A 57036-nucleotide genomic window follows, 5' to 3' on the forward strand; every position below is an offset into this window, starting at 1 on the left:
ATAATCTATCCAAATATATAATAATCATCTATGTAAATAAAAAAAAATATTAATAATAACTAAAAGAGAAAGTGAAAAAATTAAAAGATGGATGTAAATTAAGATATTTGATATTCGCATAATGAGATATTTACCCACTTATGTTAACTATACTTATTTTTAAAATCAATAAAAGATAATAAAAATAAAAAAAACACATATGAAACCGAATGAATAAAATAAAAAACAATGCAAAACAAAATAAATAGTAATTAAAAAAACCAGGATTAAATTCGACATAAAAATTAACTGAAATTAAATATTTAAGGAAAAATGAAATGAAATTTGATGTTTAGGGATGTAACTAAAAAAAAAATCAATCAAAAAAATAATCCAAAACAAAACAAATAACAATTAAAAAAATAATGAGAATTAAATTTAATAAAAAAATTAAATAAATCAAATGATAAGATGAAATATCAAAAATAAAATTTAATTAAAAATAATGAAAGTAATTAAATCAATTGAAATTATGAGAAAATGAACTAAATCAAAAGCATAAGAAAATTAAAGAGTTGGTTTAATGTTTTGCATGGCAAGAACACAACCTAAAAAAATAATTGACATCAAATCCTACTGAACCACCATACACAAATGATTTAAAAAGAAAAAAAAAAACACCAAGATAAATTAAATAATATGTCGGTAGCATGATTACCACCACCAGAGTTAGTCGCAATTACTACTTATAGAAAATAAAAATAACAAAATGGTTGACGCCAATAAATAGAACGACTCTCATTACCCATGAAGATAACAAATAAATCAATAGAAAAGGAGAGCAACACCCTCACCTAAGGCCTTCGGAGCCGTGAAATTCTACTGTGCAAGTCCACATTAGAATTTATTTGAGTCCACAGTGCACATACAGTAGAAAGAAATCACACACATTTTGGAGTTTTACTTAATTAATGGATGAGAAGAAAAAGAAGAAGGTGAGATGTTAATAAATCCATGACACGATTCTTATAAATAAACTTTTAAGACATGAAGTGGTAAACTAACTCCCACTCCCTGGCGAACATGTCTCCAAGACTATCAAAATCAACAATTTATTACACTGTGGCAACTACTTGGGACATCTACAGCAGCCAACAGATTGATCAGAAACCCACTCCAGTTGCCAACTTATGACCGAATTAATGTGTTGAAGAGGACCTATCTCTGTATTGAAGTTCCTATGTCTGTAGCTGATCGGATATTAAATACCAGGTGAGGTCCCACTCCATTTGCTCTGTTCTTATACCTACAGCGAAAACAAATTTTGGGGGATAATTTTTTTAATTTTTTCGGGTATTAAAAAGTTTGGTTCCCATTTTTTTAATTATAATTTTTTGGGGGATAATTTTTTTTGGTCATATTTTAGGCCCTTTTTTTTTTGCCACTCCTTTTCTTTTGAAAGTTCTTTTTTATTAATAATTTTTTCAATGATTTTATCATTTAAAATTAAATTGAATGATATTTAAGCTTTTTGATTGAATTCGGATCAATGATCTAACATGCTATATGTTTTTTAGATTAGATTATGTTTAGAAAGTTCATCTAGAATTGCTTTTTTTTTTTTTTTTTAAGTTTAATTTTTTTTTTTTTGTTAAGTTGCTATTGGATTGTTTGATATTCAAACTGGCTTATTTGTGGTTTTTTCTATTTTTTTTTTCATTGTTTTTATGTCCATTTATTTATTATTTATTATTTATTTAAATTGTCACTTTAATCTTATTTTTTTTTTATCTATCATTTTTTTGACATAAAAAAAAATATTATTCCACCCGTGGAGAAAACACAACATGTCTAGTTTTGTCTAAATTGTCTCTTATCTCCTCAGCTAATTAGATGTTCACAAACTTAACTGTGATGTTCTTTCAAAATGTCTAGTTTTGTCTAAATTGTCTCTTATCTCCTCAGCCTCGTATCTTCTCATGCTCTTTCTTCTTTACGATGTGCATGGCTCTTTGAGATAAGACAGAGGCTGTACAATTTGGTTTAGTAGGGCATGGCATTACATTGAACCCCTGGATGATGAATGTAGTGAAAATGGTAGAACATGCAGGTGAAGGAGTTAGGTCTAAAGCTGCTCAGCTCAAGCATCAGCATTTATTACTAGCTACGGGAAAACATAATCTTAACTGTGTTCTGCAAACTTGAAAATGCCTTAATGGGCATGCTGGCCATTACATTTCTAGGGTTCATTACATGCCTTCATGGTCGGTCCCTACCTATCCCAACAATAACCTTAAGCAACAGCCATTACTGTTATCCATGGAACTACCCACCCAGGGTTTCTTACATTAATGCAAGCATTTGTAGGGCATCAGGCACATGGGGTTCACAGAGCGAGCACGATACAAATTTATACTCAGTTGATGATTGTTTATTAGAGGAGATCAATCCTTCGAAGTTATTTCCCTTTTCTTTCAAACCTTTCCATTTCAAGTTCTTGAGATGGTGGGGCAATGCAGTAGTTTTATGTTCAAACCGACAAGTAATAATTTGTCAAGATTGCACCAAAATCCTGATACTTGTTTCTGAGATGGTCCGATTCAAATCTAGATCGATCTGTACTCTGAAGTTGTTGGTTTGAACCAAAAACATTGATTAAATTACCTTTGGAGCTTGGCCATGTCCCTTTATATCGATCGGGATAACGACTCAACATGATGCTTTCTTTGTGGACAATTGATTGCTAACTAACACCATGATTTCCCTAAACAAATATCTTGGCAGGATTAGTTGCAGACGGCACAAAACATGACCTTTTGCTGTTCTTCTCAAGTACCTTTCTTGACTGGTTACCTTGCCGATGAGCTAGAACATCAAGCTACCACACTCTCCCTTCACGTTCAATTCTATCCCACCACGTCCAAACCTTAATTCATCCAGTCGTCAGCCCTACTCCATGCATGCAATCATATATTAATAGAGTTGATTTATATAGCCAGTGAATATAAGGGAAATTAATGACTTGGATATTGTCACTTGATTATAGGGAGGTAATCCTGGTTCTAACTGTACTGGTTACATATTATTGAAATAAATGAAATTTCTGCAGGGAGACTCTCAGGAAATGTTTTGATGACCAGAAACGTTCTACTTAATGGAAGGAAGAGGAGACTTGACTATGGTGGTGGTGTAAGATTCTAGTTTTCTGTGTTCATAAAAAATAAAATAATGAAAAATCATATATCTTAGCTTGTCCGAATGTAATTTGAAGTAAATGACATGATTACTTATTTCCTACAGACTTGTCTCTCTTCTAACTGTAACATTACCACAGGCTTATGTTGTTGGTGGGAGAAACCACTGGTGGTGGCTTTGAAACACTCAGAGGGGATAAAACACACTGTTTTATTACACAAAACCGAAGCTTACAAATCAACACAAAAGCTTACAATTACACGCCCTCTCTCTCTCTTTCTCTTACTAGTGTTCCTCTCAATTCTCTCCACACAATATAACAGAGGCTGGGCACTCTATTTATACATAAATTCAGAATACGAAAATCTACTATTCCAGGTGTGAAGGCGGCTGTTGACCGGCGGTGTGAAGGCGGCTGGCGGCTGCGGCTGGTGGCTGGCGGCTGGTCGGTGGTCGGTGGCTGGTGGCTGGTTGCCTTCCTTGACTGGAACCTTCTGGATTGAGTTTAATTATTCAACAAATCTCCCCTTTAAACTCAATCGAGGGATGTCATGCCAAGCATGAACACTTCTTCCTTCAATGCCTTCTTTCTGCTTGTACCTTTTATCCACTAATTTGGCTTTCGTCTTGTAGACCCTTTTGACACCTATTGCTTTCTTCTTTTCTGGTGGGTCCTTATCTGCATGGAAACAAAATAGAGTTGTATCTTCCATAACCTGAGTGGTATCGTACAACTCTTCAAGATTCCGCATCTTTCTTGGTCCTTCTGACGAGGATGCTGATGGTGGTGTTGATGATGATGCTCCTGGTGTGTTCCTCCTGTTGAATACAGGGAATCTGTGTACCGGACTTTGTGGTTCAGCTGCTGGTATAAACACCGGACTTTGTGGTTCAGCTGCTGGCACAAAAAGTTCTTCTGCAGGTACAATTGGTTCTTCGACAAGTACTGTTGGTACTTCTTCACCTTCAAGGATCAAATCAAGATTGATCCATTTGATTGCTTCTTGGTCATCACCATTCCATTGCCACGATGTATCTTCTTCAAAGATAACATCTCTACTTATAATCACCTTCTTCGTGATGGGATTATACAGTCTGTATCCCATCCTTCTTTCACCATATCCCACAAAGATGCATTTCTCGCTCTTATCATCAAGCTTTCTCCTTCTTGCATCTGGGATCTTTGCATGTGCCACACAACCAAAGACTCGTAGATGAGTAACACTTGGTTTGTGACCACTCCATGCTTCTTCTGGAGTAATACCTTGCAAACTTCTGGTTGGGCAGCGATTCAACAGATACACTGCACATGATACAGCTTCAGCCCAGTATTGCTTGGGCAGCTTCTTTGCTTTGAGCAGACTTCTAGCCATGTCAAGAATCGTGCGATTCTTCCTTTCTGCTACACCGTTCAACTGTGGTGTATAAGCTGGCGTCGTCTGATGTCTGATGCCTTGTTGTGTACAATAGGCTTCAAAGTCGTTGGCTGTATATTCTCCACCTTGATCAGATCTTACGGTTCTGATCATGTAACCACTTTGCTTCTCCACAATTGCTTTAAAATCTTTAAAACAATTGAATACTTCTGACTTCCTCTTCAGAAAGTATATCCACGTCTTTCTACTAAAATCATCAGTAAAAGTGAGGAAGTACCTATTTTGTCCAGTCGACATAGGCGTAATTGGGCCACACACATCTGTGTGTACTAACTCCAGTGGCCTCTTTGCTCTCCAGTTGACTTCTTTGGCAAAATTGGATCTGTGATGTTTGCTGAGGACACAACTCTCACAGACTTCTTCTGGATATCAATGTGAGGCAAACCTTTAACCATCTTCTTGCTTGCTAGCATCTTCAAACTCGTGAAATTCAGATGTCCAAGCCTCAGGTGCCAAAGCCATTCTTCACTGTTGGTGATGGCGCTCAAACACCTTGCTGCATCATACTGGATGTTCAAAGGAAACATCCTATTCTTGGACATTTTCACGTAGGCCATTAATCTCCAATTGTTGTCTCTAATTGCTAGATGACAATTCTCCGAGTAAAAAGTATAGCCTCTCTCCAAAAGTTGACCTAAACTGAGTAGGTTCTATTTTATGGCTGGGACATAATACACATCGGCGATGTAGCTGGAATCGCCATTCTTCATCTTGACTGGGATGTTGCCTTTACCTTTGAATGGAACCTTTGTGGTATCTCCAAAAGTAACTAGACCTTGCTTGGTCTCATCTAGATTACTAAATAACTCTCGGTAGCCGCACATATGATTGCTGGCTCCAGTATCTAGATACCATATGTCCTCCTTTTTCTTATCAAGTCCTTGTTGGACAAGAAATGCAGTTTCTTCTCTGTCATCCTTTTCTGCAAAGTTGGCTTGCTCACGTATCTCTAACGGAGCTTTTCTTCTGCATTCAGTGCTATAGTGCCCAAATTGATTGCAACTATAACATTTGATATTCCTCTTGTCACGGTTATTGTAACCGCCTCCTCTTCCTCTGGGAGTGAATGCTTGTTGTCCTCGGCCTCCTCTGGTGGTGCTTCTACCACCTCTTCCTCTGAAGCTTGTATTCCAAGAACCTCTTCCTTGGAATCTCTGGAATCCTCCTCTGGATTGTTGACTTCCTCCTTGAGTGGTGTAGCCACTTGATGAAGTCTCCCCTTGCTCATATCTGTCCTTGAGAGACAGCTTTGCTTGTAAGGCATGCTCAATTGCCTTATCTCCATTTCGCTTTACAATCTTCTGCTCATGAGCTTGCAAAGAACTCATAATCTCATCAACCGTAAACTTGTCCACATCTTTGGACTTTTCAATTGCGACAACAACAAAATCGAATTTTGGATCTAGGGATCTCAAAATTTTTTCAGTAATTCGAGCATCGATGATGGCTTCTCCATTTCTCCTCATCTGGTTGACTATCACCATAATCCTTGTGTGATAATCAGAAATAGACTCCGAGGACTTCATTTGCAATAACTCAAATTCACCTCGCAAAGATTGAAGACGAATCTTCTTGATTCTGTCAGCACCTTTGTATTTCTGTTGGAGAGCCTCCCATATATCATGTGATGTTTCAGCGGAAGCTATGATCTCGAACGTATCTTCATCAAGACCTTGGTAGATGATGGTCTTGGCTTTGTTGTCCTTCTTTCTGTTGACTTTTAAGGCTTGCTTCTGAGCCTCTTGTAAAGCATCTTCTCTTTCTTTGGACTCTGGTTCATCATAACCAGTTTGTACAATATCCAAACACTCTTGTGACCCAAGGAATGCCTTCAATCTGATGCACCAACTATCATAGTTGTCTTTGGTCAGCTTTGGAATGAGTGTATGTGTACCTTCTGTAGTCATTTTGCTCTTTTAATGACTATATCGCCTTCTGGGAGCCGAATTTGGCCAAACGGACACTGTAGATCGATCCGGAATGGTCCAAATAGTAGGGAACCGGTCTGACTTTGAAGCAATCGGGTCAGAAAATGGGTGAACCGGTCAAAACACCAATTCTGTACGGCGGGCGGTTCACTGGGTTGAACCGGGAATATTCTGGGAATATTCTGTGGAATATTCTGTGGAATATTCCTTCGGCTCGGCGCGAGATACGGCTCGGCTTGTGGCTCGGCTGGACTCGGCTAGGACTCGGCGTATACGGCTCGGCGCGACTCAAATATGGCCCGCGTGTGGCTCAGTCGTCTTCAACCTCGGGGCGCGTGGGATGCGCGTGGGCGATCTGGCTGAATATTCAGGAGGCGCGTGTGGGCTACCCTGAACTCCGATTTGGCTGATTTTTGCGGCAGTGAGTTCGTATTGATGAGCTCTACACTGTGGAATGATCAAAACTTGTTTTTGAAAATTTTTAAAATTCGGATATACCCCAAAACTCTTCTGTTTTCCGACGAACGGGGCTCTGATACCAATTGTTGGTGGGAGAAACCACTGGTGGTGGCTTTGAAACACTCAGAGGGGATAAAACACACTGTTTTATTACACAAAACCGAAGCTTACAAATCAACACAAAAGCTTACAATTACACGCCCTCTCTCTCTCTTTCTCTTACTAGTGTTCCTCTCAATTCTCTCCACACAATATAACAGAGGCTGGGCACTCTATTTATACATAAATTCAGAATACGAAAATCTACTATTCCAGGTGTGAAGGCGGCTGTTGACCGGCGGTGTGAAGGCGGCTGGCGGCTGCGGCTGGTGGCTGGCGGCTGGTCGGTGGTCGGTGGCTGGTGGCTGGTTGCCTTCCTTGACTGGAACCTTCTGGATTGAGTTTAATTATTCAACATATGTAACACAAGAAAATACATTGTTGGGCACTCTCACAGTTAGAGAGACCCTCACTTACTCGGCTCATTTGAGGCTTCCAAGCAGCATGGCCAAAGCAGAGATTGATGACATTGTAGAGGAGACAATCATGGAAATGGGTCTCCAAGAGTGCAGTGATCGGCTAATTGGAAACTGGCATTTAAGAGGTATAAGCGGTGGGGAGAAGAAAAGACTAAGCATTGCACTTGAAACCCTCATCAGACCACAACTTTTGTTTCTTGATGAACCTACAAGTGGGCTGGACAGTGCCGCAGCTTTCTTTGTAATTCAAACTCTTAGAAATATTGCTCATGATGGAAGAACCGTTATCTCCTCCGTTCACCAGCCAAGTAGTGAAGTTTTCACTCTCTTAATTTGATGACCTTTTCTTATTATCTGCTGGTGAAGCAATTTATTTTGGAGAAGCAAAGATGGCAGTAGAGGTACAAGTGTATAGCCATTCCTTCGGCATTTTGGAATCAGAATTCAACATGTTTTCTCGCTTTTCATTTTGTTAAAAATATTTTATGCGCATCTTAATAAATATCTTAGAATCAAACTCAAAGGTACTTATTTCAACGAGAATTCTAAATTGCATCTGAATCTTACCTAAAATGCTAATCTTGCAGTTCTTTGCAGAAGCTGGATTCCCATGTCCAAGTAGAAGGAACCCTTCTGATCATTTCTTACGTTGTATTAATTCGGACTTCGACCTTGTCACTGCAACTCTGATGGGATCTCACAGGGTATGTGCATGTATGCTGTAGCAGTTTATGATGCGGAACAATAAATAACAAGAATTAAAATAAAAAAAGAAAGAAGCTTTGAGAAAGAAAGAAGCTAAAGAAAAGGAAAAAAAGGGATTAAAGATATACAAAGTCTGTAATTTTTCATTAATCATCAAAAGTCCCTTAAAATTTAGAAAAGTAGAGTATTAATACTAAAACCTTAACTAGAATAAGCGATTGAGCTTATAGCCCACTAAATAAAATACTTAACAATAATTAAATCAAGCCCAACAAATAAAGACAAATTAATAAAACTCATCTAAAAGTTCATATAAATTAAACCCAAAAACATAAGTTAAAGCCTAATTTCTCAATGGTTTGGACTATCCTCCATCGTCTATGATCATACACGTGCGTAAATAATGTTTCCGGTTCGGTGTCCCCATCACAATAAATAACAAGAATTAAAATAAAAAAAGAAAGAAGCTTTGAGAAAGAAAAAAGCTAAAGAAGAGGAAGAAAGGGGATTGGAGATATGCAAAATCTGTAATTTTTTATTAATCATCAAAAGTCCCTTAAAATTTAGAAAAGTAGGGTATTAATACTAAAACCCTAACTAGAATAAGCGATTGGGCTTATAGCCCACTAAATAAAATACTTAACAATAATTAAATCAAGCCCAACAAATAAAATACTTAACAATAATTAAATCAAGCCCAACAAATAAAGACAAATTAATAAAACTCATCTAAAAGTTCATATAAATTAAACCCAAAAACATAAGTTAAAGCCTAATTTCTCAATGGTTTGGACTATCCTCCATCGTCTATGATCATACGCGTGCGTAAATAATGTTTCCGGTTCGGTGTCCCCATCACAATAAATAACAAGAATTAAAATAAGAAAAGAAAGAAGCTTTGAGAAAGAAAGAAGCTAAAGAAGAGGAAGAAAGGGGATTGAAGATATGCAAAATCTGTAATTTTTTATTAATCATCAAAAGTCCCTTAAAATTTAGAAAAGTAGGGTATTAATACTAAAACCCTAACTAGAATAAGCGATTGGGCTTATAGCCCACTAAATAAAATACTTAACAATAATTAAATCAAGCCCAACAAATAAAGACAAATTAATAAAACTCATCTAAAAGTTCATATAAATTAAACCCAAAAACATAAGTTAAAGCCTAATTTCTCAATGGTTTGGACTATTCTCCATCGTCTATGATCATATGCGTGCGTAAATAATATTTCCGATTCGATGTCCCATCAGTTTAGCTATTGCTATCATCATTTCTGGATAGAAAAAATCAAAGGTTTTTTCGTTAGCTAGATCATGATACCTGTCCATCCCTTGTACTTGAATTTTATTAAACTTAATTATAATTCTCTGGTTTTCTTTAACTTAAGGAAATTCAAAATCCATCCGATCCCTTGGCAATTTTGCGAACAGCAACGATCAAGGCATCTTTGGTCAAGAAGTACATATCCTCCAAACATGCAGTAAAAGCTAGAGCAAGAATTCAAGAAATCTTGGCAATTGTAAGCCTTTCAAACATTTCTGCATCCAATGCATTTTAATTCTCCTTCATCGTAATTGTCTCGTTCTTGCTTCCGTTAGTGATTAGAGTTCTCAGGATGATCTCTTAATGCAAATCTTGAAAGCAATTTATAGCTGGATTTTTCCAAGTTGTGCTCTCAGTTCGCATGTTCAGAAGGCATTGAAATTTTTAAAAGGACAATAATAGCATTCTCTTACACCACTATCTACTGGTTTTCATGAACATGAATGCTTCAATGCAGAAAGGGCTTGTGATTAACATAAGAGGGGAAAACCAAGCAAACTGGTGGAAACAACTTTCAACACTGACAAAGAGATCTTTCATTAATATGTGGAGAGATTTGGGGTACTATTGGGTTAGGATAATCGTCTACATCTTGCTGTCTATTTGCGTTGGTACCATGTTTTTAGATGTTGGCAAAGGCTATACAGCAATATTGGCCCACGGAGCTTGTGGGGGGTTTCTGTCAGGGTTTATGACATTCATGTCCGTTGGAGGCTTCCCTTCCTTCATTGAAGAACTGAAGGTAAAACACTCCTTTTGATGAAACTTATAGGAAAGTACAACGGCACTAGTTCAGTTTTAATTAAGCTTTAGATTCTTATACAGGTTTTTTTACAAGGAAAGGCTCAACGGATATTATGGGGTCGCGGTGTATACACTATCAAACTTTCTTTCTTCTTTTCCCTACTTGACTGTGATGTCATTTGGTACCTCCAGTATTACCTACTACATGGTGAAATTTCGATCTGAATTTTCAAATTTTCTGTATGTGTTCATGGCCCTTTTAAGCAGCATAGCAACTGTAGAGAGTTGCATGATGACTATAGCTTCGCTAGTCCCCAACTACCTAATGGGATTCGTTATCGGATCAGGATATATTGTAAGACAACATTCTAATTTATCCTTTTCAGCCCGTCATCCTTCTTCCTAAAACTTAATGGTTTCTATTCCATTGATACTTGATTGCAGGGAATCCTAATGATGACCTCTGGGTTTTTCCGATTGCTGCCTGACATTCCCAAGGTCTTCTGGCGCTACCCAATTTCTTACATCAACTTTGGCGCATGGGGGGGATTGCAGGTAGGGTGTACGCAAGATTGAATTTTATTTTAGTTTTTTCTATTTAACTCTTGATATTTTCCATTCCTATAATGGGAAACGCAGGGAGCATACAAAAACGACATGATTGGGCTGGAGTTTGATCCTTTAGTACCTGGTGGTCCAAAGCTGAAAGGAGAAGAAGTTCTCACAACCGTGCTCGGTATTAGTCTTGATCATTCAAAATGGTGGGACCTGGCTGCTGTTGTGCTCATTCTCATAGCTTTCAGACTCCTCTTCTTTGCCATTCTCAAGTTCAAGGAGAGAATTCTCCCCGTGTTTCGGAAACTTTGTGCCAAGAGAACTCTAAAACAACTGAAGAAGAGACCGTCTTTCATGAAGACTTCTTATTCACCCTTTCCTTCAATAAGGAACCAGCCTGCTCATTCTGTCTTCGCAAGAGGGTCTCAGCTTCCCCGTTCCCTACTAGGCTCACATTTCACACACACGGCTGCAGTGCTCAAACCCTGCCTGGAATCACAGAGAAAGTTACGGTAAAGGAAAAACAAATAAACAGATTATACAATGCATTTCACGTTCTAGCTATTCAAAAACATCGTTGGATAATTTCTTGTGCTCATACGTGAAAAAATATGTTTTGTTCAAAATGGTGGCAGGGGGTCCACGGTAACTAACTAGACAATCTCTATCCGAGTTCCGTTATGTGTCATGGAAAGTACTCTTTCACTGGGATGAGGTTTGAAGTTCATTTCTTTGCAGTTAATTTGAAGAAGCAATGCACATCGACACCTAAAAGCACCATAATTTGGGCATGGCCTGTTAAGCAATCTAGCGAGAAATAAGCGTAAATACCTCCCTTTTCCCATGTTGTTGAATGCGCCCACATGAAAGATTAAAGTTGAATTCTCACGAGAAGGCTGCTGGCTGTAATCATGAGCCTAATTTCCAGTATGTAGTCCGAACTGCGAAATCCAACAGTATCATTTTTCTTTCTAGGTGAAAATTCCCTACACAAAAATAATGCACAGAATAGAGTAAAAATAATGCTTACTCACGTACAGTAGGATTGTGCATATTGCCAATTACTAGTTCTGACCGTCACCATCTTTGAACCTGAACCTTTCATGTTACACAAACCATTCAAGGGTAAAATCAAGAGTAACATGCATCAGTCGGTCCATTTATCTATCTATACACTTCAAAGTAATATATATAAATTACAACCTGTAACAACAGCAAAATTGTACTAAGCAGCACCTGGCCGCCCATTGTATCCAAAAGAAGCTAGTAATTAGCCAATGTTTTGCTCCTCTTAATCAAGATTTCCACGGTGATGATCATTGCCATTGTCCATTCTAAAATACCGCTTTTCTCAAGGTCTAGGTGTGCCTGAAGTTCATTCAGGCAAAAGCACAATTGAGTAATGACGCAATTCAACGCCAAGTGACTCACTTTGACTTTATACACTATGGTACTGCATTTAATGCAGCACCATGAGAACCCGTACAAATTGAAAGAAAAGACACCCCAAATCATGCCAGTTCAAACGTTATGGGAGCCGCATTTGCAGGAGCAAGGCTAGCCTCCTCAGACAAAATCGAGAACAGTCAAGAACCCTCTGAAAAAGCACATCAAAATGAGATCAAAACCTTGGAAACTAACCCAGAAAATCTGGAGCGAAGGTGCCTAGCTGCAGGTCCATACCCAACAAAGGTTCTCCCCCAACGACCACAATCAGCCACCAATGAAATACACAAAAGAGAGAGGTGATATGCAACCCCCCAACATCACAAAGAAACACAACAAAAATGAAATCAGAGATAAATTGAGAGTCTACTGTGCGATCCATAGTGTAAATGTCTCTGGATGCACGGTGAATTCACCCAACCTTTCAGTTTTTTTTTTGATATAATCAACTAAAAAGACTGACAATCTAAACTGCCCATCTCTGGCAAAGAACAAAGTTGAAACATGCTCACCATCTTCCTACTACGACAAAGGAACTTACTGAAACCAGTGACTTGGGAACAGCACGCTAAATAGAAACTTGTATGATGCATGAGCCTTAAGCCATGGTTTCTGAAACATTTAGCTTGTAAATAGGAATTCTGTAAAGGTATCAAATATTCACTGCAAAATGTGCAAATCAGTTCAGATATACTATTGTACCCAAATTATATTTCTCATTAACAAAAACCAGAAACCCATTACCAAGAAACAATTAAGGTGCCATCGTGCTCATGAAATATAATTGCATCTCATAAGCAAATATCATCTCTCTCTTCTTCTTTTTTTCCCTTTATCTTCTTTAAAAAGTTGAGTTTACAGAAAGTGAGTCAGTTCACTTGTCAGTCCTAATATATCAGTAAAAAAAAAAATGCTAAACTCAAATCAACCTCCCAACTCCACAGATGGTTAGGAAGTCACAGGCTAATGTTTCTTCTCCTCGGTGACACCATTTTCAGCACGATTGTCAAACCCATGGTAAGGAACATCAATCATGGGCTTGGGAACTGGAAGTCCTCCAAAATCCTCTGGAAAGAATTCAAATTCGGGGCCAAAGTTGAACTTCACCACACAATTTGGCTGACTGGGGAGAGTGTACATTGAAGCGGCAGGGTAATAAAGACCACCAAATAAATCCTTAAAAGCAACACCTTGACAGACTCCATTTTTGAAGAAAGATATCTCACTTCCTGCACAAAGAAAATAAATTTTAGAACACAGTTAATAGTAACATCCACCTGTCAAACACGGATTACATATTAGCATACCAAGATTAGGGCATGGATAAACCATGCTCATTTTAAAATAGGAATTCCAACAAGTGATCATCAAGCTTATGTCCCCTAGCTAGGAATTCTCCACCTAGCAACCCAAACACTGGATTTTCACATGATATTTCATCAATAACTTGGTGAGTTCCGTAAAATATGCCCCCCCAAATGCACAGCATTTAAGATAATATTCCATTCCATCAACAAATTGGTGAGTGTGAGATCTTCTTTCAAATGCAAGGCATAGCTGGCAGAAGATTGGTCAGGCATGTCCATTTCATCAGAATAAGAATCTAATGTCAATGATACACTTCACCTAAGAAAACGAAAATGATAAGTGGTTTCTTTCATATCTCACAAACAATCTGAAAGATACAAAATTTACAACCTGGGTTACTATCAGCGTGAACAGGCCAGACCCAAACCAAATCAGATTTTTCCAGCTAGACTCAAAGATTTCTAACTGCTTGGAAAGGAAATCTAAAAGTCACAGACTGCGCACATCATATGGGTACCATCTTCATATAGGATGGAAACTCTCATCTGCTCCTAAGTGTAGGTCACCCTTGATTTAAAAAATAAAAGAAAAGGAAACTTTCCGCTTCTCTCTTCCCCTTCAATTGTCCTGACTACCCCTACTTCAGACTTTGAGATTGGGTAAACTCGAGATGCAATTTCAATCACTTAAATGTAATCAGACAGGTTACAACCCTTCTTGTACATTGGTAAAAGACCATAAATGCCTAGTCATTTGGAAATCACAAATTCCCACAAGATCACAGACCTATTTACTGAGAGAAGACTATAAATGCCATGTGCAAAGCAGGTGGTCTATCGCCTCTTCTTAACCTACCTTAAACTTCCACAATACCACCAACTCCACGTTTAATTTTTTGTCACGACACTTAAATTTCTGGAAACTAATGCAACAGGGAAAACAACAGCGGATGTGCTTAAAACTACTTTACCACTAAACTTAGTGTGGCATGATTGATGTGAGTGAGGGTAGATTCAACCTTCAGAACACCACCCTTTCCATGCTACCTCCACTCCCTTGGCACAGAAAAACCAAGTTCCTAACCTCAGCATAGCAAAACTTACCCAGATAGAATAGAAAGGGCTGACTTGGTCAGACAATGGAAGGCTATTTAAGAAGCTCTGCATCCACAATTGAGGACCTATTCTGCTAGCATTCTCACTCAAAGATTGCCATAGCTCTTCTATGAAACAACAAGGAACTCCCTTGCAACTCACAATACATTTCAAGCACCATGCTATATCACTTGATCAATTAATCTTGTATTATAATTCCAGGTACGTGTGCTGCCTACTTTTACTCTTCAACTGATTACACACCTGTCTTAGAATGCAGAACAATTGAGCTTTAAAAGGAGAGGAGTTATCTTATCATTATTGAGCTTCTGTACTTGCATGTATAGTAAAATAAGCCTATCCCCATTTCCCAGAAAAGAATTCAAATTCTCAAGTGACATACACTCTCAATTGGAGAAAGCCTCAATTTTTTCTCCAATAAGTCATCAACAAATCCGATTATGGGTAGGAGGAAGTGGAATTACAATTAAGGGTCAACATGGAATATCAAAATTCTAACAGAGAGCATCCTTATGCATAAAAAGAAAAAAAGACCATCGTAGTGACAGGATAATCATCCTTGAACAACCCCACACAATCAAATCTCCGAGGCAGGAATCTCCTTCCCAACCACGCCATTAGCTAATATATGTTTCCCAAGATTCAGAGTTGTTTTTAGAAGGTTAATGTCAGCACATTACTTACTTCCCATCCTATATGCAATTAAAGATTTCCAATTTAAAGGAACATATAATTCAAATTTAAAGCAACTTTCTTAGCTAAAGTCTTGATGCTTATACAGTCATGGCACTTCGTACAATCCTAAATTCTCTTATTCAATACAAGAAAAAAAGAGGTCCATAAAACCCCTAAAATTCCTTGATGTAAACTATAACCAATGCCATTAACATAAAAAAAAAAAAAGTAATCTAAGAAACTCGTTACTTAATCAGCACATTGCAACACACTCAAGTTTCAAGAGTACGCACATGCTCAACAACATATGCAAAACAAACACATAACAAATCCCGCGTTACGCAAAACAAGAAAAACATAAACTCACCAGGAACAATCTTGGGAGGATCTTCCTTAGCATCAGGAGCACAAACATACCTCTGTCCTTTATACCAAACCAAATGAGCAGGTTTAGGAGTATACAACTGCCCCTCCGGCAAGTTAATATAAATCCCAACAACATCCCCTTCCTTATAACCTTCCTCGCCATACTTCTCCCTCAATGCCTTGTGCACTTTACTCCCATCAATATCTCTGTACCCAAAACTATTCCCATCATACCCAACCGGCGCCTGCAAATCCCCTTTCTCCGTAGACCACCCAAGTCGTGTGTGGCCGGTTTCTCCTAAACTAACCACTTTAATTTCAAAATACCAAGCTCCTTCACATACTCCTCTTGTAGCTCTCACCATTCTATACCCTTTAGTACTCCCTGCACTCATCCTATCTTCGCTCAATTCGGCTTTCTCTGCTTTATATACTTTAGACAGGCAGATTTTTAAGGCCGGGGTGTCGTCGGTTTTGTCAGGGAATCTTGGGACTGGAGAGATCAAAACAGTGTCTTCTGATGGTGTGTTTTGTGGGTTTTGTTTTGTTTTTTTCTTGCCTTTGCGTGTGGATCTTGTGACCCAGACATTATTGTTGTTCTTTTTCTTCGACTTCTTTTTTGTTGTTGTTGTTGGGGTGATTTTGGTCGGTTTCTTGAATTCGTTGGCTCCATTGTTGTTGTCGTTGTTGAAGGTTTCTGCTATTGTCGTAGGTTCTGGTGGTTCTTGGTTTTGTGTTAAAGAGGAGAGTTGTTTTTGTTTTTTAGGAGGCGGGTCTTCTTCACCTCCATCGTCTTCAATGTCTTCAATTTTGGGAGATTTGGTCGTGGGTTTGTCGTTGTCGTTTGAGGTTGTCGGGTGGTCTGATTCGGAGAGGTATTCGGAGGCTGGTGCAAAGGGGTCCTCTCGTTCAGGTTGTTGGTTGGAAGTTGTGTTGTCAATTGGAGTTGTTTCAGCGTCGTTTTGAGGTGGGTCTGTGCCGTTTTGGCGTTCCTCGAGATCAATGGGACTGATGGTGGCAGGAGGAGAAGGGTTGTGGTGGGTGGCGCTGTTGTTGGTTTGTTGTTGTTCTTCGTCTTCTTCTTCTTCTTCGTCTTCGTCTTCGTAGGTGGCTTGAAGGGAATCCATGAGGTCAGGGAGGTTTGGACTGTGGATTAGCTAAGGAGCGAGCAGGGTTTTTGAGCGCTTGCGGACGGAGGGAGAAATTAAAGACAAGAATTTCAAAAAAGAAGTCAGAAATGCGGGGGACATATAACCCTTGATTTTCCCCTTGAAACTCATTTCTTTTCGGGGTTAATATCGCCTTTTTGCCTTCTACTTTTGCTTTTATTATGAATTTTGCATTTCTATATAAAAATAAATGTATAGATTTTATATTGCAAGAGCCATATTCGTTAAGCGTGTAAAAAAATAAGAATAACTTACTCATATTATTCTTATTTTATCGATAATTTTTTTTAAATCTGATGCTAATATTATAATTTCCTAAATCAATATTAAATATTCTATTTTTTTAATTTTATGATAAATTTTCATTTTTTTTAATTAAATCTTTTTATTTAATACACGCAACTAATTTCTTAGATATCAAATCTAAATACATATACTTTTAACACGTATGGTATAGTTTAGCAAAAATTGACAAGAAAATAAGATTTATATATAAACAAATATGAGTTAAATTAATGAAAAAAATATAGGAATAAAAAATATATTATTAACTCATTTTTATTGGTGAATCACATAGTTGATTGATACATAGATAGGTGTCTAGGTGATTTTTTTTCCTCCTATTATTGGTATAGTTTGATAATTTTTTGGCTTCGATTTGATGCAACCAACTAATTAAAATATGTAAGATTTTAAGTTAATTGTTAATATAAAATGAAATAATGTTGCAATTATTATAATAAAATATTATTTTTTAGTTTTTGTATAATATTATTTCAAAAAGTGTAAAAAAAACAATAAAATAATAAAAATAATAATAAAAAAATGATATAAATAAGTCAAGTGTAAAATGATAAATATTCAAAGTTTTAAAAAAATAAAAAATAATATGTTTTTCAAAAAAAATATAAAGAAAAAGAAAGGAAAAACTAAAAAAATATTACAAAAATATAAAGATAAGAAAAAAAATGGTGATAAATATATCAATTGTAAAATAACAAAAAATAGCAAGTGTAAAGAAAAAAAAAATTGATTTAACTTGTCAGTGATAAATAGGTCAATAGTTAAAAAAAATTTTAATATATTTTTTTTATTATTTTTAATTTTTTGATATTAAAATTAAAAAGATATAAAAAAAATATTGTTTTAACATATTTTTATTTTTTTAAGGTAAAAAGCATTTGACACCATAATTCAATTAGGTCTCGTTTAACATTTTGGTCTAACCGTTTTTTTTAAAATTTTTGGATTTTTTAAACTTTAAATTAAAATTTTTGAATGTTTTTGGATAATTTTAAGATTTTAAGACCAAAAATAAAATTTTAAAAATAAAAAATATTTTATTTTAATAAATTTTTCAAGTGAAAAATATTTTTAAAAAATAATTTTTATTATATTTAGAGCCCGTTTGTTTTTTCCATTTCAAGAACATTTTTTTAAAAACTTGATTTTTTATTTTTATTTTTTATCTGTTTTAAATTAATTTTTTTTAGTATTTTTAAATTATTTTGATGTTCTGATATCGAAAATAAATTTTAAAATATTAAAAAAAACATAATATTTTATATATTTTAAAATAAAAAATATTTTAAAAAATAACATCAATTACAATATTAAATAAGATTTTACAGATAGGCCCTGAGTCTGATATCCTACTCCCTACTTGTAGAAAAGAGAGCATTGCTTAGAATTTCAGGAATTTAGTTGAGATGCCGGTGAAGCTAGTCTGAATATTCATGAAAAAATTTTTTAAAAAAGAAGAAGAAGAAGAAGAAGAAGAGAAGAGAAAACCGCTAAAACAAACCTCACCCCAAATTTGCACCGAAGAAAAGAAAAAGAAAGAAAGAAGTAAGCCCTTCTGAGACATAGAGATGGTCTTCTTAGTTGACACGCGTTGCACCAAATATCTCTCTCTCTCTCTCTCTATATTAGTAGTTAATGAATGGGTGTGTTTGTGGAGTCATAATCAGATAGAGAATATCTCTCTTCTCTCATCTCTCTCGTAGCCATAGACATGAGGACATGAGTTGCAGCAGCTACTCGCGCTTCGTCTCTGTCTGCCTCTCTGATAAATGACAATTCTGTTCCTGTGATGCCCTGCGCTGACTTGTCGTACCGGCTTCTTTCTTCTTAGAAGAGAAGAGAAGAGGAGAAGATCCCTTTCTTTCCGTCACTGTCTGTCTCTCTTCTTCATCTCCACTAATTATTATGACTACTAGCAAGCTCAATTCCACTGTAATTAATTCTGCTTCTCTCTTTCCTTCTCTACCTCCACTGTATTAATTAATGATTAAATACATATAAAGTCTATACTGGATAATAATTACTATCATCTTTGATTTCTTTTTCTCTGTTGGTTGACTTTTCATTATTATTGACAGTCTGTGTTTGGATCTCTCTTGTAAATCTTGAATTTTCTTTTTTCTCTTTCTTTTTGCACTCCCTGTGAATTGTAGCACAAGCTCAATCTGGTAGTGTTTTCTTACTTGAAAGCTAAGCAGTTGCCTGGATTTTGGGTGTGTGTTTGTGTGTAGTGATGGACCAACATTAGTAGAGATGTGTTAGTGTTATCATTCACAACTGTAATTTAGAGACAAATTGGGTTTTTGTGCATGGAATTCCATATTGTTTGGAGAAATGTCAGTGCTTTCCCTTGTGAAAAAAGCTAGAAAGGGAATTCTGTTCTTTTCCTGTTGAGTTATTACATTACATCTATCATCATATCCCAATTTTTTTTTTTTTGTTTTAATCATGTTATGATGCGTCTTTAATCATATAATCTCGAATGACTGGACTTCCTAAACCTTACCACTGTAGTTCTTGTAATTAATGATTCAAAATGTCAAATTGGTGGCCTTGCCTTTCCAAGTTTTGACTTTCGAATTTGGTATGTCGTTGAACAATTTGACCGTTATAAGTTGTGTTCATAATGCATTCAAAGACTGAATATGCTCTGTTGATGCATTCACAATTGGAAGTAACCGAGGATATAATGAGTAGGTATGTTTGAAATTCTTTTAGTCCTGCTCAAACCGGCATAAAGGAAATGCTTTTTATTAACTCCTCTTTCCATTAACTGTGCTCAACATTCTGCTTTCTAGTTGCATCACCCCAATTAAATCAAGTTGATCCCTCCTTTCTGATAGGATCCTCTTGGAAATGGAGAGGCAAGTTTGCCGTGTTCGCCTGACAATAAATTTAGTGATTCACTTACCCTTTTCCATTCTGAGAAGGCAGTGCAGGAGCTTCTTCAACAGACTCCAATCCAACACACTGATGACCATCTCATAGAGTTCTCAGAGGCTCTTAGAAGTATGCTTTCCCTTGACTTTTTGGACCTGCACCTTTCTTTTCTGGAACTATTATTTTCTGTGAGCACCCATCTAATGTGCAATTTTACAATTAGCTGTTGCCAAGGCATTAAAACAAGCTGCCGAAGGAAAGGCTTTTGCTCAAGCTGAGGCCGCTGAATGGAAACGTAGATTTGAACTGGAAAGGGCACAGAATCAACAGCTAGAGCACAAAGGTTTCTCTGATGATGAAACAACATGCATAAATAGAAGCATATGAGTTTCATTCATGCATATCTCACATTTGTCTTTGATGTTGCAAGCCAGTAATTTTATAGGGGGGAAAAAAACAGTTCAATGAGGCCTATCTGAATCATTTTAATTCTCCCACAAAAATCACTTTCTAAAATTCATTTCTCTGTTTGGTGCGACTTTTATTGCTTAATATTTTGCAAGCTTCATGTCAAATTCCTTTGATTTCTGAACTTCCTTTGGCAGCTTTCTGCTGGTATCAATAGACAATCTTGTACTACCGAATCAGTAATTAGTAGCCCTGACTGCGTGCAGTCTATCCTTTGTAATTTGTATGGTTCTCTATTGTTTCAAACTTTTCATCTCCTCCCTAGGATGCCCTTATCCTGTGATTTTTTTTCTATTGGTTATAAAAATAAGTATTGTGGTCTTGCATTCATTATAAAAATAAGTTCTAAGAATTATTTCATCAATATAGAGAATTGTTACCTTTCATAATTGTTTCATCAATTATAGCTTCCTTCGTAAAAAAATGCATTTTCCCATGAATATGGAGAGTGTATCAATGCCGCAACTGTGGATGAGCTGTTATTCGTTATCCTGATTTATTTTAATTGGTACGTACATATTTTAGTTTCTCGTATAGATGGTTGATATGTGAGAGCCTATGGGGTAGTCTTCTGATTTCTCCAGTATTCAACCCCTCCCAGTTCAAAACTGCTATTTTTTTGGTTGTTGTTAAAAGCAACTTGTTCTGATATATTCTGTAGATCTTATTATGATGATTATTTGGATTTATCATTCATTGGCAATGTAGATTTCTTATTGTCAACAAGCATCCTCAACCATGGGGCCTGACAATGTAGATTTCTTGTTGTCAACAAGCATCCTTGACCATGAGGCCTGTAATTGGAAAAGAAGAGGGACACTGTTTATTGTTGATAATGACATGATTGAAATCCACCTCGTGCATACAAAATTCATATGATGTTATTGTGCACGCCATTGAACACTAATGTACTTCGTATGATGTCTTTATCTTTTAACCCACTAACAAGAAGGCAATTTAACAAAATATTTTTTGCATGAAGGTCTGTCTATGATCATGTGGGTTCATATGTGAGCATGCACACTTGTGTGCATGTTTTGTGTATATCAAGCATTCTGATAAGAAATGTATTGCCAATATCTTATGAGCATATCTTTGTGAGTTTGTTTTTTTGGAAGGAATTCATTGCAAGTGGCTTTGGAGCCAAATGGCATCTCTTGGGTTAAGGTAAAATCATGGGTTTACTCATGGCATTCATGTTTTCTTAGTGAAGAAAAGTGAAGATAGAAAAACTATGAAGGAAACCTCCATGGGTGACAAGAACTAGAAAACCATGAAATAAAAAGGAAAGTTGAAATGTAGAAACTCACAATTGAAGTGTATTAGATAGGGCAACTCAAATTAAGGAATAACGATTATACTGCCTAATAAGCGATTTCCTTCTTTCCTTGATCTACTATTATATAAGATAAATTACCATTGACCAAGGTTGAAAAGTCTCTCTTCCTTTACAAGCATACTTCCATGCCTTTGTCTGGTTGTTCAAAACTAGAGTGTATGGCTAGTATTGATCTTTGTGTGGGGTACTGAAAGGTAAAAAGAGTGAAATGGGATAGCACTTACAATAAATCATCGAATAATGAATTCTAGAACATTTCCTAACATTGAACTTCAGGGTTATCTAAATGGGTGTGCTTGCTTGAAGAATTTTAATAGCATGTAGCCCCTAAGTTGATATAATTGATGTTCTCTCTACATCTTCTCTTTAGCGGTCTTTTTGTAAGTTCCATATAGCTATCCATTTTCACTAACACAATGATGGTAGATCCTCTGAATATCAGTTTCTTTCTTATTTTGCTGCTTGTAGAAAGTTTTATTTTCATCCTTGCATGAGGCATATAGAGGGATTATTAACACGAGAATGTGACATTGTGCCAATGAGATGTGACCCATTGTTCACTTTGAGGTGGATGGTAAGGCGCCATGTGTATTGACTCATAGTTGTGTTCAAGCACACTAAAAACGGTCAACAATGTCTAGGTCCTTCCAGATGAGCTCCCTTCTCAGCCAATCATTCCAAACCTCCATTCTGAGCAAATTAGTTTTGCATGTTAGGCAGTTTGAAAATCCTTGTGATTATTCTATTGCTAGTTTTATTTTGTACTTCCTGCAATTAATAGTACAGAGCACATACTTAATCTAGTCTTGGTTTATTGGTCTCTTTCATGTTGAATCGTGTGTTTAGCTTCTGTGCTCTAATTAGGTAAGTTATCTCATTTAAATATACATTTCTTTCTTAAATTTGATGGATGGATATCTATTACCAATCTCATAAATACAAAGGCAGAGGAAGTTTAATCCAAAAATAGTACCAATTCCCTGCATATTCCTTAAATTTAAGATTTGTGTCTTTGCACTTGAAGACTTTAAATGATTTCATTGCTGAACGAGGGGCCTTTATTTTATGCTTTCTTGTATGAGTAAAGCTAAATAACAAGAAAATATGATAAGAGAAAACTTATATGAGCTGTTGGATCACAATCTTAAAGTGGGACCTGCTTAGAGGTCTTAGGTCCCACAAATTCATCCGTTCATGTGTATGCTTGAAGATTTTTCCTGTCATATTTTCTTCGTGTTTAGCATTAATCTTCTTGTATTGTACATGTCCATCAATAACTTTGTCATTTGGTCTTCAAAATCCTTTCTGTGGGGTTTTAGCCATTAAAGATTCCCTCAAGACTCTTACTGCTTCCATTAAATATACTATGTCCTCTTATCACATGCTGTATTTGTTTATTATATGATTGAAGAATTTTGAGAGAAGTCTTTCTCTTTTCTTTCATCTTAACAGCCGTATGTTTGTACAATAAATAGGGAAGAGAAGCTAACCTACTAACCCTCAAAACAAGAAATAAATCCTAGATAGGAAAGTATTCTACACTAAACTAGAAAGCAATAATCTAGAGAATCTGAATAGTTAATATCAGATTCTGTTTCCTAAACCATATATATACTAAGATTTCTCTAAGATCTTAACTGATTTTGAGACTGATTTCCACACTCCCCCTCAAGCTGGGTTGTATATGTTATACATGCCCAGCTTGTGACTCAATTCTTCAAAATTAGTTCTTGGTAGAGCTTTGGTGAGGATGTCTGCAATCTGAGATTTTTGTTGGAGTGTAAATAAGGTGAACAATGTTCTTCTCAATCTTTTCTGTGATGAAGTGTCGATCTATTTCAATGTGCTTTGTCCTGTCATGATGAACTGGATTCTTTGCTATGCTTATGGCTGCTTGATTATCACAATGCAGCTGTATAGGTGTCAATGATTCCATGCCAAGTTCCTTAAGTAATCTAAGTATCCACATCCCTTCACAAATACCAAGAGCTAGAGCTCTCAGTTCAGATTCTGCACTGCTTCTAGATACCACATGTTGTTTCTTGCTTCTCCAAGTTACTAGATTTCCCCAAACATAGGAGCAATATCCAGAAGTAGATCTCCTATCTATAATGTTTCCTGCCCAGTCTGCATCTGTGTAGATTTCAATATTTTTTTGTTGTCACATTTCTTGTATAGAAGGCCTCTACCAGGAGTCATTTTCAGGTACCTCAAGATTCTATTAACTGCTTGCCATATGATCTTCTGTCGGGTTGTTCATGAATTGGCTTACAAAACTGACAGAAAAGCCAATATCAGGTCTGGTATGTGAGAGATAGATGAGTCGACCCACAAGTCTTTGATATCTCCCCCTATCCACTGGTATACTATCATTTTCTGCTCCTATCTTCTTTGTTGAATCCATTGGAGTGTCTGCAGGTTTGCATCCAAGCATTCCTGTTTCTTGTAGTAGATCCAAGACATATTTTCGTTGAGAAACATATATACCTTTCCTTGATCGTGCCACTTCCATGCCAAGGAAGTATTTGAGATACCCAAGGTCTTTGATCTCAAATTCCTTGGCTAACAGTTTCTTCAATCTCACCAGTTCTTCCTCATAATCCCCAGTTAAGATGATGTCATCCACATATACTATTAGGATTGCTATTTTCTTTTCTGGAGAGGTTTTTACAAACAGTGTGTGGTCTGCTTGGCATTGGGAATATCCATACTGTGCTACTGTCTTTGTAAACCTGTCAAACCATGCCCGAGGTGATTGCTTGAGTCCATATAGTGATTTTTTCAGTCTGCATACTCTGTTGAGGTTGGAGGATGTTTCTAGTCCTGGAGGAATATCCATGTATACTTCTTCTTCCAAGTCTCCATTAAGGAAAGCATTTTTGATGTCTAGTTGATGTAGTGGCCAGTCTTGGTTAGCTGCTAGGGACAGAAGTACTCTGATTGTATTAAGTTTGGCCACCGGAGCAAATGTTTCTTGATAGTCTATTCCATAGGACTGAGTATACCCTTTTGCAACCAGACGAGCTTTTAACCTTTCAATACTCCCATCAGCCTTATGTTTGATAGTAAATAACCATTTACACCCAACTGGCTTCTTTCCAGGTGGAAGTTCAGAAATTTCCCAAGTTCTATTCTTGTTTAAGGCACTGATTTCATCACTCACTGCCTTTTTCCACCCTGAATCTTTGAGAGCTTCTTCAATAGACTTAGGAATCTTGTACACTGTCAATGGCTGAAACAAATGCATGATAGGTTGGTGATAACCCTTCATATGAAACAAATTTGCTGATGGGATGACTTGTGCATGATCTAACACCCTTTCTCAAAGCAATTGGAAATATTTGAATCATCAATAACAGAGGCAGTATTCTCACAGTCAGAAGTTTTCCATACCTGAGTATATTGGGGCAGAATCTGGACTTGGTTCTGAATCTTGGTCATGTGCAAGAGGTATTGTGTGCTCTATCTCCTTTCCAAGTTTTTCCTTCTAGAGTAGGTAAGAAGCTCATGATTTGTGATCTGTTTTGGTGTAGGATGAATCTGGTCAGGAGATTGGACTGAGGCTGGTGGTGCTGGGACTGATTGGATTGAGACTGGAGGTGTAGTGTGAGGACTCAAAGTAGGAGAACTCATTGTGGAATGACTTTGGACAAGACTCTGTTGGTTGTCTCCTAGGTTAATTACATGATCAGATTGTATATCCCAATTCTGATATTCTCTCATGGTTGCCCCCTGAAGATCAGACTTGGGATAGTATGCTTGGTGTTCAAAAAATGTGACATCCATAGAGGTATAGACCTTTTTGTAGGTAGGAGAATAACATTTATAACCCTTTTGGTGTGGAGAGTATCCTATAAAAATACATTTGAGAGATGTAGGGTCTAATTTTCCTCTATGGTGTATATGGACAAACACTGAGCAGCCAAATACTTTCGGGTCTAAGGAAGAGAGTAGTTTGGTATGTGGAAAGGCTTGTAGAAGGACTTGGCTAGGAGTTTGAAGTTTAGAACTCTGGAAGGCATTCTGTTGATGAGATAGGTTGCTGTGAGTACAGCTTCTCCCCAGAATTGTTTTGGCACATGAGTAGAGAGCATAAGGGATCTAGCAACTTCCAACAGATGTCTATTCTTCCTTTCAGCTACTCCATTTTGTTGTGGGGTGTTAACACAAGAGCTTATATGGATAATGCCTTGATTTAGACAAAAGGTATTAAGGCTAGAATTGAAATATTCTTTGGCATTATCAGTTTTTAGGATTTGGATTTTAGTCTGGAATTGGGTTTGTATCATGGAATGGAAGTTTTGGAAAATCTGACTTGACTTCAGATTTTTCTTTCATAAGGAATAGCCAAGTCAATCTAGTGTGATCATCAACAAAGGAGACAAACCACCGAGTTCCAGTTATATTGTGCACTTTTGAGGGTCCCCATACATCACTATGAATCATTGCAAATGGATGTGATGGTTTATATGAAATGGTGGGATAACTACTGCGAACATGTTTAGAGAGTTGACATATTTCACATTTGAAGGATTGTGAGCTTTTATTGGAAAAGAAAGAGGGAAACAGCCTTTCAAGGTACATGAAGTTTGGATGACCAAGGCGATAGTGCCATAACAGAACATCACTATCTTTATTGACATGAAAATTTAAAGCTGACTGACCCTTGAATGATATATAGCTTCTGTTTTGAGTTTGCCTTCTTAGAGGAATCTCACTTTTGAGGAGATAGAGCCCAGAACACATCTTAGCACTGCCAATCTTCTTCCCCGTATCCAGATCCTGAAATATTACACAAATGAGGAAAGAATTTAGCAACACAATTTAGATCACGAGTCAATTTGCTGATTGAGAGTAGGTTGCAGTCTAGGTTAGGGACATGGAGGATAGAGTTTAGGATCATGTCCCTTGAGAGTCTGCTCAGGCCTATTCCCTTAACTTGGGAGGAAGACCCATCAGCTATACGGACTGTAGAGTTATTAGTGCACTGATTGTATTCATTAAGAAGAGTGGCATCTCCTGTCATATGGTCTGACGCTCCAGAGTCGATGATCCAAGGGCTTGAGTGTTTTCTTTACTAACAGTAAGGGCTGTTGAAAAGTTACCTTTTTGTGCTAACAGTCCAGATCCAGAACCAGAGGCTGACATACTTGGTTGAGACAGTGAATTCTGACTGAAGAGTTGCTGTAAGATCTCAAGCTGTTCCTTGCTGAAAGGACTTGTTTCTGTTGGCAGAATGGTGTTCTTATCTCGGTTGTTGTCTGAATATACATTGTTGGCACGTCTGTCTTTGTCATTTATTGATTTTGATGGTTTCCAATCAGCAGGTTTGCCATGAATCTTCCAGCAGTTTTTCCTTGACATGTCCTGGTTTGTTGCAGTGATCACACCAGGGTCTTCCTTTCCTCTGTCGATTATCATAGTTGCTGTTTGAATAGCCTCGAAGCAGCAAGTGCAGATCCTTCCATTATATGAGCTGAGTTGTGAGGTCCATCATTACTTTCTTTCTACTTTCTTCACGTCTAACCTCAGAGAATGCTTCTCTGAGATTTGGAAGAGGTTTGGTTCCCATTATTCTTCCTCTGACTTCATCAAGATTCTTGTTGAGCCCGAGAAGAAATTTGAAAGTTCTTTTCTGCTCTACAATTCTTCTATATAAGACTGTGTCTTCAGGGCAATTCCAGCTGTGAGTTTCAAACATATCTAGGTGCTGCCAATGACGGCAGAGAGTGTTGAAAGAATTGAGTGATAGAAAGTTCTCCTTGGCGTAGATCATGTAACACTGCCTCAATCTCAAATAGTTCTGATGTATTTTCAGAACTTGAGTAGGTTTCTCTTGCTGCTTCCCAGATTTCCTTTGCTGTTCCATATAGCAGAAAGTTTTCGCCAATTTCATTGGTCATTGAATTGATCAGCCATGACATTACCATATGATTTTCAGTCTTCCATGTTCGAAACATGGGATCATTCCTTTCTGGTATGATGATATCCCCTGTGAGGTAGTCATCTCTGCCCTTTCCACAAATAAACATCATGACTGATGATGACCACTGAAGATAATTGTATCCATTGAGTTTGTGTCCTGTGATTTGGTGTGATGTGCCTTCAGTGCCTCCTGAAAGGCTAACAGATGAGGTTGTTCCTGGCTGTGAGGTCACCTCAGAGAGAGAGCTTTGTCCTGCTGCTGCCATGTCTTAGAGAAGCAGATTAGGGTTCAAGAGTAGGCTCTGATACCATGAAGAATTTTGAGAGAAGTCTTTCTCTTTTCTTTCATCTTAACAGCCGTATGTTTGTACAATAAATAGGGAAGAGAAGCTAACCTACTAACCCTCAAAACAAGAAATAAATCCTAGATAGGAAAGTATTCTACACTAAACTAGAAAGCAATAATCTAGAGAATCTGAATAGTTAATATCAGATTCTGTTTCCTAAACCATATATACTAAGATTTCTCTAAGATCTTAACTGATTTTGAGACTGATTTCCACAATGATGTTCAAAAAAGATTTATTATTTTGATGCCCAAACATTGCATCCACCATTTTATAGTAGTTAACTTGTAAAAATGGTAAATCATAACTTTCTCATTTTGCTGCTTGCTTTATAGTTGCATATCTATATTTCTTTGTTACCATGAATCCTTTTTTTTTTTAGTTGCTTACTGTTTGTGTTTTTTTTGAAAAAAAATAAAATAAAATCATACAAGTGGCTCTATGTTAGATCTGTTGTTGTTAGATGCATGCCGTGCTCATTGAAGCTGAAATCTGTGTAATTCCTCATGTGGAGAAATGCTTGATTGTTTGGTTTTTGTGTGTCTGATGGTGCTGAATTAAGTTGGGTCTTATTTCAAGTTTTTTTGTCCATTAAATATTACACCATGTTCTGAGTGTTTCAATGTCTGATTTTGCCCACTTCTGAAGGAACAGCTTTGATGACTTGTATTACAGGAAAGTCACCAGGGGAGTGTAATGGTGATATTAATGCTCAGCAGATGGAAAACTCAACTAACCAAACCATGCTGAGAAATGAAGCAAATGAACAATCTGAAAATTGCTGTACAAATGGGCTTTGCTCTCATGAAATTCTTCATGATGGAGAGACTGACTCCCATGCCAAAGCAGTTCAAAACAAAATGATGAGAAAGGTAATTTTCTTGTTGTGGCCCTGGCTGATACGCTGTTTAGTTTGTTTTAACTACTTGTTTAATTGCACACTAGGTTCACAGCATCACATGTTTGGATGGGAACCAGCTAGTCCTGGTAATACTATACCATCTGTTGATGTTCTCTTAGAACCTAGAAAGTACTCTTCATAAGCTTTGCTAGTACTGTTGCTTTTTTTTTGTTTTTTGCTTGTGATTTTTGTGATCATTTAAATGAATTGACACAATTTAAGTCCAAGGAAGTTAGCGAACCCAACATTGAAATTGTGCTGGTGAATCTGGATATTATTCATGTTTTGACAAATTAGATTTAAATTTGAATCCTGAGACAGGCATCTTTCAAGCTTTCATGGTGGTGTAAAGGTGACATTAGTGATCAACACAAACATGATATTGTCTCTTTTGAAAGAGGAAATATAACAGCTGCAGGGCGCAGCAGCAAACAGGTATTGAGTCATGCTCTGTCAACAGTAGCTAGAATTTTTTCCCTTCATATCATAAGCAAATTTACATATATACCTGTTCATTTGTATTGCTTTTCCTTTGAGAAACTCTTAGAGCTCTGTTTCTCCCACTAAACAGTTTACAAGGGCATCTAATATGTGTATGTGCCTAAGAAAAATCTCATTTTCCTTTCAGATTTCTTTGAAGTGGGAATCCAACCCACAGACTGTGCTAGTTATGACCAAACCAAATTCAACCTCTGTTCAGATTCTATGTGCAGATATGATCAGGTACTGATGAGATTTCCTCTGGAAATGGTTTCGTTAGTTCTTAGTGTGGTCTCTCTACTTTGCCTCTTTTCATTCATCTTTCCTTGAGGGTTGCTAAATTTGTCCGGACCATATTTTAAATTGGTTGCATGCCATTTATTAAATATTGCTATTTATCTTAAAGTTTGATTTCCATTCCAGATGGATGAAAGAGCATAAAAAATTAAACATTTATGTAGAACCACGTGTGATGGGTGAACTTCTATCAGAATCATCTTACTTCAACTTTGTGCAAACTTGGAAAGATGGTGAGCTACTAAACATTTATCCTTTTCCTTTTTACATGGACAAGGGTGTTCTTTCAAAAAAGAAATTAAGAGGCAAACATCTGATTACTGTAAGAAACATAGTTTGCTAGCCATGGATCATATTTACTTCCAATGCAATCACATTTTTGAAGCAAATTTTGAAATTTACATGCTTTTAGTTATTTTGTAAGAGTTATCTTAAGTGCCCACCTTTACATTCAGAAGGGTTGAAGTTAGATGCTTCTCTTTTATGGTCTTTAGTCCAACTTAAAACCTCTAACAATTCTTTTCATCTGATGCATCAATATGCATAAAGCCTGTATGGTAAAACTGTAAGCACCGTGTCAGATCATGGTCTGTTTCATTTTCTATTTGAGAATCCCTTGCATCCTGTGCTAGATATTTTGTGTCTTCCATTTTTAATGATGGTTACAAAAACATCCTGCTCGAATTTGGAGGTCAAGTTGATGTGAGATTACTGACTGTCCAATTCTAGTATGATGTGATAATCCTTTTTCTTGTTTATGCATCAGTATGTATATACAGTCTAGAGAACTGCAATAAGCTTTATCTTCTTTTGCATGATTCAAGCTTCAACATGAAGACGGAATTTAGATTACATCTCACTCTCTCCCTTTAGCTCTTCATTAATATCTTGATAATGCACAGGATTTGACTATTTATAAATTTGCAATATTGATTTGCAGAAAAGGAAATTTTGAGCCTGCACACAAAAGTTGACCTTGTTGTGACTCTTGGTGGGGATGGTACTGTTCTTTGGGTATGTTATTTCAGTTTGATGTTCATCATTCTTAGGTTGATTGTGGAATCCTTTTCTATTCGTGCATGGTACAGTTACCATCCCCTCTCTTTATTTGCAGGCAGCATCGATGTTCAAAGGACCAGTTCCTCCAATTGTATCATTTTCTTTGGGGTCTCTTGGCTTTATGACACCATTCCGTATCCTTCATGCTAACTCATTAAGTTCTTTTGTTAAATTGAAAGTGAAATTGACGACATAAAATACCAATTACAATTGTTGACTTCTATGTGACAGAATTTACTTATTATTTAGTCATTTATTTACTTAATACAGTACCTCCCATGTCTTGACTTGAAATTATTCTTTAACTATTTTTTAGATAGCGAACAGTACCGAGATTGCCTTGATTCAATCCTTAAAGGTCCAATTAGTATAACATTACGACACCGAATGCAATGCCATGTTATTAGAGATGCAGCTAAAAATGAGTATGAAACTGAGGAGCCTATACTTGTTTTGAATGAGGTTACAATTGACCGTGGAATATCATCATTCCTTGCAAATTTGGAATGCTATTGTGACAACTCTTTTGTCACACGCGTGCAAGGAGATGGATTAATTTTATCAACTACATCAGGTAGCACTGCATATTCATTGGGAGCTGGAGGATCAATGGTTCATCCCCAGGTACATTGTGATAACTTCTTTCTTTAAGCACTTGTTCCGTGTGTGTGAAAAAGCGCTCTCTTTTTCCATGGAAGTTTCCCATTATAAATATAATATGATTATGTGTTTCAGCATGTTTAGAAGCAGCTATACTGATTATTTTCTATATATGATGTAAAATTCTTTCAAGAAAACGCACCTAGCAGAGTCACATAGTTTAGATGAGGGTACCAGGTTTGATGAGTAGCACTAGCAAGAAAATAAAGTTATTGAAAGAAGGTAGTTGGTGATTCAAAGATACAAGAAATAGCCAACTCATGTGTAGTTGTTACATTTGATCAAAAAGGATCTTAGAATGCGGCTCTTGCTTCAGCATTTTCACTTGGAATGGCCAAGTAAGATTCAAAGTTGCATGCTTGGTCTTGAAAACCCTATACATTTATCATCGCATTAGACACTATTCAGCTACAGTTATATCAGCAATTAGATTTGAATCAGGGTCTCTCGCAACGCGGCAGGCGTTTTTTTATGGCTAACAGGTTGAGTTAGAATAGATTGGCCTGCTTTTCCCCCATTCTCAATGACATGACCTTGCTGATTTGCAAAACAAAAACAAAATCCATTATTAAACTATGAGCTCAATACATCAATTTGTAAACCAACAAGCACTGAGAAGTTGCACCCCTACTATGGACATGTATAAAGTTGACGCTATCCTTTTCTATGAAGAGCGTGGTTGTTTTCATTTGGAAGTGAATGTACTCTTCGATTGTTCACATTAGTATTATTGCTATCACTTTAACGTGCGTGATTGATATTACAAATTTGATGTATTTCCTGCAATTGCAGGTCCCTGGAATTCTGTTCACACCAATTTGTCCACATTCCTTGTCATTTCGACCTCTGATATTACCTGAGCATGTAACAATACGAGTTCAAGTTCCATTCAACAGCAGAAGCCCTGCTTGGGCCTCATTTGATGGCAAGGACAGGAAACAGCTGGCAGCTGGCGATGCGCTTGTGTGCAGCATGGCACCATGGCCTGTTCCAACAGCATGCCAGATTGATTCTACAAACGACTTTTTGCGCAGCATCCAGGATGGCCTCCACTGGAATCTCAGAAAGACCCAATCTGTCGAAGGCCCTCGGGATCTATAAGGTAACTTCGTTCTTTTTTTTCTTGGGTACAGGAAAGCAGTTCCTGCTTGGGGTCTGTGATTCGCCTTCAAGTGTCACAGGGACAGTGTTGTGGAGGGGGGATAACTTGTAGTAGTCCCAAGGGAAACGAAATAGTTGCTGTCAGTCAGCTTAAATTTCTCTCTGAAATTTGTACTTCTTTGCGTAGTCATTAAATGATTAGACACAAACAAATAAATTGTTGAATGTATATACACATGCATATATTCATCAAGACCTGTGTCTTTACCGCTGCCCGCGGCTACCTGCTGTTCATCGAGTTCCATTCTCCGACGGTTGACTAGGCTTGTTGATCTGTAATCAAGCAAGAACCCTTATTTAAATTCAAGGTTTATGCTTCCACAAACACTATCTAGCTATCAAATTCTTAAGAACATGAAAGGATTTAAATTCCAGGTGGTTAATTTTTTTTTATGAGACAAGATATGTCTCTCTTAAAATTCTAAAATTTAAAATTTTAAAACGGTTTAATTCTTACAAATTAAATTTACGTGATAAATAGGAATTGACTATATATGAGTGTGTCTTTGTATGTTATGTGCGTGTGAGAGAGACAGTCTCCAAGAAGCATGGCGTGATGATAAAGAATTTGAGATCTATATGGTAGGTCTCGAGTTTGAGTCAAGACATGCATCTCTAGCAAGAGTCAGGGACAGTTGAGGTTTTACTTACTCATCTGGATCCACAAAGTGCTCATTCCGGGAGATGAGTTTCCTCGAATCTGAAAAACAAAAAAAGTGTGTAAGAAAGAGAGAGTTTTTATCACTGACACCATAGATAACAACATGTGGGTTCTTCACGGTAAATATTTTACTGAATAATTTGGCTCCTAAAATTTCTTGAGAATTTTACTTTGGTTGTTATATTTTATTTTTCTTGCAAATAAATCTTTAATTGAACTCTTTGATCCTCATGCCTTACAATACATTCAATTTAGTCTTTGAATGATTTTTTTTTTCAATCAAGTCCTTATATTTCAAATCTGCCTCGAGCATGCATGCCACTCTAAACAATGGATGAAAGATGGAATCCAGTGTGTGGGTATCAAAATGGCAAGGAAAAAAAAAAAAAAAAAAAAAAACTGCGAAGCTATAACCGTTACAAGGGTTGCACCGAAAGCATTTCACCCACATTTTACCTAGGGTGGATGGTTTGCAAAACTGCAACTACGCATTGCTTAAAGTTAAACATGTCTCCAAGCTCCAAGTTCAAATATGCATTTTGTTGCTCACTTGAAGGATGGATATGTTGCATTAGACAACTCACGAAAAGAATGCATTGGCACAAAGACAACAAGAGAGGAAAACACTTAACGTCACATGAATTATCAAGGCTAGACAAGAAACTAGGCGATATATATAAGCTCTTCTAGCGATCCAGTCAGAGGTGAAATTCAAGATTCCCTTCAAAAATGTCTTCGGAGAAACCCATCAACAGTGTCAGTGCTGCAATTCAACAAAGCTTGCAACACATATCTCTTGGAACTCTATGCAAATCTATAGCCACTTGGGGGCTGATCCTTTTACTGCTCTACACTGTCTTGTTTAACTATCCTTACTCTAGCCAGTCTATGAATAGATTCGCTCTCTTTAAGCTCAAATGGCCACCACTCTCAACTAATAATGCAACTACTTCTGCGAATGTTACTACTACTACCCCTACAAGTATCAGCCACATTGTATTTGCCATGGTGAGTTCTGTGAACACATGGAAGCACAGGAAATCATATGTGGAATCATGGTGGAGACCAAATGTTACTCGAGGATATATTTTCCTTGATAGAGATCCCTCGCAAGGATTCCATCCTTGGCCCTCATCTTCTCCGCCTTTTCGCGTCAATGCACCTGTCAAATTTAGATTTAACCGCAGATATGAAACGCAGGTTAGAATAGTACGTTCAATCATGGAGACTTTTATGCAGGGAGATAAAGATGTTAGATGGTATGTAATGGCAGATGATGACACCGTCTTATTTATTGATAATTTAGTGGAGGTTCTGGCCAAGTATAATCATTCCGAGTACTTCTACATCGGAATGAATTCGGAAAGTGTTAGCTCGAATGTTAATTTCGCGTTCGAAATGGCATTTGGTGGAGCTGGGTATGCTTTGAGTTACCCTCTAGCAGAAGCTTTATCCACGAAGTTGGATGCGTGTATTCAACGATATCCAAATGTACATTCCAGTGACTATATTTTGCAGACGTGTTTGGCTGATTTTGGAGTTCCACTAACGCATCACAGAGGCTTTCACCAGGTATTTGATCATTCTATCAATGTTCATGTAGAAATTAAGCAAAATCAATTCATAAACTAACTGATTCCTGTTGATTTATGGTGCTTTACTGAAGATTGATCTACATGGGGACATATCAGGCCTTCTATCAGCTCATCAGCAGTCTCCTGTCCTCTCCCTTCACCACATCGATTTCGTAGATCCAATCTTCCCCTCCATGAATCGCTCTGCGTCCGTGAACCATCTAATGGAGGCTGCAAAAGTCGATCATTCACGGCTGTTGGAACAAACTATCTGCTACCAAAGGAAAAACAACTGGTCCTTTTCTACCTCATGGGGCTACTCCGCTCACATATACGAAAATATACACCCCCGAAGCTTTCTACTGCGACCTATCGAGACGTTTATACCGTGGCTGAGGATTTTTAAGCCACCATTCTATATGTTCAACACTCGAAGTCTCACCAATGATCCATGCGATGCTCCTCATGAATTCTTCATGGAATCTGTCGAGGAAACCAGAGGGAACCAAGTTGTTACGACCTACACCCGAAAATCACCACGCAATTTGCCACCATGTTCATCAAGTGGCAATCAGTCTGCAAATCATATTTCCAAAATTCAAGTCTTTTCATCAGCAACAACATTAAAAAAGGTGAGTTTTTCCATCTCTTCCGTCACGTCACGAGCCAACATTGTTGTCAGACTTAGCTCTTGATATTAGCTAGATACATTTGACAGCCAAACACAATTTTGCTACAGTTCGTTAATTAAAATCCTCCTCTTGGTCAGGTAAACGGGCAGGATTGAAAAACAACATAAATATAAATTTGGGGCTTAGAAGTTTAATAAAACAATTTCCTAAACAATTTAACTGTTTACTGGTCATCGCATGTATCTGGTGTATCTTGCAGGCTGGACTGATGGAATGCTGCGACGTTGAAGAGACAGCAGACATGAATATCACACATATCAAGTTAAGGGCTTGTATGAAAGATGAAGACATTGCCTGAACATGTTATCAAGCACAAATGGAACGTATTAACTTGATTGTACTTTCTTTTCTTCTTCTTTTTTTTTCCTGTTTATTGGTACGAGCTTAAGTGTGATGCTGGTTGGTGCTAAGTAGACAACTTCAACCCTCAAGTAGAGGACAGTACTTGAATTTCTAGGCTGTGTTTTTTTCAGTGGAATTTCTTCAACCAAGAATACAGTAACAAAATTACCTCATGCTACGTCTCAATTTGCAATTTTCTAAACACAAGCACGATTATTATGATTCTTCTCATGTGATTGTTGTGAATTGACCAGGTTTGATGCTTGTTCGGTTTAACTTGTGTCAGGAATGGTAATCTTTTTCTATTTCTGATATTCCAACAAAAAAATATTCACATCAAAATGTTTATTCTTGCACTCCTTTATCCCTTTTGATAGTTCAAATTTACCAGCGATTGTGTCCAAATCTGGACACCAACAGTGAGAACGGAAAAAATTACATTTAAGAATCATAGAGAAACTGAGACCACCTACAAAGCGTTAGCTTTATCAACTATTTCTGATGTATAATTTTTCATGGAACTTCAGTAGTTCAGCAACCAAATAAACTCAAATTGACGTGCCTCAAATTGAATAGGAAGTTCCAGCGAGAGCCAACTGTAATGAGGATTTGACGAGCAGATGATCACTATATATCTACGATTTTCTGTAATCATCTTTGTTAAACTTACTAGTTAATGCATAAGTTTATCAATAAATCAGAAACCTGGAATGCATTATCAGGGCAGTTGTGGAAGAACTGTGCAATGGGTCCAGCATTTCCTGCTGGCGGTGATCGGAGAGAAACCGTGGGAGCAGGAAGAAAAACAAGCATGAAATCTGCAATTATGGCCATCACCTAAGGAAAAAATGAATACCAACTGAGGGATGGAAATAATACATTTTCAGAATGCAATGGACAGGAAACCCTACAAAGTACTGACTTCTTAGAAATGATGATGATAGTCATACCACATCTGCAAAAACAACTTCCAGCTCATTGAAAAAATTCTCTCCCCGACGCTCATACTCAGCAGCAGTCTACAAAATCAAAAAACTTAAAAGTCATGATAACGTACAAATTATAATGGCAGTATAAACCATAAACAGAGGAGGCGAACTGGAAGGGACGGAGAAGGAAGACATAAAACCAAAAAAACCAAAAACAATTACATGCATAGCGAGTTATCGTTATAATTTACAAATGGAGCTGACTAAAAATTTCCCGCTTCAAGTTTTGTTGTACTCATCACTTCTTTCCGGGGATGGAGGTGCTTGTAAACTTGATAGCTTTGGGCAAGGATCAGTCAAATAGATTTTGCATTTAATCATTGTGTAAAAAAAAAAAAAAAAAGAAGTCATATCTACACTATTAAAAAAACCTTATTATCAATTTAGTTCTTCTAAAAGGGGAGATGCTCTTACAATAGTGAATAGTATGTGCAAATCTTACTTTTCAAGTGTCTAGGAGTATGGTGACTTTTGTTTCTGTTTCACTTCAAAAAAACATTAAGGTTGTATGAAATTACGTTTTTACCTATGTTTATGTACGTTTTAAAAATGTATTTAACATTACAAAAAAGCCAATTTAAAATATTTTTAATATGTTGATATTATAAATAAATAAAAATTATTTTAATATATTTTCAAGTAAAAAATACTTTAAAAAAACACCCTCCACTACAACGCTAAACACAAACTTAAATTGATTTTTTCTTAGTGTTTTTTTGATGTATTAATATCAAAAATAAAATAAAAATTAAAAAAATTATTTTAATATATTTTTAAATAAAAAATATTAAAAAATAACATACACCACAATAGAAAACACCACATTTATAAAGTAGGAATCCATGAGTGCCAATTAATTGAAAATCCAAGTAGCCTACTGGTTTAAGTATTCTTGGATTCGAGTTTGAATGCCTTTTTGTATCTAATTTTAGAAATAAATTTCGTTTATCACACCACCTATAAATTAAGTAAAAATAAAATAAAATACAAATACATAGACAGAAATGTATAGAATATATAAATCATCAATATTTTGACTGTGTTTTTTTATGTACACAACTTAACTTAGTTTTTGAACGATGGCGATCGATAATGATGGGTTTAATCTATCTAATATAATTTCTTATAGTCTCGATCGAGAGTTAGTTTGTTTTGTAAATGGATTTCAACATGACAAGATGTTTGGTAAAATCAAAATTTACCTTTTACCTTAGTTTTTCAAAGCTTGTCACTCAAAAGATAAACATTTGGGTGCTGCTCCTGTTTAACTAATATCAATTATCACGAATTTCTTGATGTAAATATTTGATTTGATACGTGAAAAAGCTGGCCTGAATTATCTTTAAAATAAAATACACATTCAAATAGAGCTCTATTTTTTTTTTTAATTCGACAAGTTATATGTACATGAACAGTACAGACATAGATTTCTTTTAGCTTAAATCTTTTTTTTTTATATATATATATATAAATTATTGTTAAAATAACTAAGATAAAATACAAAAGAAAGTTAGAATTCTTAATAATCTATTTATTATGAATGCCATATATATATATATAATATATATATATATATATATATTATTTTTTATGATGAGTTTAGGAAGAAAACTATTGCAAAAACTTGGTCCATTGCATGGTTAGATCATGAGCAGTCCCAGATTGCATGATCCTTTTTTGAACAACCCGTATAAAAAAGACCTTGTTGTTTTGTTTTTTCCTTTGGATGCAACATTTAGTTTAATTGCAGACATTGAATAAATGATCTTCCATGTGAAAATCCATGGCTTAACCTTCCTTTTCAAACGGTTCCTCTTTCACGTTTCTCTCTCACATTCGCACACGAAACTTCCATCGTTTTTTGGTTGCAGGATGACGAGCTTCAGATCATGCGTTGCGTTCACTAGGCAGCAGCATCATCGGCATTTCTACCTTCTCTTTTGCCCAGAAAAACATGCATGGTACCACCCTGTCCATTTGCATATATTTTTGTTTATGACTCTCATGCAAAGCTTTGTGACTTAGTTTGGTGTGGATAAACATGGCAACACTCTATCCATTTTCACATATTTTTGTTTATGATTCCAGTGCAAAGTTTTTGCAATGCTTCTAATTCCTCTGTTCTTGCAGTAAACATTGTGGAAACTTCTTTCAAGCCTTTTGTTTGTCCATGCATCTCTTTAGATTGCTATTTTATTTCAGTATCATAGCTTCGTACTTGCATTTATGGCTCCGCAAACAAGTTCAAAGATGGCCAAGCGTAGCGCGAGCAGCCTGCCTTATTATAACTAAGCATTCATTCGTTTTCACTAATACAACTTTTATTTCTCAGTGTTTGTGTGTGTATAATAACTGACAGGTCAATGCATTTAATTTATAAAATATGTTCGATTAAAGACCCATGATTGAAAGCGCTGAAGGCATGATAATAACATAACATGCCTGCCTGAGCTTGGCAGAATGCTAAACCTAGATAATATAAGTTTAGTAAAACATCAAATTTCGTATCCTTAAATTTAGTTATATGTTACAAAAAGTTAATAATCTTTTCAAGTCCCATATTGGGTCATGTTTGTTCATGACACTTGACATAAAATGTTAAGGACAAGAATATTCATCATCATACACCCTTGGGTATATAAAAGTCTTCTATGGACCTACCATATTCCTGTAAACATTAATATTGAAGGGGATAACGTACAAACGTTTTCTATTAATGTTATGTAAGAGTTATTTCCATTAACATTAATATTATATAAAAGATATTTTCTTCCCCATTAATGCTTTTAGAAGGAAAAACCTCTCCACTCCTTCTAGCAAAAAAGGTAACGTTCAGGGAGTATAAATACTCCTTGAACCACCCAGGTTAGAGGTTCATATTTTTTCTATTCTCTAAAGTATTTATATTCTTATTTTCAAAACATTTATCATATACAAATAAAAACAAACACTTTTGCTCTTGAAATTAAAGTTCATTCTCTCATGTATTGCAATTACTGATTTTATTATTGAATAGTCCCTAAATCCTATTAGAAGAAACTGTTTTTACAAGTGTCTAGTCTTTTATCACCAACCATCAATTTTGTGAATTTCAAAGAAGGAAATATGGAAGTGAACGTGTGATAATCCTTCATCTAAATACTTCAGATTCTCATTTCTTAGCATATTGAATTTTGAAATATCATCAATTGACGTCGTTTGTGGGAACTGATTTCTTTCCTACGATGGGTAGAGAGATTATGTTTGGAGTAATCTTTTATTAAGAGAGTTTCACATCAATGAGAACAACATTTAGAGGGGCTAGAGGGTCATCTTAGTAGAAAGCTCTCTAAGTCATTTTGTCTAGCTTTTTTTAGATAAGACAATTGTCTCATGGTTAGGGGGTAGTTTGTGGTTGAGAAGCTGATATTGAAAGAGCTACATCATGTGTTAAGACTTACCAAGGTGGCATGGTTCGGTGTTGTCCTTAGGTTGACAACACGACTTAAGAAATGGCTTTGTACCTAGTGGATGAGTTGTTGTATCTCTAATGGTGTAGACGTGCTAGCTACTATAAGAAGGTTCGTGGCACGTCCACCCTAAGAGTATCCTAATTGTATGCCATTAATTGCAATAAAGGGATGTCAAAATCAGCTATCAATCCCATCGTTACGCGCTAGAACTCTTTAACTCTCTAAAGCCTGTTAGATAAAAGTTTAAGAGAAGTATAATTGGTTGATATCTCCATCATGAGACCTAGAATCCTCATAAGATAAAAGGGATCTCTTTTATCTAAATGCATCTTACATACTTATATCCCTAAGGAGTACATCTCCATAAAAATCACCCTGGACAACTATGATGACCTGGCAAGTCTATGAAAGTATGTCCAAAATACATGTAGAAACCTTGAGCTGGTCATCCAAAACAGTGATTATATGTGCAAGATACTTCTTATGACCTTCAGAGGGTCAACACAAGCGTGGTATAACAACTTGAAGCCAGGATCTTTCTTGGGTTCAATAACCTCTATACTAAACTTGTGTCACATTTTAGTATTAGTATGCCTATCAAGAGGAACGTCATAAAAGTCTTTGATGTTATTCAATTAGGAGCGGCCACTCAAGCATACTTAAAAAGGTTCAATAAAAAGATACTCAAGGTGAAAGAATTAATTAAGCTAATAGCCTTACAGGCTTTGATAAGTGGAGTAAGAGAATATTTTTTGTGGAAGGACCTCTATAATTTATCAGACTGAAGCTTGTTAAAGGTCAAATAAGTCATGGAGAATCATATACAGATAGAGAAAGCTAGTATGTTGAGGTGTGGACCTCCCTATTTCTATTAGGAGGAAAATGAAATTTGCAAACAGAATCTTTCTTTCAATAGAGAGAATAATTCAAAAAATATCAAAAAAGGCTAGTATGAGAGTATATACAATATACCGAGAAGAGGAATAAAACTCCCCTAAATTCCATTCTTATAGAAGTCTTCACAACCATTAAGGTGAAAGATTATATTCAATATCCATTTTCTATGGAGTTGCCTCTACATACCCGCACCTTTAAATTTTTTTGTCTATTTCATAAGGACAAAAGATATAACACTGAATATTGCTTCACATTAAGGAAAGAGATTAAAAGGCTAATAGCCAAAGGCTATTTGAAGCAACTTATTAAAGGGAATACCCATATGGACCGAGATAAAAAATAACCCATTCAACCCATTCAAGCCTTGCCTGAAATCAACATGATTTTTATAGGAACCTATGTAGAATGAGATACTTCCAGTAGAAAACAGAATTATGAAAAACAAGTCCTCACAATGGTTTGTGTCGCACGTGTATAGTGAATCGTCCACCCTCAAAGTATAATGTAAGTCTATCCGGAAAATATAGAAAGACAATGAATTCTTGTCTTTGATCAGTATAAAATTAAAATGTGAGTCATCACCTAATATTCTGGTCACTAGGAACCTTAACTGATCTTAGAGATCGGGTATAAAGACTAGTTGCGTAAAGGGAAGATATTAGCACCCTAACTACGCTCTACCTAAGGTAAGCTGCATTGTTTTGTTGTCTGATAAAATCTAAGGTCTTGTTGCACCTAGAAAAAAAAAACACCATGAGGTGACTTCAAAGCTGAGTTTTATTTGAATGAATAATCACTTTGCATACTCGCATGAAAACAAGGCTTATCGCTCCTAAATACAAGCATTTGAGATGAAGAAATGTCATATTTGATAATCCTTTCATGAGGCTGAAATATATCATTTGCAGACCCCTTTTGAGCCTAGTAATGTTTTTTTGGTAATAATCTTGGTTAGAATCACACCCCACGCTAAGAGGTAAATGCGAGAGATATACAAAAAACCTCGCCGATTGAAAATGCCCAAGCAACACTGAGGGGCATAAAAGAAAATTTTCAATGATCAAAGGTGTCCAAAATCCCTAATTAGCCATCAAACTTTAATATTTATGCAATTAAGCCCATGATTTGACCAAAATTAATTCTCAAAAATTATAATTTGACCCCATAACTTTAATGTTTTCCAATTAAAACCCAAATTAACTTCAAAATTAATTTTTCTTGCAATAAAACCCTTCATAAATTCGATTTAGCCCTTTAATAAATTTTATTGAGTCCATTAAACATCTGATTTTAGACATTTATTTTTCAAATTGAATTTTCTTTGTTAGTCTCATTAATCAACGATATACTGTTAAATTTTAATTCTTGTATTTTTAAACCTCCTCAATCAATTTTTAGTTATTTTCTGGGTGCTTTGGCATGCCCCTCTCACTGTTATTAGTTTTTGGATTTGTTTTTAGTCTGAATATATATTTTTTTATTTTTGAAAGAGAAAAAAATGAATTTAGAGAGTAACCCAAAAATGGGTTATGACAGTTTGTTAGCAGAGCCCATGGAGCGAGTCTATTGCTTTCACACTAGAATATAAAGAGGGGGTGGCCTACCCCCATGAGGATATATTGATCATTTTCACAATTCTTGCCAACCATAACGTCCACAGGATATTGGTAGATGGTGGCAACCTAGTCAACATCCTTTCTAGGGATGTAATATCCCAGATAGGGATAGATCACTTAAAGATGACTCATGTGAAGGCTTGTTTGATTGGGATTGTATGGTCTAGAATACTAGTTAAGGGTATCTTGAAAATTGTGATCATGATAGAAACTTACCCTAAGTGTCTCACCTTTTAATAAACATTTATGGTGATAGACACAACTCTAGCCTACAACATCACAATAGGAATACCTTTTCTATACAAGCTCAATATAAACATAAGTACAAGGTATATTTGGTCTTGAAACTCTCCACCCATAAAAGGGGTGGTTGTTGTAAAAGGAAACCATAAGACTTCTAAACATTATGCCTTTATATATTTGAAGGGTAAAAAGTCTTTCGTTTTGGACCTGTAAGGTCCCTTAAAGAAAATGATGGAAGTTAGAACCAAAGCCACATAATAATTGAAAGAGTATTTTTAGGGCAAGAGGAAAGGGCAAGGTTGTTAAAATCACGTTTCGACTCATAAAATCGTAGAAAAAATTGAAAATGGGTAAAATCGGTTGAAATTGCAAAAAATCACGAGTTCAGGACCAATTGAATGATTTCACCAAAACATAAGTAAATATTTCCCTCCATGCTACAGCTGTCTAGCGCTTATTGGCTGGGTAAATGCATAATCACTCATATGTGCCTATGCCTATAACACCGATGAGAACGAGGTGGCTTATAGGCAAATAACAGATGCACATAAGACCACAAATTTGTTTCAAGTAAAATCAATCATCAGCTGCCACACATCAATGAATATTTGCTTAATTTGCTTTAGTGTCTTTTCTGTTGTGTCCTTGTTTGTTTTCTTCTACATCGAGAAGAGAAAGTCAAAAAGGTATCAATGAAGTGAGCAGGGCAACATATATCATATCAGACAATAAGCCCATATAGCATTTTCAAGTAATAGGTGCGCCATGTTTTATTTTCTTATATTGGTGTTGAGCTTTTTATATAGTCTTAAACTAGTAGAAAATAAAGCTAGTTTTAGTTTATATAACATACTAGTAAATTATTTGTTTTATGTTTGTTAATTATTAGTTAATGAAAAGTTACTTAAATTATGTATGAATTTTTATTTGAACCATGTATTTTAAGATATTTGAACTATATATAAAATTTTATTTAGAACATGTATTTTAAGATTCTTGAGCTATGTATGAATTTTTATTTGAAGTAGGAATTTTTTTTAATATATTTTTAAATTTCTTATGATTTTTTAATTTTATAATCCGAATTTATTACATCTTTTCCATGCCAAATTATAAATATGTTTTTAATAAACTTGGAAAGGAGCAACCACCAAGCTCTACCTTAAAGTCATCTTTATAACAATTACTAATGCCTAGAATCAATCCAGACATGATGACTCATAGATTCCAAGTTAATCTAACATGCACTTTTATCCAACCAAAAAGAAGAAGAAGAAAATTCGGGGAACTAAAAGAAGCTCAACCAAGAATGAGATTAACAAAAACATCCTCTCTTGAGCTATCCCAAGAACTTCTTAAGTAAACAACCAAAATTAATTTGGTTTTTTCTCTAAATCTTTCACCAACATCAAAATTTATTAATCTGGTGTACTTTATATTATAAAATACAATAAAACCTTTTATTTTTCTAATATAAAATGAAATTCTCTTTATTTAAGATGCAGTATTTTATAACTATACACAGATTCAAAGTCAAGAATATGAACGAAACGTATCAAATTTGAATAAGGCAAATGGGATAGTTATAGTCAAGCTTGTAGGCCGAAACAAAGAAAGAGGACAGACTGACAAATGCTAACGCAGGAGATGATATCAGATTAGATCGACCAAACTATAAGTAGTTTACTTGATCACATAGACAGGGAGCGTCAGGCGAAAAAAAAAAAACAGAGAGTGAGAGTGATAATGAGCACTGGAGCCGGAAAGATCGTGTGCGTGACTGGAGCCTCGGGTTATATAGCTTCATGGATAGTCAAGCTCCTCCTCTCACGTGGTTACACTGTCAAGGCCTCTGTTCGTGACCCAAGTGAGTCACTCACTCGCTCCCTCTATCATCTCTTTCACTTGCACGGCTTCTTTCTTTTTTTCCTTTTTTTTTGAAAAATGGTGAAGTATTTGAAAAATCTTTTCCTTTTTTGTGCTTAAATGGCTGGGGTATGAAATTGGGTTAAGCCTCTCTCTCACCCAATTGAGTTAGAACCATTTCTTTCATGTTTAAGCGCACAATTCCCCTTCTTGTACGGGGAAAGATACCTGCTTTAAGTAAAGTTCCGGTAGTGTTTCTGGCTTGTCTTCTTTGTCGATTTATCTTTTTTAAAAAAAAAAAAATCTTTTTTTATCTAATTTGAACCGTGATTCTACATAAATTCAGACTTTTGGATCACTTGTTTTGTGATTTCTTGAGTCTCTCAGGTTTACCATTTCTCATGATATTTTAGCTCTTGAAATTTATGTCAACCATCTTTTTTCCTGATTTAAGTGGTCATACTGCAGTGACGCCACATAAATCCAGACTTTTGGATCACTTAGTCTTGTGATTTCTGGAGTTTCTCAGGTTTATCATTCCTCATGGTATTTTAACTCCTGAAATTCGTGTCAATCCATCTTGTTACCTGATTTCAGTGGCCATACTGCAGTAATGCCGCATTGTAAAAAATTGGTCGTTTTATGTCATTTTGTAACCATGTAGTAGTAATAATGAAAGGTGCATGTACAGAAATGCTAGTATGCGTTACTTGTTTTCTCTTGAACTGAACCATGAAATTCCTTATGCAAAATGCTCTTGCTAAAAAATAACGCTGCTTCATCATGCATTATATTGCACTAAAACTGAAAGTAATCTATTTTAGTGTGCCTTGGAGAAATATGATGTTATTGACTATATAGTTCGGGCATGCTTTGTTCATCATGACAGAATGATCTTACTTGTGTTTTTTCCTGTGAGGTTGACTTAGGGGAAATAGTGTACTTGTTGCAATTTTAATTTTGCCCTTCACAATTTATCTTTACCAAAAACTACTTGCAATTCCAGTGATTTACTGGCTGTTTTCAATTTATATTCCACAGATGATCCCAAAAAGACACAACACTTGCGTGCACTCAGTGGAGCTCAGGAGAGACTTGAGCTGGTCAAAGCAAACTTATTGGAAGAAGGCTCCTTTGATTCTATTGTTGAAGGGTGTGAAGGTGTTTTCCACACTGCATCTCCTTTTTATCATGATGTCAAGGACCCACAGGTTAATCCTGCATACCCACTCTTAAATAACTGCAGTTTTTCTTATGTACTTGAAACTTCATTATTTATGAAAATCAGGTAGAAACTTAAATAGTGCCTCAAAATAGAATGTATCTCTATCACAATCATTGTGATATTCATATGCAACAGGATGCTGGAATATTACACCCTGGATGCTGTCTAAATGCCAAATACTTTGAAATATTAAATAATTAATATTGAAATCGATTTAAAGAACAAAACATTATGGATCAGTCTTCCATACTTTATTTGAATCCAAAATTAACAGCAGTACATGGTGGGTTCATTATTTTATTGATTCACTGTCAGGAATAGAATGGCATTGTGAACAGATTTACTTCCTGCTAATTAAGATGCTGTCACAAGAGCTCATGGCTATGAGCAGGATGTGATATTGTTTCATATCATTCATTGTTGACGTACATGAAAGTCAGGCTATGGATAGGATGCAGCAGTTCTTTGAGACCTATATATATATATATATATATATATATATATTTATCAAAAAACACCTTTTCTTAGGAAGGTATCCAGCATCGAGCAATATAGTTTTCAAATATATCTTACACAAATGCTCCCAGGTCAGTTGTATTGGGCTGTGACTTGAAGCTTTCCTGGAAAGGTTAAAAAAAGGTTTGGCCTATGTAAATGCTATTTGCCTTCACTGATTCTTGAACTATGCTGTTAGAGTGCAGCATGGGAACTTATTTCTTTCAGTTGAAGCTGATTTACAGTCAGCAAAAATAAATTCTGTCTTTTGTTCTTAGGGTCAAGATGTTTAGATGAACTTTTAGATGTTGAGATCTGGATTTGTTTTGATTTGTCTTCAAATTGTTGTAATCAATTTTCTTCTCATTTCAGGCAGAGTTGCTTGATCCTGCAGTGAAAGGAACACTCAATGTCCTCGGCTCATGTGCAAAACACCCATCAATCAAACGAGTTGTTTTAACATCTTCTACTGCTGCAGTTGTTTTCAATGGGAAACATCGGACTCCAGATGTAGTAGTGGATGAAACTTGGTTTTCAGATCCTGAACTGTGTAGAGAGTCTAAGGTGTGTGCACATGCCGATACTTTCGGGATCTTCAGGGAAAAAAAAGTTATCTTGCTTATGAAATTATATTTTTCAAATCTTGTTCACTTTTAGTGTCGAGTTGTTTCATTCTTCATAGCTTTGGAAATGGAAATCAAATCACACAGTTCACTTTTATCCATTTTAATTCTGTTCTGAAACTGAGTGTACTCTGGGATACGGTTTTGCTGATTGAGCCAGATGGTGGTGGTGGCACAACTACATTGCTTGCAATTTTGTCATTTTATGCTAGGTGTAACTTCTGCTTATGATGTCTCTTTCTTTGTTTTTATGTTTGTTTGGACATTGCTCTAAGAAAGTTGGAGGTTTAGCAGAATAATAAATTATCATTTGTAGAAAGTCAGAGAAAATAGTGATAGAAAGATGTAAGGATGTAATTTTTTTCCCCGTTCTCACATCAGACATGAAAACTCTTTTTGAAGATGAAGTGTTTCTAAATGGTATTAAGAATCTATCTTTCATTACTTCTGCTATTGACTTCAAAACTCTTACTGTAAGATACTGCTCCTTTGCTTCTATAAAATCTTCTGAATGAAGTTTCATTTTCTCCTACCAAATCATTAATAAAATAGTGAATAAACAAAGAGACACTATAACCATCTTTGTGATGTAGCTCCTGAGAATTAAACATCAGTAATATTTTTTCTCATGATCAATTCGAACTTATCTCTCAAAGTTATGTTCAATGTGCGGTTTCTCTCATCCTAGGCCATTCCATTAAACACAATTCTGTCTGCTGCCTTTTGATGATGTTCACGTAATGATAACGAAATGTTTCTACCATGTGCATTTGACAATGGGCTGTGCTAAGATCTGCGGTATTTTGTCTCCAATCCCTTACTCCCTGTCTGTTTTTAGCTTTGGTACGTGCTTTCAAAGACATTGGCTGAGGATGCTGCATGGAAATTTGCAAAAGAAAAGGGTATGGACATGGTTGCAATAAATCCATCAATGGTTATTGGTCCTCTCTTGCAGCCAACACTTAATACAAGTGCTGCAGCAATTTTAAGCCTGATAGAAGGTACTTCCTTATGCTAACTAGACTAATCTTTTCATCCTGTACGTAACCAGTAGCACATATTTCATCTCAACAAGTCACTCTTGCAAAGAACAAATTAGAAGCACATAAAATTCTGTATAGAACTTGCGTAAGTGACGTAAATTGCAAATTAAAAGCACTCATTTAATGTTTGTTTGTTAGAATTGTTAAATCTCCCATGCTACTGGACTTCAATACTGGCTGGCTATCTGTTACACTCTTTTTACCAAGTTAAAAATACTGTTTTGAAGAAGAGAAACCCAAATATTAATAGTTGTTACTTTATTAACGAAGAAGAGTAATGTAGCCAACTCTTTGTTTGATAATATTCTTTCCTTAAAGCATGTGGCTATTTTCTTACCTCTGTGTTGAATGCAGGAGCACAAACTTTCTCCAATGCATCTTTTGGATGGATAAATGTTAAAGATGTTGCCAATGCACACATACAAGCATTTGAGCTGTCATCAGCTAGCGGGAGATATTGTTTGGTTGAGAGAGTGGCACACCACTCAGAAGTAGTGAAGATTCTGCGAGAGCTTTATCCTGATCTCCAACTCCCCGAAAAGTAAGTCTTTTCCCTCTATAACTTACCCTTTCTATTTAGTGTTTTGTTCTGATGATTTCTGATCTCAGTCACAATACTCTCGTTCTCCCTCCCCTGTTTATACCTTTCACAGCATTTTACCTTTTTGTCACCTTATTTTGTCTGGTTTTCACGGCGGCATATGCATTTGGTAAGCAAAGATTTTAGTAAGTCACATCTTGAATGGTACAATCATCAGCTAGTCCTGTTTGATGATTTGTTGTAGCTAGTTCTAGTTAATTTGTTTCATGGAATAATTCGACACCAAAACTCATCTGTGTTCATTCAAGGCCACTTTTTTCACTAACTTGAGTGTTTGAAGATCCTTCATTGAACAGAGTAGATTGTTCTCTTTGAGAATTCTCTGTTATCATCTGCAATTTTTCTTCAAAAGTTATATTGATTCCTTTGTGATAAACTTTGGCAGGTGCGCCGATGATAAGCCATATGTGCCAATCTATCAGGTTTCCAAGGAAAAAGCCAAAAGCTTGGGTATTGAATTCATTCCTTTGGAAGCTAGCATCAAGGAAACCGTGGAAAGCTTGAAGGAGAAAGGATTCGTCAGTTTTTGAGCATTTACTGCATGCAAGAGTTTTCTTACGTTAAATAAATAAACGGTACGGTGGAGGGTATAGCATCCCCCCTTCCCATGAATTTAGAACTCGATGGTGATTTTGCTTTCCATATGAACATGAGCAGTCATAGATAATTATATGATGACATTTTTTGGATGAGATAAGAGAATTTTTTTTATTTATTTATTATTCTAATATTCTTTTTTCCTTTTTTAATTATTAATTAAAGAATATTAATTCAAAGAAATAAATTAAATATTAATTAAAGAAATAATTAGAAAATAAAACAATAACGTACAAAAATGAGTCCCTTGTGATTTAATAAAAAACAATTTAATAAAAATATTTTTTGTGAGATTTATTTTAAAAAATGAGGTGTTGGTAACTGTGGTTGAAAAAAAAAAAATTGTTTCATGTGTTTTGATTATTATGCTTTTTTGTTTGAGGTTTGATTGTAAAATTACTTAAAAGGACACACACACACACAAACACATATATATATATATATATATATATATAATTGCAAAAAATAGGTGTTTTGCAATTATGATTACATAACGAAATGAAAAATCCTTATATATTAGTTTATTCTTTCATTTTCTCATCAAACTATTTGCAATTTCATTGTGTACAAAATTCATACGTAAAGGCCTCTGTGATCCTTGAATGGCCAAACGAGGAACAATATTAGGTAAAAAGTCATTTGGAATTAAATTGGGATTGTGATCATACTTTGAAAAAACCGCATCATCTTGCAATCTCCTTCTAGTATAACTATGTAGTGTCATTGATACAATTACAATCTCAGCTTGCGTTTTGTATGGATAAGCAGACATGTTTTGCAAAATTTTTCATTTCTGTTTCCATACCCTATAAAAACGTTATATCACGTTACGTAGTGATGAGCATGCACGATTAAACACTTCTTTCCAACCACTTGGTTGTCCACGACAACTAAATTCTTGGAAGTGATACCTCTCGTCTTTGTAGGGACCTAAATACCCATACTCATTAGGATATCCAGCATCAATCAAATAGTATTTTCCCGCAAATAAGAACAAGGTAATTTTTAACAAAACTATATATATAAAAAAAACAAATTATATGCCTTCAATTTATTTCAAACCACAACCTTTTGGTGGTTTTGAAAATTTTATACTGTCAATAGCCTCAAGAAAAATACGCGTATCATGTGCACTGCATTCTCATCCTGCCCACACAAACATGAATTGCATGTGAAAACTACAAGTGGCCATGACATTTTGTGTTGGTACACCTTTTTTTTCTAATAAATGAAATTTGATTTTCAGATAATATGCATGCAAGAACATGTGTGCCATTAATTGCACCAACACAATTCTACAGGCAATAAATTATTTCATACTTATTTAAACAACTTAATTAAACAAAAATTCATTTACCTTGAAATGTGGCATAAATCTTGGATTCATTGCAATTTCTCTTGGTGTGCTCGTAAATTATGGATCTACTGGTTTTATGACTTCTACAGTAAACAAACATAATGATTTAAGCATTTGTTTTAAACATCTACTAACAGTTTCACTTGAATGTTGAAATCTCTCCTGCACTTGTCTATTTGATGCCCCAACTGCTATTGTAAATATAAATATTACCACCTTTTCAATAACGCTCATTTTTCTTGAAGGTTTTAAAGCATGGTGCGTTTCTAAATCATTGTACAGACTCAACAAAGTGGTTGAGTCCATCATGAACATGTTAACACATCGTTTCCAATGACTTTTTAAAACCTCATTCAACCAACGCATCTCTGTATTGTACAGAACCATACATGGTTCTTTATGTATATAATTAATATAATACATGTTTATAGCTCTAGTCGTGCATATAATTAATTTATTCATATCAAACTGCCTCTTTAAAATAAATTCATCGTTATCATCACTGTCATCGTCACCGTCATCATCATCATCATTACTGTTGTCGGCGTCATTTCTATCATTGTCATCTCCAGCACTAGCAATTGAGGCACCACTACCTTCACAACTAGGATAATTAATGTGGTCTACAATGCAGTTCATTACATTATCATAATTGCCATCAAAATCTTCATTAAATATGACATTAAACTGTGGATCATCCATAACTTCAATTACATGTAAAAAAAAATTGATATGTTTTTAATAAAAAAACTTTAAATAATTAAATATCATTCAATAGAAAAAAATATCAAAGAGTTGGTGGGAAACAATTTTTTCCATACCTGTAAAGCGAAAAAAAAAAAAAAGGTGTTCCACTTGCTTGTATCATATGCAATTGAGAGGTTTATTATGAAAAAGATAGTTCATTGAAAAATATGATACAAATATCCATCCTTATATAGAAAAAATTCAATGATGTTTACATCTCTTTTGTAATTTTTTTGCTTTCAACATAAGTACATTCTCACATGCATGAGTTGTAAAAGTAACATATGATGTTAATTTTGCAGCTTATACATGGGCTACATTCTGACATGTATTCTTTCATTTGTATTGTAAATGTTAGTTTCACAGTTTCAGGTGATTGTCCTCATTCTATCATTCAAGATTCCTTGATCCACTTTTTTTGTCTAAGCACTCAACAAAAAAGTTGAGGTTTACACAAACTTAAACCCTGAATCAAGTTATTAGACAAGTTGTTGGTCCCCCACCTAACTTAAAGTTAAATGTGTGTGCTCTCAAAAAGAAAATAATAATAAAGTAATGAATGACTATACCATGTATAACAGAATGTAAAAATATATACTAAAGCTTTTAAACAAAGTAAACCATTCATAGCAATCAGAAAACAAAAACAAAATGAACAATACATAACATAAACAAACAAATTACCAAGCTTAGTCCAAGGGTACCCAGCGGAGTCTCCATCCTGTCGCACCCTCGCGTGGTGGAGCTGCGTCGCAGCGTCGTGACAACCCTTCCCGGGAGCAGGGATTCCATGTCGGGGTTTTTATGTTGTTTTTATGAATAAGGGAGTTGCTACCTAGTATTATGGTCACTAAAAAACCTAAGGCAAGGGACTGGTTGCGTAAATGGAAGGTTTTAACACCCCTAGTAAGCCTTACCTAAGGTAAACTGCTTGGTGTTTGGTTTGCTTTATAATTACTATGGTGTTGGTATTCTTTAAAATATAAAAATAAAAACCCTTGGCTAGTATAGATCATACCCTTAGATATGTCTACAGAGTGCCAAGAAGAAACGATGCAGATCTCTTGAAATCCGTGTTTGCTGTGAACTAAATCTATAACCTATAAATTGAAAGGCAGCTACGATAAAAATCTAAGGAGATTCAATGTGCTTAAGAGCTTATTTTTCCCTTAGTATTTCAAGTGTTTACAACTCGTAAATCGCAAGGAAGAGGAACAAAGAAAAACTAAGTTAGAAATCTAAGGAAATTTAAGGTGCTGTAAAAGCCCTTTTTTGCCTTAATATTTCATATTCTCATGACTCATAAACCGTGAAATAAAAATTGAAATGTTCCCAATTATAATTGAGGCTTCATTCAAAGATGTGTAATTAAATTGTTCTAAATAACATTTTAGGCATAAATCTACCCTTATGTTAGAAATGAACAAGTTGTATTACCATCAACAATTTTTAGACATTTACCTTTCATAGGTTTCTTTGTCTTTATATTATTAAAGGATAATGACTTATTATTCCTAGAATATTTTAGACATGAACCACTTGGGGTTTCTTTATCCAAATATTAATAGTGAATAATAATAGGTTATTCCTAATAATATTTTGGATATTAATCCATTTGGGATTTCTTTATCTAAATATGAATGTTGAATAAAATAGAATTCCCTAAAATTAAGATTTTGTATTTTTTTGGAATATTGACCAACACTCTTTGGAGTTTTACAAACATGTTGTAAAATTCAGAATGCAAGAAAATAATTTTTTATGTTTAAGAAATCCATGTTAAAGCACATGTTCTTTTAAACTTTGAATATTTGTTTTTTTTTAAAGGAGAAATTCAAAATATGTTATGGTATTGACCGTATGCAGCATACAAGGAAAAAAATTTATATTTATATTTTAAAAGAACAAGTATCACAATTAATTGCAATTAAAGACAACAAACCATGCACATATATTCTTAAAATTTGCAAGAGAAAAAAAAAAAACACACACACACACACACACATCCACTTTTATTATGCTCCACTCACATATCATTTTTTTTACATGATACAATTCATAAATTGCAAAATAGACCCCCAAATATTCAGGAATTACAGAGGAATACTTCTGGGAATGCAGGAATAGTGGTAGCGCGTCTACTCCAAGAAAATATTGGGATTTGAAACTGCTTCTTCTCTTTTGCCTTTCTTTGCCGGCGGTGATGACATGACCTATGAAAAACAATGAAATAGCAACAAAAACAATTTGATTGGTTTTTCCTTTTTTTTTTTTTTTTGTTAGTTCTGCTTCTTTTTTTCTTCAGATCTACCAAACCTAGAGACAGGCTTTGTTGCATGCGCCGCTGACAGACCAGACATGCAAGTAGCTAGATCAACAACTTTCCTCCTCCTACTTTATTTTTACTCTAGTGGTGTCATCCATTATTGCCATAGTTGGGAGATTGACACCTTTGGAGTCTTGATTTTCTGCTCTTGATTTATTGTCCTTCGACCTCCTCTCTGATTTCTACATCTTCTCTGTATTGAGCTATTGTTAGCAACGAAGAGGAAGGGAGAGTGAAGGGACTGACTCAGCTTATTATCTGGTTAGGAGAAGACAAGCTTGTTTTATGGGGAAAGACCAAGGAGGTGAGGTGCTCTGGTAAAGGGGAAGAAAGGGCCAGGAGGTGGTTTGTAGAGGCTAAGCTACAGAGAGGGAAAGTCTAGTGATGGCGGGCTATAGGTAAGAGGACAAGCCTGCATTATGGAGACAATGAGAGGGAAAGGAGCGGGGATAGTTGTGGAAGAAGAAGAAGATGGCTAGGGGGGAGATCGAAAACCAAAAACAACAGGGGGGTGGCTGCTTATCTTTTAGCTCTCTAGCTTTTGGCCAAAAGAGAGGGGGTTGGCGGCTTGGGAGGAAAAGGAAAGGTTTAGAGTTTTCTTGTGGTTGCTTTAAATTTCTCTCTTTAAAATTATCCTCTGTAAATCCCCCCCCCCCCAATTTTGTTTATGGCTAGAGGTTCACTTATATAGAAATCTCTACACGTGCTATTCAAGAAAATATTGCAATAATTCTTGCAAAGATTGTCTTTTATAACCAGAACCAACAAATCCTATATCTATGGTATTTTATATTGTAGTAATTATTTTCCTTAACCAACACCAATCAAAACTTATATCTATGGTATTTTATATTGCAGTAATTATATATGATTAAATAATTATCTCCTTGACATATTATTTCCTTAATATTAAACCTGATGCTTTATGTTATCGCCACATGTTCTCCTTTTTTTAAAAAAAAAATTATCAAAACATGAGTCAAAAATTGGGTAGAAACAATATTATTCTGTTAAAATAAAATAAACATGTATAAATATTGTAAGCACTTAAACATAGTTAATTGATTGACATTTAAGAAAATGAAATCATACCATGTCAGCTAAGCATGTTTACTTCGTACATACATTCGTTAAAACCATCTCAACTTTTGTTGTTTATCACCCATATTGGCCTACATTTCTCTTTTTCTTCTTAAACTTGGATACTTGGTAGCAAAGTCATGAAACTCATCTTCAATTGAAACTCCATGAATTGAGTGGAGCTCAACAATCACCTCGTGAATACTATAACCTTCACGATCCATATTCAAAGAACTGGAATCACTCTTAGTTGACATACTCTCAAGTAGTTGATTGCACCTTGATAGCAGCTGAACACCAATTCCAGAAATTTTCTTCTTTCTACCTTGGACTTTAGAAGGATCTTGTTCTTTTCTTTTGCCATTGCTCTTTGTGTTGATGCTGCTTGATATATTTATCCCTCCAACCATTCGAGAAATGTCAATATGGAAATTTAGAATCACATCCTCCTTCGAATCATCGCTTCCTTCTTCGAAACCAGCACGATCAATGTTGGCATTGCTTGTGCCAGGATTGATATCATTACCACCAAGTACTCCTTGTTGTAACCCATTTCTGGGTCCCCACATAAAAAATAATAAAATAAAGAAAAATTCAAAAAAATATATTATCAAAAAATATAACAGTGAAAAAATGCCGGAGCGCCCTAAAAATGTTCAAAAATTGATTGAGGATTTTCAAAAATATAAAAATTATTTTTTGACAGTATATCATTGACTGATGAGAGCCCCGATGATAAAAAAAATTCAATTTGTGGAAGAAAAATGCAAAATCAGAAGTTTATGGACTCAATTAAATTTTATTAAAGGTTTAATTGCATTTATGAAGATTTTAATTGCAAGAAAAATTAATTTTTGAGTTAATTTGGGCTTTAATTGGAAGAAATTGAAGTTCTGGGGTCAAATTATAATTTTTTGAAGTTTGTTTGGTCAAATCAGGGGCTTAATTGCATAAATTTTGAAGTTTATGGCCAATTAGGGACTTAATTGAAGAAATACGAGACCAAGGACTACATTGTAAAACACGCGCAAATGGAGGGCTGAAATTTAAAACTGATGCTTTTGGCGCCTTTTCCTTTTAAATGAAACGGCGCGTTTTGACCAAAACGGCGCCGTTTCATTCACTGTTGAAAAAAAAAAAAAAAAAAGCCCAAAACGGTGCCGTTTTGACGGCACTGTAGGTCTTCTTCTTCCCCTAGACGCGCGAGGCAGGGGAAGAAGAAGATTTTTCTTCTCCCTTTTCGCCTAACTTCTTTCCCCGTTTTTGCTCAAAAAGACGCCGACTTGCCGACCACTTTCCACGTGTTGGATGGGCGTTGGACGGGCGGCAGCACAGCGACCACCACCATGACGTCCTCCCCCCTGTTTTTGCCTATAAAAACAGGGGAGGACCGAAGAGAAAAAGAAAAAAAGAAGGGAGGGGAAGAAGAGAGGAAAAGAAGAAAAAGAGACAGAGGGACAGAAGGGAGAAGAGAGGGAGAAGACCGAGAGAAGAAGAGAAGAGAAAGAAGAGAAGAAAAGAAAAAAAAACAGAAACAGAGGAAGAAGGAGAAGAAGAAAAAAGCCGGCCACCGTGCCTCCGCCGCCAGCAGCAGCACCGACAACGCCACCTCACCAGGTAAACACTCTGTCCCCCCCTTTTTTGTCTTTAAAACGGCTTCTCTTCCTTCGCCATACAGGACGTGCACGGTGCACGTCTCTGCAGGCGAAGCTGGTTACTGTGCTCATGCACAGTAACCAGCTGTGATGGGTCGGGCTTGAGCCCAGCCCATAGATCTTGGGCCTGGGTCTGTATTTTACATCGTAAAAATATAAATTCGGTATTAAAATACCCGGTTTTTCGTCAAAAATATTTGTTTCTTTAATTTGT

The 57036-nt window shown here is 35.8% G+C and overlaps 4 protein-coding genes, 1 long non-coding RNA gene and 1 pseudogene across 8 annotated transcripts; 5 read left to right on the forward strand and 1 right to left on the reverse strand.

Annotated features, from left to right (window-relative positions):
- The first annotated feature begins 3072 nt into the window (after positions 1–3072).
- Positions 3073–11382, forward strand: LOC118032936 (ABC transporter G family member 15-like; annotated as a pseudogene).
- A 1432-nt stretch (positions 11383–12814) lies between these two features.
- On the reverse strand, positions 12815–16996 carry LOC118032995 (protein TRAUCO). The gene is made up of 2 exons (XM_035037818.2): positions 15754–16996; positions 12815–13517 (listed from the first exon to the last, which is right to left on the reverse strand). Exons 1-2 carry the CDS (start codon positions 16877–16879, stop codon positions 13252–13254), a joined length of 1392 nt encoding a protein of 463 aa, XP_034893709.1. The 5' UTR covers positions 16880–16996; the 3' UTR covers positions 12815–13251.
- Positions 16997–18676: 1680 nt separating this feature from the next.
- Positions 18677–32964, forward strand: LOC118032886 (NAD(H) kinase 1). Of its 4 annotated transcripts, XM_035037671.2 has the most exons (12): positions 18677–19156; positions 20068–20233; positions 20328–20447; positions 28859–29055; positions 29129–29170; positions 29406–29519; positions 29713–29807; positions 29988–30094; positions 30802–30875; positions 30976–31054; positions 31237–31544; positions 32373–32964. In XM_035037671.2, exons 1-12 carry the CDS (start codon positions 19130–19132, stop codon positions 32679–32681), a joined length of 1638 nt encoding a protein of 545 aa, XP_034893562.1. In that variant the 5' UTR covers positions 18677–19129; the 3' UTR covers positions 32682–32964. The 4 variants fall into 4 exon arrangements, with proteins under 4 accessions (XP_034893562.1, XP_034893565.1, XP_034893564.1 ...); XM_035037673.2 differs by lacking the exon at positions 29129–29170 and having other exon boundaries at positions 18679–19156; XM_035037674.2 differs by lacking the exons at positions 20068–20233; positions 20328–20447.
- On the forward strand, positions 25135–25784 carry LOC140955898 (uncharacterized). Its single transcript, XR_012170627.1, has 2 exons — positions 25135–25361; positions 25445–25784. It is a non-coding gene; the product is annotated as an uncharacterized lncRNA (long non-coding RNA).
- A 1120-nt stretch (positions 32965–34084) lies between the features above and the next one.
- Positions 34085–35966, forward strand: LOC118032996 (uncharacterized). Its single transcript, XM_035037819.2, has 3 exons — positions 34085–34974; positions 35069–35608; positions 35868–35966. Exons 1-3 carry the CDS (start codon positions 34132–34134, stop codon positions 35964–35966), a joined length of 1482 nt encoding a protein of 493 aa, XP_034893710.1. The 5' UTR covers positions 34085–34131.
- Positions 35967–44735: 8769 nt separating this feature from the next.
- LOC118032955 (phenylacetaldehyde reductase) lies at positions 44736–49773 on the forward strand. The gene is made up of 6 exons (XM_035037762.2): positions 44736–45074; positions 46115–46284; positions 47166–47357; positions 48255–48417; positions 48814–49000; positions 49446–49773. The coding sequence occupies exons 1-6, from the start codon at positions 44954–44956 to the stop codon at positions 49588–49590; spliced, it is 978 nt and encodes a 325-aa protein (XP_034893653.1). The 5' UTR covers positions 44736–44953; the 3' UTR covers positions 49591–49773.
- Positions 49774–57036: the final 7263 nt, after the last annotated feature.

The sequence above is a fragment of the Populus alba genome, chromosome 1, assembly GCF_005239225.2.
Source record: "Populus alba chromosome 1, ASM523922v2, whole genome shotgun sequence".
In the NCBI taxonomy this organism is placed as follows: domain Eukaryota; kingdom Viridiplantae; phylum Streptophyta; class Magnoliopsida; order Malpighiales; family Salicaceae; genus Populus; species Populus alba.

What these genes read in the sequence shown, in the direction of transcription:
- LOC118032995 (XM_035037818.2), bottom strand. Translation starts at nt 16,879, where the DNA reads ATGGATTCCCTTCAAGCCACCTACGAAGACGAAGACGAAGAAGAAGAA. An exon ending in TCCTCCCAAGATTGTTCCTG is followed by an intron (nt 13,518 to 15,753) that starts GTGAGTTTATGT and finishes TTCTTTGTGCAG; the next exon opens with GAAGTGAGATATCTTTCTTC.
- LOC118032886 (XM_035037671.2), top strand. Translation starts at nt 19,130, where the DNA reads ATGACTACTAGCAAGCTCAATTCCACT. An exon ending in CAGGGCGCAGCAGCAAACAG is followed by an intron (nt 29,520 to 29,712) that starts GTATTGAGTCAT and finishes TTTTCCTTTCAG; the next exon opens with ATTTCTTTGAAGTGGGAATC. An exon ending in GATCAATGGTTCATCCCCAG is followed by an intron (nt 31,545 to 32,372) that starts GTACATTGTGAT and finishes CTGCAATTGCAG; the next exon opens with GTCCCTGGAATTCTGTTCAC.
- LOC118032996 (XM_035037819.2), top strand. Translation starts at nt 34,132, where the DNA reads ATGTCTTCGGAGAAACCCATCAACAGTGTCAGTGCTGCAATTCAACAA. An exon ending in ATCACAGAGGCTTTCACCAG is followed by an intron (nt 34,975 to 35,068) that starts GTATTTGATCAT and finishes GCTTTACTGAAG; the next exon opens with ATTGATCTACATGGGGACAT. An exon ending in CAGCAACAACATTAAAAAAG is followed by an intron (nt 35,609 to 35,867) that starts GTGAGTTTTTCC and finishes TGTATCTTGCAG; the next exon opens with GCTGGACTGATGGAATGCTG.
- LOC118032955 (XM_035037762.2), top strand. Translation starts at nt 44,954, where the DNA reads ATGAGCACTGGAGCCGGAAAGATCGTGTGCGTGACTGGAGCCTCGGGT. An exon ending in AACTGTGTAGAGAGTCTAAG is followed by an intron (nt 47,358 to 48,254) that starts GTGTGTGCACAT and finishes GTCTGTTTTTAG; the next exon opens with CTTTGGTACGTGCTTTCAAA. An exon ending in GATCTCCAACTCCCCGAAAA is followed by an intron (nt 49,001 to 49,445) that starts GTAAGTCTTTTC and finishes AAACTTTGGCAG; the next exon opens with GTGCGCCGATGATAAGCCAT.